Raw genomic sequence first — 72,089 nt, forward strand, 5'->3', positions numbered from 1 at the left:
TAAATAGGCAACGTAATTTCTTAAATTATCGGCTTTAGACCCTTAGCACTATTTTTGTTCCTAACCATGGCATTTAGCATACCCATCTGCAATTCGGAGTCACCGATTCGTCACCAGGGCTGAAGTAGCCATGTAAGGACCTCAATTGCGATGCGAATGCAACAGGAACGTATATCTGCGAATCTGATTTATTTTGTATGTGACATCGAAATGAAGTATCTCTCACATGTTCTTTACACTGTTATATAAACACACACAGTTTTCAAAGAAATCAACAGAATTTGCGAGTAACCGTTTCTGACGTGTTGACATCACAATGAAGGTCCTCTTACATGACAATTAGGCATGGCGATGAAAATAGGACTCTGACGTGCAGACTGGCACAGTAAAAACGCCATTGAAAAAGTAAGCCGATCTCGTGGTCCGCAGCCTTGCCATTGCTGAGCGTTGTTTGTAACATTTGCAGTGACGAATTATGGGAAGTGAACAGGTGTGGGCAGTCAGACATCGTTGTACGTAGCTTCCTAAGTTTCTTAAATGAAAGTGGATGGTATTTCAGTTCTGCTATTAGATCTCTCCTAACCACAACCTCGGAAATCGCGATGCATGTTAACGGAAAAACCGCCAAGTGTTTGTGATAACCAAGCTTGTAAATGTCTATTAGGTGCCAACCTAACCACGATCTCTGAAATCTTGACATATTCCAAAGAAATTGATTGGAATGAGCTAGTCTCATTGGCCATCGTATACTATTGATGTTTGGTTTATGGGGCGCTTAACTGCCCGGTTATCAGCGCCCATATCAATTCCCAACCTTTGCTCAGTCCTATCCCGCCACTTTCATGAATGATAACAGTAACAACAGTAATCTCGAGGCAGGTGAAAATCGCTGACCCCGCCGGGAATCGAATCCGGGACCCGAATCGGGAAGCTAGAACACGACTGCGATACCACGAGCTGCGGACGCGTATACTATTACCTGATTGGCTACGACCAACAACTAACTGCGAACAGCAGTACACAAAGGATGAGCCAGGGACACCGTAAGTGCACTCCACACGTCGTATCAAAAGACGAAAATCGTAACACTAATACTACTATTTTACGCTTAAGTACAAAGTAAGGACATGGGGAAATGTTAGATACGAGTCGTCGTCTCTGACCAGTAACACAGGAGGCAGGCAACAAACGCCGTAAACAATATTATTTGCGAGTTTTTGGCTCTGAGCACTATGGGACTGAACTTCTGATGTCATCAGTCCCCTAGAACTTAGAACTACTTAAACCTAACTAACATAAGGACATCATCACACACATCCATGCCCGAGGCAGGATTCGAACCTGCGACCGTAGCGGTCGTGCGGTTCCAGACTGAAGCGCCTAGAACCGCTCGGCCACCCCGGCCGGCGAGTGAGTTTATGAAATGGGCTAAGCTATAGCTCAGGCATCACAACCAGGTTTTCTTAGTATATTTGTCGGGTTTGCCAGCTCATAACCTTCCAACCTAACCTACAGCTCTAAGCTACAGATCAGTGTCTTACGACGACCATATTTTCTCTTTTTGCTTTCACAGTCATTCGTTTCGGCAACTAACAACAAAATTGTGAATATATGCACCAAAAGGTGGCGTGACAGCAGCCATTAACATTACGTCACTGGCCAACGCCGACGAGTTGTACCGAATATTCCTCTTCACCCCGAACTATTATACAGGGTGAACCAGAACTCCGAGAAAAATTTCAGAGGTTGAGGCATGGACCAAAATACGGGCTCTAAAGTGCATAACCTGAGATATGACTACTTTTTTGGCTGCCTTCTGTGAAACATCGTTGCTTAAGAAACGCAATTTAGAGCCCATGTTTACTAGCCGTTTCTTCTTGCTTTGGTCCGTAGTGGAGCCTCTGCAAGTTTGTCGGTGTTCCGTTTCAACCTGCGTAAGCACCCTCGCTTAGCTGTTACTATAGTTAGGGTAAGAAGGCGCGGGACACGTACTGTTCACTGTAGAGGGTGATCACGCTCTTGCGCCTCGGGGACGGCGAGGAGTCTGGGGATGAGTGTGAGGACGCACCGGCGCGGTAGCGGGGCATGCTGGAGCACGAGGCACGGTCCCACAGCAGAAGGTCACACGCTGCGCTTGGCCGCCGGCCAGACACGGAGTAGCCCAACGGAACTCTGCACAGCGTGGCCCGGCGTGGAATGCCGCGGCAGGCGACGCCTGCCGGCCGAGCCTCGCCAGCTCCACAGCCTGCACCGCTGGCGCCAGTCAGCTACAGCGCCCCACACACGCACCAGCCGACCGACACATCGACCGACGGACGAATTGGCCGAACTTTCCTTGTCGGGATGTCGGGCGGGTAGGACCGTGAGACAGCCAAACCCTACCCCCCCGCCCACACACAAACCATCCAAAAAATTGGGCCGTGTGCAGCGCTGTCGTGCCATCCGGCGACAAAAGTTCATCTTTTGTCAATGCGCGCGTAGTTAAATGCTGTTCTAATACAGGATGACTATTATTGATCTATATGAAACAAAATAGTCATAACTTCTGAACGGTTTGCATTGTTGTTGTTGTTGTTGTCTTCAGTCCTGAGACTGGTTTGGTGCAGCTCTCCATGCTACTCCATCCTGTGCAAGCTTCTTCATCTCCCAGTACCTACTGCAGCCTACATCCTTCTGAATCTGCTTAGTGTATTCATCTCTTGGTCTCCCTCTTCGATTTTTACCCTCCACACTGCCCTCCAATGCTAAATTTCTGATCCCCTCATGCCTCAGAACATGTCCTATCAACCGGTTCCTTCTTCTTGTCAAGTTGTGCCACAAGCTCCTCTTCTCCCCAATTCTATTCAATACCTCCTCGTTAGTTATGTGATCTACCCATCTAATCTTCAGCATTCTTCTGTAGCACCGCATTTCGAAAGCTTCTATTCTCTTCTTGTCCAAACTATTTATCGTCCATATTTCACTTCCATACATTGCTACACTCCAAACACTTTCAGAAACGACTTCCTGACAAAACTATACTCGATGTTAACAAATTTCTCTTCTTCAGAAACGCTTTCCTTGCCATTTCCAGTCTACATTTTATATCCTCTCTACTTCGACCATCATCAGTTATTTTGTTCCCCAAATAGCAAAACTCCTTTACTGCTTTAAGTGTCTCATTTCCTAATCTAATTCCCTCAGCATCACCCAACTTAATTCGACTACATTACATTATCCTCTTTTTGATTTGTTGATGTTCATCTTGTATCCTCCTTTCAAGACATTATCCATTCCGTTCAACTGCTCTTCCAAGTCCTTTTCTGTCTCTGACAGAATTACAATGTCATCGGCGAACCTTTAAGTTTTCATTTCTTCTCCATGGATTTTAATACGTACTCCGGATTTTTCTTTTGTTTCCTTTACTGTTTGTTCAATATACAGATTGAATAACATCGGGGAGAGGCTACAATCCTGTCTCACTCCCTTCCCAACCCCTGCTTCCCTTTCATGTCCCTCGACTCTTATAACTGCCATCTGTTTTCTGTACAAATTGTAAATAGTCTTTCGCTCCCTGTATTTTAGCCCTACCACCTTCAGAATTTGAAAGAGAGTATTCCAGTCAACATTGTCAAAAGCTTTCTCTAAGTCTACAAATGCTAGAAACGTAGGTTTGCCTTTCCTTAATCTTTCTTGCAAGATAAGTCGTAGGGTCAGTATGGCCTCACGTGTTCCAACATTTCTACGGAATCCAAACTGATCTTCCCCGAGGTCGGCTTCTACTAGTTTTTCCATTCGTCTGTAAAGAATTCGCGTTTTGCGTTAGGACGTTCAAACTGTACGGTTGGCAGCGGGGCATGGTGGGTATTAGTGTGCGCATGCGCACTAGCCTTGTTGTTGTCAGCCATTTTCATTTGGATCGAATCGTCAGTAAGCAAAATTGGCGCCTTTGGGGGGCTGAGAATCCGCATTTCGTGACTGACATGTGTCTACACCCTCAACGGGTGACTGTGCGGTGTTTACTGTCCAGTCACGGAATAATCGTTAATGGTTTACCTGCTATTATTACAAAAATGACGCCACACCGCCCACGGAAATCATGTTCTAACAAAGAGCGGGTCATGTAGATGTGTAGTTTGTTTGCAGAGTTCGCGTAAGGTATTACTTTCCGCTAGTGGATTGACTGTGGAAACTGATGAAAATCCCTGGCCATGTTTAAGTTGTCACGTTAGTTTTGTACCCAGATCGGGGGGACAAATACTTTTCGATAGCAAAATGTGCTTGCCCTAAAAAAATGCAATCAGGGGTCACACGTCTACACGTCTAGCCTTAACAATTTGAAACAACACATACGAAAATGTACATGGTGCAGAAACACTGCAGGCAGGTTCTACTCTAGTCTTGAGCATTCAGATATCGACAACGGATGTAGTAGCAGTAATCCGGTTAAAAGAATGTACAAAGTTTATTACACTACTGGCCATTAAAATTGCTACACAAAGAAGAAATGCAGATGATAAACGTGTATTCATTGGACAAATATATTATACTAGAACTGACATGTGATTACATTTTCACCCAATTTGGGTTGCATAGATCCTGAGAAATCAGTACCCAGAACAACCACCTCTGGCCGTAACAACGGCCTTGATATGCCTGGGCATTGAGTGAAACAGAGCTTGGATGGCGTGTACAGGTACAGCTGCCCATGCAGCTTCAACACGATACCACAGTTCATCAAGAGTAGTGATTGGCGTATTGTGACGAGCCAGTTGCTCGGCCACCATTGACCAGACGTTTTCAGTTGGTGAGAGATCTGGAGAATGTGCTGGCCAGGGCAGCACTCGAACATTTTCTGTACCCAGAAAGGCCTGTACAGGACCTGCAACATGCGGTCGTGCATTATCCTGCTGAAATGTAGGGTTTTGCAGGGATCGAATGAAGGGTAGAACCACGGGTCGTAACACATCTGAAATGCAACGTACACTGTTCAAAGTGCCGTCAATGCGAACAAGAGGTGACCGAGACGTGTAACCAATGTAACGTCATACCATCACGCCGGGTGATACGCCAGTATGGCGATGACGAATACGCGCGTCCAATGTGCGTTCACCGCGATGTCGCCAAACACGGATGCGACCATCATGATGCTGTATACAGAACCTGGATTCATCCGAAAAAATGACGTTTTGCCATTCGTGCGGCCAGGTTCGTCGTTGAGTACACCATCGCAGGCGCTCCTGTTTGCGATGCAGCGTCAAGGGTAACCGCAGCCATGGTCTCTGAGCTGATAGTCCATGCTGCTGCAAGTGTCGTCGAACTGTTCGTGCAGGATGATTGTTGTCTTGAAAACGTCCCCATCTGTTGACCCTGGGATCGAGACGTGGCTGCACGATCCGTTACAGCCATGCGGATAAGATGACTGTCATCTCGACTGCTGGTGATTCGAGGTCGTTGGGATCCAGCACGGCGTTCCTTATTACGAAGCAAAACCCACCGATTCCATATTCTGCTAACAGTCATTGGATCTCGACCAACGCGAGCAGCAATGTCGAGATACGATAAACCGCAATCGCGATAGGCTACAATCCGACCTTTATCAAAGTGGGAAACGTGATGGTACGCATTTCTCCTCCTTACACGAGACATCAGAACAACGTTTGACCAGGCAACGCCGGTCAACTGCTGTTTGTGTATGAGAAATTGGTTGGAAATTTTCCTAATGTCAGCACGTTGTAGGTGTCGCCACCAGCGCCAAGCTTGTGTGAATGCTCTGAAAAGCTAATCATTTGCGCATCACAGCGTCTTCTTACTGTCGGTTAAATTTCGCGCCTGTAGCACGTCATCTTCGTGGTGTAGCAGTTTTAATCGCCAGTAGTGTATTATGGGTTAACGATTGACTTTAATTTCCGATGAATGTCCTCTACAGTACCGCATTAATGTTTAACGAAGTCAAAAAAATGGTTCAAATGGCTCTGAGCACTATGGGACTTAACATCTGTGGTCATCAGTCGCCTAGAACTTAGAACTACTTAAACCTAACTAACCTAAAGACATCACTCACATCCATGCCAGAGGCAGGATTCGAACCTGCGACCGTAGAGGTCACGCGGTTCCAGACTGAAGCGCCTAGAGCCGCACGGCCACACCGGCCGGCCTAACGTAGTCAATGTTTTGGTAGCAGATTAGCGATTACCGAAATTAACTTTTTGACTCACGTTGCCCAACTATGGGTTATGCTGGTATTTGTCCCTTGAGCTTATTTTTGCGTTTGAAAGCGATCGCAGGGAGAGTCCACCGCCGACGGTACCGCACAGGACTGGAGAAGGTGACTCGCCGGCGCCTTTGGAGAGAGCGCGCGGCCCGCCGAGGCACGCGCCATTGTTTTGACGCGTTTTTGCGACGCCGGCGCTCACGCCTCGTTTCGCTCCGTTCCGCTCCGGAAACCATCGAACGTCGCAGTGTTCAAGGTCGCCAGTGGCGGCGGAAGCGGTCCGGCTTGAGCCCGTGGCCAATCCGCTCTCACCGCCCGCGCCAACTCATTACGGCGCGCCGTTCCTCGTGTACTGGTGCCGACGCACGGGAACAAAGGCGCCTGCGTCCGAACCGACCTAACCACACCACCTGCGTCACGCCGCAACGTTTTGCTTAGCAGGGCAGAGAGCAGACCGCGTGCGGCGAGCTGGCGGAGCGGAGGATGGCCTCCAGTGCATCGAAGAGCCAAGAAATCGTCTAGCGGTGCGCCTACTCCTCGAGGACTTGAGGAAGGCATACGCCTTGGGCAAGAACTGTGCAATGGGTAAGCACGGACAAGTACCTGGACCGAGCGACGTGGCGCAGTGGTTAGCACACTGGACTCGCATTCGGGAGGACGACGGTTCAATCCCGTCTCCAGCCATCCTGATTTAGGTTTTCCGTGATTTCCCTAAATCGTTTCAGGCAAATGCCGGGATGGTTCCTTTGAAAGGGCGCGGCCGATTTCCTTCCCAATCCTTCCCTAACCCGAGCTTGCGCTCCGTCTCTAATGACCTCGTTGTCGACGGGACGTTAAACACTAACCACCACCACAAGTACCTGGGCTGAAACTTCCTGGCAGATTAAAACTGTGTGCCGGACCGGGACTCGGACTCCGGAGTTCGAGTCTCGGTCCCGCACACAGTTTTACTCTGTCAGGAAGTTTCACATCAGCGCACACTCCGCTGCACACTGAAAATTTCATTCTATCTGGGCGTCGCCGGCCGCTGTGACCGAGCGGTTCTAGGCGCTTCAGTCCGGAACCGCGTTGCTGCTACGGTCGCAGGTTCGAATTCTGCCTCGGGCATGGACGTGTATGTCCTTAGGGTAGTTGGGTTTAAGTAGTTCTAAGTCTATGGGATGTAGACTGGCAATGGCAAGGCAAGTGTTTGTAAAGAAGAGAAATTTGTCAACATCGAGTATAGATTTAAGTGTCAGGAAGTCGTTTCTGGAAGTATTTGTATGGAGTGTAGCCATGAATGGGTCCGCTGCTGCCGGCCGGTGTGGCCGAGCGGTTCTAGGCGCTTCAGTCTGGAAACGCGTGACCGCTACGGTCGCAGGTTCGAATCCTGCCTCGGGCATGGATGTGTGTGATGTCCTTGGGTTACTTAGGTTTCATTAGTTCTAAGTTCTAGGGGACTGATAACCACAGATGTTAAGTCCCATAGTGCTCAGAGCCATTTGAACCATTTTTTTGGTTCACCGCTCGTGGTCTCGCGGTAGCGTTCTCGCTTCCCGAGCACGGGGTCCCGGATTCGATTCCCGGCGGGGTCAGGGATAGTGCCCTGCCTCGAGATGACTGGGTGTTGTGTCGTCTTCATCATCATCATTCATCCCGATTACGGTCGGAGGAAGGCAACGGCAAAGCACCTCCACAAGGACCTTGCCTAGTACGACGGTGCAGGTCTCCCGTATCGTTCCCCTACGCTCTGTCCTCTGTCACAGAGTATGGGACTTCATCATCTTCATCACCAGCCATGAATGGAAGTGAAACATGGACGATAAACAGTGTAGACAAGAAGAGAATAGAAGCTTTCGAAATGTGGTGCTACAGAAGAATGCTGAGATTAGATGGGTAGATCACATAACTAATGAGGAAGTACTGAATAGGATTGGGGAGAAGAGAAGTTTGTGGCACAACTTGACTAGAAGAAAGGATCGGTTGGTAGGACATGTTCTGAGGCATCAAGGGATCACCAGTTTAGTACTGGAGGGGAGGGTAAAAATCGTAGAGGGAGACCAAGAGATGAATACACTAAGCAGATTCAGAAGGATGTAGGTTGCAGTAGGTACTGGGAGACGATGAAGCTTGCACAGGATATAGTAGCAAGGAGAGCTGCATCAAACCAGTCTCAGGACTGAAGACCACAACAACAAGTTTGGGAGATTGATGACCTCAGATGTTAAGTCCCATGGTGCTTAGAGCCATTTGAATAATTTTTGAACCTGAGCATCTTGCATGGCACCAATACGTCTAAGAACAGTGGGAAACGAAAGGAGAAAGTATTAAACGTTTCATTGCTATTATTATTAAGATTCTGGCGACGACAAGAAGTTAAAATGTAGGATGGTGGAAAGTCAGTAACAAATGACGATCCCCCAGAACCGATCCCTTAACCCGCATTTTATAATGGCGGCACACACACAGGTTAGAATTTAACGGCACGTTGACTATGTCAGTCGAGACATACCACGCGCTGAGAATGGGGAATCCGATCGCCCCGACTCAACGGATTTCAACCAGCGACAGGAATCTGTGTGTGAGGTGCGAATCCAAAAACGGTGTCCGCGAAATAGTACCTTTGCTGCGCTATTGAAAATGCTATGCTGCGACCGTAGCAGCAGCGCGGTTCCGTACTAAAGCGCCTAGAACCGCTCGGCCACATCGACCGGCGACTCCCAGGTACTGAGAATGACATTTTCACTGTGCACTATTTGGAAGATACAGAGAAGTCGTGTGGATGCAGCTTGAGGGGGAGTTTGCATTGCTGTGGGAAAAGAGATTTCAGCAACGCCCTCTACGTGACGCGGGTTTCGCCAGTACAAAGTGGCTGCCTATCTAGATGAAAGCGCGCTGCCGAAACTGCTTCTTCGCCCCAGTTGTCTGCCGAACCAGTTCGTTCACTATCGCCCTAAAACAGCTACAGCAGACTACGGCCCAGTATTCTCTTTCTCTGTACTGATGTTTATACACTAAGCCTTGGACCGAAAACGCTGGCCGGATCGAAGGTTTCACATACTGCTGGTACTTCACGTTTTTTGCTAATCTGAATTCTACCTACTTGAAGGTCTAGCCCCTCACTATTCGTTTAGCAGAGTTAAACTCTGATACTACCGAAGTAGCCGACGAGTAGTCGGAGCAATGGCTGAACTAAATGGCTCTGAGCACTATGGGACTTAACATCTGAGGTCATCAGTCCCCTAGCACTTAGAACTACTTAAACCTAACTAACCTAAGGACATCACACACATCCATGCCCGAGGCAGGATTCGAACCTGCAACCGTAGCGGTCGCTCGGTTCCAGACTGTAGCGCCTAGAACCGCAAGGCCACTCCGGCCGGCAATGGCAGAACTAACGAAGGGGCAACCGTTGACTGGCGTATATGTGATTGATCAGCGGTTCTGGTTTGTTGGGAAGTAAATCAGGTCTCCCGACTAGTGGACTCTCTCCCTTTTCGTGGCTGTAGCTGCAATTCATTTATTTTTTTCTTCAACAAACAGGATCTAATAATCCTGTAGGATTAAACGGTGAATGCTCTCAAAGGAGGCGATGAGGAAACTGATGAATGAGGCGGTCGGCTGACGAAAGACACAGTAGCAGGGACGCTGAACCATTAGATCTAGCATGAACGATGTTTTTCGAGAGCCTGCATCAGTTATGTTTTTAAGTAAGAATGTACAGTCTAAGGCAAAAAAAAAAAGGCGCACCACGAAAGAATTATGGGAATGGGGCAGAAATAGTTAGATATGATGTACATGTACAGAGAAACAAATGATTATAGTTTCAGAAAAATTGCAAGATTTATTGCCGGCCGATGTGGCCGAGCGGTTCTAGGCGCTTCAGTCTGGAACCGCGCGACCGCTACGGTCGCAGGTTCGAATCCTGCCTCGGGCATGGATGTGTGTGATGTCCTTAGGTTAGTTAGGTTTAAGTAGTTCTAAGTTCTAGGGGACTCAGATGTTAAGTCCCATAGTGTTCAGAGCCATTTGGAAGATTTATTCAAGACAAAGAGCTCCACAAATTGAACAAGTCAATAATGCTTTGGTCCACCTGTGGCTCAAATTGCAAGCAGTTATTCGGCTTGACATTGGTTGATAGAGTTGTTGGATGTCCTCCTAAATAATATCGTGCTAAGTTATGCCGAACTGGCGCGTTAAATCGTTAAAATCTGGTGCTGGTTGAAGGCCCTGCTCGTAATGATCGGAACATTCTCAGTTGGGTAGAGACCCGGCGACCTAGCTGGCCCATGCAGGGCTTGGCAAGCACGAAAACAAGCAGGAAAATTCTTGCAGTTTGCGGGCGGGCATTGTCTTGCTGAAATGTAACCCCAGTATGGCTTGCCATTAAGGACAACAAAAGGGGAAGTAGAACATTGCCAGCTTACTATTGTGATGTAAGGGTGCCGCAGATGACAACCAAAACGGTCTAGCCATGAGAAGAAATGGCACCACTGACTATCAATCCTCGTTGTCAGGCCTTACGGCGGGTGAGAGTCAGGTTGGTCACCTCTTTCTGGGGCGTCTGCAGACTCGTTTTCGGTCTGGAATCTCATTGATTCATGTAGAATAAAGTGACGAGTCCCGCTTCGAATTGAGCTCCAATGACGGACGTATTTGGAGCATTATGGGTGGGTCCCTCCAAACAGCTCGGTATTTTGGCGAACTAACCCTCCAATTAGAGAGAATTCGGTACGTATCCCTCAGGAGGTTTTCCAACAACTCCGTCAGCCAGTGCCAAGCCGAATAACTGCTTGCATATGGGCCAGAGGTGTAGCAAAGCGTTATTGACTTGGTCAGTTAGCGAAACATTTTCTCTCGAATAAATCATCAAATTTTCCTGGTATTGTAACCATTTGTTTGCCTGTACCGATTTCCGTCCAATATGGATAATTTCTTCACGGTGCGTGTTTTTTTTCTGAGAGCGTTTATTTAAAATGACCTGTTCCTGACGTTCTTTTAGTGGTTTGAGTACGCAGTACTTGCCGGCCGGCGTGACCGAGCGGTTCTAGGCGCTTCAGTCTGGAACCGCGCGATCGCTACTGTCGCAGGTTCGAATCCTGCCTCGGGCATGAATGTGCGTGCTGTCCTTAGCTTAGTTAGATTTAAGTAGTTCTAAGTTCTAGGGGACTGATGACCTCAGATGTTAAGTCCCATAGTACTGAGAGCCATTTGAACCATTTGAACGCAATACTCGGAATCTCACGCTTCTCTTAACAATAAAATTCTACGCCGAGGTAGGAGTGCTGGATTAACTGTTGCCTGTCTGAAGATGTGACTGAAGTGCAGCGGAACCAACGTCTGCGCCGATCAGGCGTCTGAAAAAGAGGCACGTTGAGGGCCAAGTGCGCACGGACGCCAGACTGGGGGCAGCAGGGCGCGTGCGATGAATCTTGCAGGCGGGCTGCAGCTGCGCCCACCTGCCGGGATAACGCGAGGCCGCCTCAAGGGTAATCCTCAGTACGCCCGCCGACTGCCCACGAGCGGCACCATGGCTTAACTGCACTACTCAGTCCGGCCAATGGCGGCTACGTGGTTTCTAGCGTGATTAGTAGGCGCTGAGAAACGGTCAAACAGGGCGTGCTGACCAGCGCGATCTGCAACTGCAGCGGCAGTTGAACGCTGCATCTGGTGAGGCAACCACACAGTTTTTACGTCTGAAAGTGTACACGCGCCACTTTCCATATTTTTACAAAAACAATGGCAGAGAGAAATTTTATGGTACAAAGAGTTTTATATATATATATATATATATATATATATATATATATATATATATATATATATATATATGACTGACTCTTGATTACCCAGCCCAAACTGCTAAGGACAGAAACTACATATTTGGGGAGGGTGTTGATCTTATACTGTAGGTGTCGTTAAAGAAGAGATTTTTCGAAATTTCCCCCCTAAGGGGGTGAAATAGGGATGAAAAGTTCTTTGAAAATTTGTCGCTATTAAGGCAATTTTGAAGCCAGACCGACGAAAATTGGTATTAGTTTTTCGGTCAGAAATAAAGAAATACGTGTTTCAGCATTTCTGGAAATTTAACGAAATACGCGTTTCATTGTTTTCGGAAATTTAACCCCTTCGGGAGTGAAATAGTGTATGAAATGTTTTATGAAAAGTTTCGTTGTGGAAGCACTGTTAAAGCTACATCTGTGAAAATTTGTATTTGGCTTCTCGGTTGGAAATGAAAAAAAGTACGTGTTTCACTGCTTTTATAAAATCGACCCTTAGACTAATCACTGACTCATCATAACCCAGACCAGATCACTAACGATAGAATTTTGAAATTTGCAAAACATGTTGATTTTGTATTGTAGCCATCGCTTAAAAACAAAAGAGAGAGACTGTTCGAAGTTCTACTTCTAAATGCGTGAAATAGGAGATCAAAGACTTCTTGAAAATATGTCGCTGTTAAGGCAATTTTGGAACAAGAACTACGAGAACTGGTATTTGGTTTTTAAGTCTGAGATGAATTTTTTTTCAGCCTTTTTGGAAATTCATCCACGAAGCGGATAAAATAGCAGGAAAACATTTTTTGAAAACATATAATTTTTACGGAATTACTAAGCATTGGAAAGCTATATCTATGAAAGTTGGTATCTGACTTCTTGGTTAGAAATAAAAAAATACGTCTTTCAGTGTTTTTGGAAATTCGAATCCCTGAGGGAGTGAAATAGGCGATGAAACGTTTTTTTTGAAATTATTTCATTATGGAAGCATTTTCAAAGATAAATCTATGAAAATTTGTATTTGGCTTCTCTGTTAGCAATAACAATACGTGTTTCACTGCTTTTGGAAATTCAGCATCTTAGGGAGCTGAAATAGGGCATGAAAAGTAAAAAAATATTCCGTTATATTGAAAAACGTCTAATGCCGAATCTATGAAAATTAGTATTTCACTTCTATGGCCTTAACTAGCGTGAAATTTGTAGAAGGTATTTCAATTTGTGAACAACATAAAAATTCGATTAAACAAAAAAAGGTCTGTGCAGACCATGCTGTCATCGCAAGCGAAGCAGCGTGCGTTAAATTAGTTGTGTTATAACGACATCCACCAACTAATACCTTGATGACATTTTGCTTCAACACACTTTATTGTTTCTTCCCATTACCGGTTTCGCAAGTTTTGTTCATCATGAGATGGCTACACTGTATTTGCGGTACGAACTGTTAATCAGCTCTGATTGCTTTTAATTTCATGGTGACCGATAGTGAAAACATTTCAGACTGATAAATACTTGAAAAGGAAATGAAGTTCAATGATAATTAATGTATGTTAGAAACTGCATAACAAACCTATGGAACACGTACGTACGATAAATGTGTTCTATTTGGTTTGGAGGCTTGCAGTTTTTCCATATAGTTCGAAATGTTGTTCTGATATGCGTATCGCTGTGTTGCGTATTTTTCTGATTACAATCACGAATGTACAGAATTGAAAGACCGTCCCCATTTGCACATGTACATTGAAAAACCTCATTTTGCATTAACTTCGCGAGCTCTACCTGCACTGATAGCAAGCAAAGACGGTATAAAGCAAAGATATAAGTTGTTTACGTCTTTGTATAGTTAGCAGTTGGTAGCTATATATTTAAACAACTGAGGAACCTTCATAATGTCACCTACTGACAAAATAGCTTTAATCATTTCATTGTTTCTCAAGATGATCGCATTCAAAATTCTACACTTTTTCATGCTTTCGAAACAGTCGGGAAACCTTTTTTTCCACTTTGATGTTGGTACCTCAAAAATATATTTTAGAAGCATTCAACAGAAACGTGAAATGGTGACAAATGGGTGTCCACGAATATCTTGTTTGGCGTAAGGAAATAAAAATTAGTCGTTAGGCGATAAATAAGACGAATACGGTCACTGAGACATTAATTCTATTTTTTTCTCTGTTGGATAATTAATCGAAGAATGGAAATATCAAACGTGCTAAGTGTCATTTTTTCACAAAACGCTTTTTTGGTGTTCTCATGCTCTCGGTTCTCTACTCCATGTTCGTAGACTTCTTTCAAGCGTCAAATCACGGAGACGATGTTTCACACAATCATTACTAGATGCGCACGATCTTCATGCCTAGCTGCGCTTCCCAGTGGAGTTCCAAGTGCCATGCGTTAAGGCCTCTTCCATTTAGCCTGTGATAGTTTGCATTGATCACAGAACTTTGGGTAGAGGCACAGTTTTTTGGGCTGTGACAAAGATTTTGCAACTGCAGAGAAACGGAGAAAGGAAATTACGGCCTTCGTTCCGCAACACTTACAGGTTTTTGAGCCAGCTAAAGCTATGGACCATGTAAATCGAATGATTACAACTGAATACTTTCATTTTAAAGACGCTGTTGAAACATTGTTGCCAATGCAGGCGTGTAAGTTCTCCAAATTCAGCGTGATTAAAGGGTCTCATATTCATGTATCGCAAACAGCTGTCTAAAATTCTCATGCTGAAACAGAAGAATGGAGAATATGTTAATGCACTGAACAGAGGTCGGACTATAGCTTTTGTATGCGATGCCGTACTTTTGAAATACCAGCCATGTTTATTAGTTGCAAAACTGAAAGACCTGTTGACGATGTTACTATTTTTTCCTCAACGGCAAAGGGAGTTATACAGCGAACTTCGCAACATTTGGCCCCAAAAACTGAGTTGCCTAAGAAACTTAAGTCAGTACTGAGAGATTTTCTCTTGAATTTTAATTAAAAGACATGACAAATGAGCTTTGGTATCTGCAATTTTTCGCTGTGTTTCTGTACTTGTTTTACGACAAATACATCCAACCGCCTCAGTATTAATGCCACTTGACAGAAAACTTTGTTACTGGCACTTGGAATCAGTCAGTTCCCTGCTACGGCACTTAGAACGTTCTTAATCAGTCATTTATTTTTTAATTTGTCTCATTATGTTTGGCTCTGATGAAGTGAGCAGCAAAATTGTTTAGTGTCAAATACCTTCTCAGTTTTTTTTGCATACAAATACGTTATGTACAAATCTTCTGACAAATGGGAGATCTGGCATCTAAGACGTTTGACGTTTACGTTCTTTATTTTATTATGCATAATGATGAATGTGTTTTATCGAAATAAGTAGAAAATTAAATTTCTAGTTTGCTCGGCAGCTTTTCATGGTGAATATGACGTTCTTTAAATATTTACAAGCTGTGGGGCACCGTCTGAATAAAAACATCCAGATAAATGAAGCGCTATCACCCCGGAAGTTTTAAGTGAAGACAATATCGGCCGTGAAAGGCTCCATTGTATGCTCCTGATATCTGTTGATCTTGTGGTGAAGCAGTTTTATCTGTATCTGTAGTCCCACACTGTATATGTGAACATCCACGAAAAACTGTCTCATCAGTTTGCCGGATATTCAGTTCCATAAGGGCCCAAAACACTAAGCATAATTTTGTTCCTTTGCGTTGTGCCGGCCGGGGTGGCCGAGCGGTTCTAGGCGCTACAGTCTGGAACCACGCGACCGCTACGGTCGCAGGTTCGAATCCTGCCTCGGGCATGGATGTGTGTGATGTCCTTAGGTTAGTTAGGTTTAAGTAGTTCTACGTTCTAGGGGACTGGTGACCTCAGATGTTAAGTCCCATAGTGCTCAGAGCCATTTGAACCATTAATAATAAGTATGATACTAAATATTCATTGATATTTCGTAACATCATTTTTTGTAGGAAGTATAGGATGTTGAGACTTGTTAAAAAACAGTTTAGACCTATGTGACTAGTAGTTTGTCTATAAATTTGTTTTTCACAAACATCGTCTTTTATCAGAACTTCGTTTCTGTGCTTCGGATCCTTATAGGTATCATTGCCTCAGTTGCATGGTTTCGTTAAATTGCTACAGACAAATATCAGGGTGGTTCGTTTAAAAATGACTTTTGCTGATTTCCTCCCTCGAGTATCTGTTCCGTCTGTAGTGAGCTCATCGTCGACCATGATTTTTTCTATCCTTACGGTTACGGATTTTTGGAGGACGTCTCAGGAATTGCGTTGGCGTGGCTCAGGGATTCTGTGTCTGCAACCAGAGCGGGTACAATACTTGGGCCACGTGACGCCTTTTTTTCCGAGCGCACGGCGGACTTGCAAGCGCAGGTGGCCGCTGGCGCCTTTGTTCTCGTTTGCTGCGTCGCATTCCTGAGCCCGTCGCACGGATTTCTCTCGGCTCTCCGCTAATTGTTATGCAACTGCGCGCCCGCTGCAAGCCGCGTTACCGGAGCGGAACCCACTGCCACAGGCCGCGCTGACGTCACACGGTCCCAAGGATGCCACGCAGTCCGCAAGAAGCTATCCCGGGTCCGAAAAAAAAAAAAAAAAAAAAAAAAAAAAAAAAAAAAAAAAAAAAAAAGATGATTTATTCAAGAGAGAGAGAGCTTCACAAATTGAGCAGACCACTAAAGCAGTGTTCCATCTCTGGTTCTTGTGCAAGCAGGTACTCACCTTGGCATAGATTAATAGAGAGAGGAAGCACCCACAGTGACAAACAGATGGTTCGCTCTCACCTACGAGACAACTCAACACAGAGAAAACTAAGGACAATCTAGCCGCTGTGACGAATGATGATGATCATGATGATGATGAAATGACTAGGACAACACAAACACCCAGTTCCCGGGCAGAGAAAATCACCAACGCGAGCGGGAATCGAACCCACGATCCCGTGATCCAGAGGCAGCAACGCTAGCCACTAGACCACGAGCTGCGGACGAACACGACGAGAATTCCTATTGTGTGTCCCCGTGTTTGCCAAGCCCTTGGCTTGCAAGGTTAAGGTATTTCTCCCCACCTGAGAACGCTTGGAGCACTATGAGCAGAGTCCTCCAACCAGCTCGGAATACTGACGATCAAATGCTCCAATTGGACACAAGTCTATCAACCACTGCCAGGCCGAATAACTGCTGGCATAAGGGCCAGAGCTGGACCAACTCTCTGTTGACATTCTCGATTTGTGAAGCTCGTTCTGTTGGATGAACCATCCAATTTTTCTGAAATTGCAGTCATTAGTCAGTCCGTGATGGTGATGAACGGGATGATGATGACGATAAGGTTGTGTGGGCGCACGACTGCAACGTCTTTGGCGTCTGTACAGAAATGTATTGAGACGAGTGTGGATGAAGTTCGTAAAATTATTAAAATGGGATCCGCAAATAAAAACGTAAAGAACATTCGCGACTGGAGGGGTCCATTGAAGCCGAGTCTGGCGGGCGCGGACCACAGAGGGAACACTCTGCTCGGCGCGGACCGATTAGGGAACGCCCAACTCCTTCCAGGCATAAATACTGTACTCGATCGATCCAAGGACCAGTCTCAGGCAGCACCCGGAGAAGACAGCGAGGCACGCTGTTGAAATATCGTACGAGAACGACGCGAATATCCGGCTGGATTCCCGAATATCAAAAATGGTTCAAATGGCTCTGAGCACTATGGGACTTAACATCTGTGGTCATCAGACCCCTAGAACTAAGAAGTACTTAAACCTAACTAACCTAAGGACATCACACACATCCATGCCCGAGCAGGATACGAACCTGCGACCGTAGCGGTCACGCGGTTCCAGACTGAAGCGCTTAGAACCGCACGGCCACACCGGCCGGCTCTCGAATATCCAAGATGTCAACAGATCGCCGGGAAAGCATGAAGAATAACATCCAGGAAACTTGAAAAAACAACGAAAATCAAGTCGTCAGATCTAACGCACAGTAAAAAGGGAAAAAGCAGTGTTCGAGCTCATGACCTCTAGTATTTTATTTTTAAACAAAAAAAGGACGTACAGCAGCAAAATAAATAAATAAAAACAAGAAAAAAAGAAAGACATCAAACATAATCCACCAAGTAAAATTCTGCGCACATATTGCCGAACGCTATCCCACGTGCGTAAACACGAAGAAACTAGCTAGCTAGCTAGCGTGCCGTTCGCACCTGCTATTCGGTAATGACATGCCACGGTCGCAGCACCTGGTACCACAAGGCCGTCCCTTGTATAACAATGTGTCTCAGGCTGTAACCCTACCAGCTTAAGTCAATAGGCGACGCGGAGAAGGCTGCTCGCCGGCCAAGTTTCCATTCAGAAGTGCGTTGTGTGGGGGCGGACCGAGGCGTCTTGCCGCTGTTAGCTCCCGTGCGTGTGTTTGCCGGGGCAGGTTTTAGTATCAGTTTGCTCTGGACGGGCAGCTCTGGGCAAACAGCGAGGGTTGGTAGCCTGTGTACCCGCTGCTGCCCTGCTCACCCACATTCTGCCTGCCGGCCCGTGTGGGGAGAGAGGCACCACGCTCCTTCTGTATACTCTTCATAACAGGGCCAAGGTTACACGCAAGTGTTGCAGCTAAATCCCACATCTCAGCGTAGTGCCGAGAAATGTGTTTGCTTGAGGAGGGAAAGCTGCCGTCCTAGCTTGGAGAATGTCGTCAGCTACATCAATAATATTGCAGTAAGAAGGTCTTTTATGTTCGATGGGTGCCGCGCGGGATTAGCCGAGCGGTCTTGGCCGCTGCAGTCATGGGCTGTGCGGCTGGTCCCGGCGGAGGTTCAAGTCCTCCCTCGGGCATGGGTGTGTGTGTTTGGCCTTGGGATAATTTAGGTTAAGTAGTGTGTAAGCTTAGGGACTGATGACCTTAGCAGTTAAGTCCCGTAAGATTTCACACACATTTGAACATTTTTTTGTTCGATGGGTGTCCGCCCATTTGTGTTTATCGATAGTTGCCTATAACAGTGCAACTGTCAGAAACAGCAGACGACTCGCGAGGCCGGATGAACAGAAGGGACAGAGTCTTCAAAGGAGGACATACACTGAAGCGCCAAAGAAAGTGGTATAGGCATGCATACTCAAATACAGAGATATGTAAACAGGCAGAATATGGCGCTGCCGTCGGAAACGCCTATATAAGACAACAAGAGGCTGGCGCAGTTGTTAGATCGGTTACTGCTGCTACAATGGCAGGTTATCAATATTTAAGAGATTCTGAACTTGGTGTTACAATCGGGGCACGAGCGATTGGACACTGCATCTCCGAGGTGGCGAGAATTGGGGATTTTCCCGTACGACCATTTCACGAGTGTAATATGAATATCAGGAATCCGGTATACCATCAAATCTCCGACATCGCTTAGGCCGGAAAATGATCCTGCAAGAACGGGACCAATGACGGCTGAAGAGAATCGTTCAACGTGACGCAAGTGCAACCATTCCGCAAATTGATGCACATTTCAATGCTTGGGCATCAACAAATGTCGGCGTCCGAACCATTCAACGAAACATCGTCGATATGGGCTTTCGGAACCGAAGGCCAACTCCTGTACCCTTGATGACTGCACGACACAAAGCTTTACGCCTCGCCTGGGAACGTCAACACCGACATTGGACTGTTGATGACTGGAAATATGTTGCCTGGTCGGACAAGTGTCGTTTAAAATTGCATCGAACGAATGTCTCGACGGGTATGGACACAACCTCATGAATCCATGGACCCTGCGTGTCAGCAGGGGACTGTTCAAGCTGGTGGAGGCTCTGTAATGGCCGGCCGCTGTGACCGAGCGGTTCTAGGCGCTTCAGTCCGGAACCGCGCTGCTGCTACGGTCGCAGGTTCGAATCCTGCCTCGGGCATGGCTGTGTGTGATGTCCTTAGGTTAGTTAGGTTTAAGTTGTTCTAAGTCTAGGGGACTGATGAACTCAGATGTTAAGTCCCATAGTGCTTGGGCCCATTTGAACCATTTGAAGCTCTGTAATAGTGTGGGTTGTGCGCAGTGGGAGTAATGTGGGACCCTTGATACGTCTAGATACGACTCTGACAGGTAGCAACTACATAAGCATCCAGTCTGATCACTTGCATCCACTCATGTCCACTGTGCACTCCGACGGACTTGGGCAGTGCCAACAGGACAATGCGACACCTCGCACGTCCAGAATTGCTACAGAGTGGCTCCAGGAACACTCTCCTGAGTTCAAACACTTCCGCTGGCCATCGAACTCCCCAGACATGAACATTATTGAGCATATCTGGGATGTCTTGCAACGTGCTATTCAGAAGAGATCTCCACTCTCTCGTACTCTTACGGATTTATGGAGAGCCCTGCAGGATTCGTGATGTCAGTTCCCTCCAGCACTATTTCAGACATTAGTCGAGTCCATGCCACGTCGTGTTGCGGCACTTCTGCGTGATATCGGGGGCCCTACACGAAATCAGGCAGGTGTGCCAGTTACTTTGGCTCTTCACTGTAAGATGAACATCAACAAACCAAAACAAGGCTAATGGAATGTAGTCGAATTAAATCAGGTGATACCGAGGAATTAGATTTGGATACGAGACACTTAAAGTAGTAGATGAGTTTCGTTATTAGGGTAGAAAAATTACTGATGATGGCAGCAGGAGAGAGAATATAAGATGTAGACTGGCTACGGCAAGAAAAGCGTTTCGAAGAAGACATTTGTTAACATCGAATATAGATTTAAGGTACAGGAAGTCTTTTCTGAAAGTATTTGTGTGGAGAGTAGCCATGTATGGAAGTGAAACATGGACAATAAAAAGTTTAGGCAAGAAGAGAACAGAAACTTTTGAAATGCGATGCTACAGAAAATGCTGAAGATTAAACGGGTAGATCATGTAACTAATGAGGTGATACTGAATAGAAACTGGGAAAAATCTGACCAGAAGAACGGATCGGTTGACTGGCCACATTCTGGGTCATCAGGGGATCACCAATTTAATACTGGTGGGAAGTCGGTGGGGAGGGGGGGAGTGGGAGGGTTAAAATTGTAGAGGGAGGCCAAGAGATGAATATAGTAAGCATATTCTTAACGATGTAAGTTGCTGCAGTTATTCGGAGATGAAGTGGCATGCACAAATAGAGTAGCATGGAGAGCTGAATCAATCCAATCTACGGAGTGAAGACCACAACAATAACAACAGGTTTTTAACTGGTCTGATGCGGCCGCCACGAATTCCTGTGCCATCCTCTTTATCTCGGAGTAGCTCTCCAACCGACTCAGTTGTGAGTTGGATGTATTCCAATCTCTGTCTTCCTCTACAACTTTTATTCTCTTTAACTCCGTCATGTACCACCGAGGTTATTTCTTGATGTCTTAACTCATCTCCTTCCATACTGTCCCTCGTTCTTGTCAAAATTTTCCAAATGTTCGTCTCGAACCCATATCTGCTTCTTATTGTTTACCTGATCAGTCCACTAAACTTTTAATATCCTTCTGTAGCACCACATCTCAAACGCCTCGATTCTCTTCTTTTGCAGTTTTAATAGAGTCCATGATTCATTTAGATGCAATGCTGTGCTCCAGTTGTACTATCTCAGCAATTTCTTCCTCAAATTAATGCTGATTTTTTATACTAATAGATTTCTTTTGGCCAGGAATGCATTCTTTGCCTGTGTAATATCGTTTTTCTATCCTCCTTTCTTCGTTAATCATGAATTATTTTGCTTCCTAGGTAGCAGAATTCCTTCTCTTCGTGTACTTCGTGGTCCGCAGTTTTAATGTTAATCTCATTTCTGCTATTATTCATTACTTCCGTCTTTCTTCGGTTTTTTCCCAAACCAATGTTTGTACTCATTAGACTGTACATTTCATTCACCAGGTTCTGCAATTCCTGCATAATTTTCAATGAGGGTAAAAATTACATCAGTGAATGTTATCATTGAAATCCCACCCTGAACGTGAACATCGTTCATTACCCCTTCTTTTAATTCCGCCTTACTTCTTCGATGTTCGCCATATCAGTACGAGGAGTGTTCAATAAGTAAAGCGACACAGTTTTTTTATGAAAGCAGGTTGGTTTTATTCAGGTTTCCAATACTCCATATTATTTCTCTCTCTTTTGGCTAAATACCCTAGTTTCCAACACAATCTCCGTTCAATTCGATGGTCTTGCGCCATCTTACTGAGAGGGCCTGTATGCGTGTGTGGTGCTGATCGAATTCGAAGCCAATGTCTTGCTGCATCAATGACCTCCCTTCATCCACGTACTGCCTCCCACGGAATGCATCCTTCATTGGGCCAAACAGATGCAAGTGGAAGATGCGAGATCCGGGCTGTAGGGTTGGTGAAGAGGAACAGGCCAATGAAGTTTGTGCGCTGCTCTCGGAAACGCAGAGTTGTGTATGTCCTTGCGTTGTCATGGAGAAGGAGAACTTCTTTCCATTATAATGGCGAGGAACATGCTGAAGCCCTTTCTTCATTTTACTTAGGGCAGCACAATACACTAATACACTTAAGAGCCGATCGCTTTATTTGTTCATGAGACCCAGAAAATATTAGATACAGGCTCCCTTGACTTCCGGAAGGCGTTCGATACAGTTCCGCACTGTCGCCTGATAAAGTAGGAGACTATGGAATATCAGACCAGCTGTGTGACTGGATTGAAGAGTTTTTAGCAAACAGAACACAGCATGTTGTTATCAATGGAGAGACGTCTACAGACGTTAAAGTAACCTCTGGCGTGCCACAGGGGAGTGTTATGGGACCATTGCTTTTCACAATATATATAAATGACCTAGTAGATAGTGTCGGTAGTTCCATGCGGCTTTTCGCGGATGATGCTGTAGTATACAGAGAAGTTGCAGCATTAGAAAATTGTAGCGAAATGCAGGACGATCTGCAGCGGATAGGCACTTGGTGCAGGGAGTGGGAACTGACCCTTAACATAAACTAATTATTACGAATACATAGAAAGAAGGATCCTTTATTGTATGATTATATGATAGCGGAACAAATACTGGTAGCAGTTACTTCTGTAAAATATCTGGGAGTATGCGTGCGGAACGATTTGAAGTGGAATGATCATATAAAATTAATTGTTGGTAAGGCGGGTGCTAGGTTGAGATTCATTGGGAGAGCCCTTAGAAAATGTAGTCCATCAACAAAGGAGGTGGCTTATAAAACACTCGTTCGACCTATACTCGAGTATTGATCATCAGTGTGAGATCCGTACCAGGTCGGGTTGACAGAGGAGATAGAGAAGGTCCAAAGAAGAGCGGCGCGTTTCGTCATAGGGTTATTTGGTAAGCGTGATAGCGTTACGGAGATGTTTAGCAAACTCAAGTGGCAGACTCTGCAAGAGAGGCGCTCTGCATCGTGGTGTAGCTTGCTGTCCAGGTTTCGAGAGGGTGCGTTTCTGGACGAGGTATCGAATATATTGCTTCCCCCTACTTATACCTCCCGAGGAGATCACGAATGTAAAATTGGACAGATTCGAGCGCGCACGGAGGCTTTCCGGCAGTCGTTCTTCCCGCGAACCATACGCGACTGGAGCAGGAAAGGGAGGTAATGGCAGTGGCACGTAAAGTGCCCTCCGCCACACACCATTAGGTGGCTTGCGGGGTATAAATGTAGATGTAGATGAGGGAAGACATGAAGCAGAATAACCCCTTCAGAGTGCCAGAAGACTGTCGCCATGACTATACCCGGCTGAGCGTGCGGGTGTCGAACTATTATTCGGAAGAGAGGAGGTGTGGTACCACTCCATGGATTGAAGTTTTGTTTCCGATTCGAAGTTATGAACCCATATTTCATCGCCTGTGACGATTTTCGACAAACTGGCACAAAGTGCAAGCAATTTCGTACAAATAATCCTTGGCTGTTTTTAATGGTCTTCTGCTATGCTCCGAGGAAGCCAGCGGGCACACACCTTTATGTATCCCAAATGGGGAACGTGTGCGTCAGCACTACCAGCAGAGACGTCCAATTGTTCAGCGCGGTGTTTTAGTGTGATCCGTCGATCACCTCGAATGAGAGTGTCCGCACGCTCGAACACCGCAGGAGCTGTGTGCGGCCAGCCGGCACGCCGAAGATCGGACAGTTTTGCGCTATCTTGTTGCAATGATGACAGTCGCCTCGCCCAACGACTCACCGTGCTTTTGTTCACTATCTAGTCTCCGTAGACACTCTGCAAGCGCCTTTGAATATCTGCGATGCTCCGCCAAAAGAAACTCTATGAAAGGTCTCTGCTTGGAATGTACCTCCGTTACAGATGCCATTTTGAAGGCTATCTACAGCTCTGCCAACTATCGGCACTTCATGAAATTATAGGGGCTGAAGCAGAAATATTTCGTGATGTCCCCCAACAAGTTTTGCATTTTTTTCAACTGGCCGAGAAAAAAAATGGTTCAAATGGCTCTGAGCACTATGGGACTTAACATCTGAGGTCATCAGTCCCCTAGACGTAGAACTACTTAAACCTAACTAACCCAAGGACATCACACACATCCACGCCCGAGGCAGGATTCGAACCTGCGACCGTAGCAGCAGCGCGGGTCCGGACTGATGCGCCTAGAACCGCTCGGCCACAGCGGCCGGCAAATTGGCCGGGAAAAATTGTGTTGCATTACTTATTGAACACGCCTCGTACGTGAGACGAGAAATTCACAGAATGACGTCCTTGTCCTTTTTTTGGCAGGCGGACGTCCGTTCGGTGATTCGGGTACGGGCGGCCTTACGGTGGCCATGAGTAAAACCCGGCGATTAGCGAGTCGGCGCGTGATGTCGGCGTTCCGAGAAGACTCCGGCGGAAGTGCAGCGCGCCAGCTTTCGTGAATGAGCTACCTGTGTGGCACACAGAACGCCTTATTGTACGCACCATTATGCGCCAGAGCCGCGTCTAAAGGGCCCAACTCTGCTACAATGTTTCGTGTTAACAAAGTGAAGCTGCTCTCAGCCCGAAGACTGGCTTGAACACCATAGTACAGAGAAGTGGCAAAATTAATGGGATAGCGGTATGCGTATATACAGATCGCGGTGGTATCGCGTACGCAATATATAAAAGGGCAGTGTATTGGTAGAGCTGACATTAGTATTCAAGTGATTCGTGTGAAAACGTTTCCGACGTGATCATGGCCGCTCGCAGAATAGTAGCTGGAGCTTAGTTTTTATATTTATTTACTCGTCAAGTTCCGTAGGACCAAATTGAGGAGCAAATCTCCAAGGTTATGGAACGTGTCAGTACATAAAAGTAATAACAGATAAAAATAAATGTTTATGAACCTGAAGAAAGTCAGTCCATAAGTTTAAGTAAACGCTAACAGCAATACAATAAAAATCAGCTTAATTTTTCAAGGAACTCCTCGACAGAATAGAGGGAGTGACCCATGAGGAAACTCTTCAGTTTCGATTTGAAAGCGCGTGGATTACTGCTAAAATTTTTGAATTCGAGTGGCAGCTTATTGAAAATGGATGTAGCAGTATACTGCACACCTTTTTGCACAAGAGTTAAGGAAGTCCGATCCAAATGCAGGTTTGATTTCTGCCGAGTATTAACCGAGTGAAAGCTTGTTATTCTTTGGACCAAACTAATATTGGTAACAAGAAATGATAATAAGGAATATACGTATTGAGAGGCCAATGTCAAAATACCGAGACTTGTGAGCAAAGGTCGACAAGAGGTTCATGAACTCACACCACTTACTGCCCGAACCGCCAGTTTCTGAGCCAAAAATATCCTTTTAGAATGGGAAGAGTTACCCCAAAATATAATACCATACGACAATAGCGAATGAAAATAAGCAAAGTAGACTAATTTTCGTGCCGAACGATCACTCACTTCTGATACCGTTCGAATAATAAAAATGGCAGTATTAAGTCTTTGAACAAGATCCTGAACGTGGGTTCAAAAATGGTTCAAATGGCTCTGAGCACTATGGGACTCAACTGCTGAGGTCATAAGTCCCCTAGAACTTAGAACTACTTAAACCTAACTAACCTACGGACATCACACACATCCATGCCCGAGGCAGGATTCGAACCTGCGACCGTAACGGTCGCGCGGTTACAGACTCAAGCGCCTAGAACCGCTCGGCCACACGGCCGGCCCTGAACGTGGGCTTTCCACGACAGCTTACTATCTATCTGAACACCTAGAAGTTTGAACTGTTCAGTTTCACTCATCATATTCCCCTTCTGTGAAATTAAAACGTCAGGTTTTGTTGAATTGTGTGTTAGAAACTGTAAAAACTGAGTCTTACTGTGATTTAACCTTAGTTTATTTTCTACAAGCCATGAACTGAGGTCATGTACAGTACCCCACTCAGACCCCACATCACAACCGTTATCAACATTGTGAATAATGGCCTTTTGCTGCCTGTTGCTAAAATAAGTGGTGAACCAATTGTGAGCTACTCCCCCGCGAAGAATTCAGTATGCCAAGATCCACACTGTCTCTGCCGAGAATGTCAAATTTCAGGCATTACCATTCACCAGAGACAACGCAGTGGCCGGCCGTTGTGGCCGAGCGCTTCTAGGCGCTTCAGTCTGGAACCGCGCGACCGCTACGCTCAAAGGTTCGAATCTTGCCTCGGGTATGAATGTGTGTGATGTCCTTAGGTTAGTTAGATTTAAGTAGTTCTAAGTCTAGCGAACTGATGACCTCAGATGTTAAGTCCCATAGTGCTCACAGGCATTTGAACAATTTTTGACAACGCAGTGGACGACGGCCATCACTTAACGACAGTGATTAGTGCCGTTTGCATAGAGTTGTCAGTTATAACAGACAAGCAACACTGCTTGAAATAACCGCAAAAATCAATGTGGGACGTACGAGGAACGTGTCCGTCAAGACATTGCAGCGATATTTGACGTTAACGGGCTATGTGAGGAAGAAGACCGACACGAGTGCATTTGTTAACAGCACTACATCGCCAGCAGCGCCTCTAGTGGGCTCGTAACCATATCCGTTGGATTCTACACGAGTGGGAAGCCGTAGCCTAATCGGATGAGTCCCGATTTCAGTTAGTAAGGTAAGAGCTGATGGTAGGGTGCGTGTCTGGCGCAGAGGCCACAAAGGCAAGAACCCAGATTGTCAACAAGGCTCTGTATGGGTGCGTTTACATGGAATGGATTGGGTTCTCTGGATGTTCGTCTGAGACCATTTGCAGCCATTCGTGAACTTAATGTTCCCAAACAACGACGGAATTTTTGCGGATGGCAATGTGCTATGTCTTTGGGCCACAAATGTTCGTAGTTTATTTGAAGAACATTCTGGACAATACGAGCGAATGATCTGGCCAGCCAGATAACCCGATCTTAACACTCAATTACTGCCATACCAATGCACCCACGGTACTGTTTCCACAAAAAACAATCCATTATGTTTATATTAGAATATTCAAGAGTACGTGTGAGCCGCGGCTGGCTCATGGCTCTGAGCACTATGGGACTTAACTGTTGAGGTCATCAGTCCCCTAGACTTAGAACTACTTAAACCTAACTAGCCTAAGGACATCACACACATCCACGCCCGAGGCAGGATTCGAATCTGCGACCGTAGCGGTCGCGCAGTTCCAGACTGAAGCGCTTAGAACCGCTCGGCCACACCGGCCGGCTGGCTGGCTCATGCTATGCATTGGATTAAACTTTGTTTGCTATTCTGTATTTAGTCTCCCGCAGTTATCGCGATTATGCTGTTATCCTCTCTTTCCGCGGGTGGCAGCAGCGGTGTGTATCGATATTCGCACCTTGGACTATCTTTGGCCTGGCGCTTATAGTTTCGGGCTGGGCTGTGTGCAGGCAGTTGGTCGGTTGGCGTGGAGCAGCGAGGAAATCTCCGCGGTTTGGCAGGGCCCGCTGGCGGCCTCTATGCAGTGTCGGAGTGTGCGGTGCTGTTCCCGTTGCTACGAGGTTCGTGGCTCCCCTATCCTGAACATGAAAGTTTAGTTTTGACTTAATCTACCAGCAAGTCACGACTGTTCACTTGTGTCGTTTGCAGTTCGTTGTCGGCTGCTGGGATATTCCTGTGAGCAACAATGTGTGTTTACAGGCTGGCAAATTTAAGCCACCCTCCGGTGGAGTTTAACTGTACTTGGTTATTTGAATTGAAGCGCACCAGCGGAATCTTCTGCCTTGGGGTCGTTAACGTTCTGGTTACCTGCTCTGGCCGTTGACATAAATTCAGGCAGTGTATTTTCATCATCATGTTGTTGCTGTCCAGAGCGGTGTGTAGTTTGACAGCTCAATGTATAATTGGTTGTGGGCGCCAATACCTTCTATGTGGTTCCGCTCAGCTCCCTGTTGTGTGCTGGTCGGGTGAAGCAGAGGTTATCTTGTCGGTGGGTTGGTTGACTGTCTGTCGGTTGGGTTGTCGTCGGATCGACATTGGTTGGGCCGACTGCTTGTCTCACCTAAGCGAGCGTTAGTGTTTGAATTCCAGGCCGACCCTCGGAACTTCTGAGCGCCCTTTTGTGTACTGCCTTTTCTTATTTGTTCTTGTTGTTTGTACTTGTATGGCTTCTAGCCGATTTTTAGATTAAGGTTGTTTTGCCCTTAAGGCGTCAGAAGGTTTGGGCCTTCAGCGTAATTTGAGAACTGTTTTACGTAAAGCCTTTGGCATTTTTTAAAATTAATGTTTTGAGTGTTAAGTGTTGGGCCTTCCGCCGATTTTGAATTTACGTTTTTTGCTCTTAAAGTGTCAGATTCTTTGGGCTTTCAGCCTAATTAAGGAACTGTTTTAAGATAAGGCTTTACCTTTTAAATTTCTGATTTTGGTTAAGCTTTAAGTTACTGGCTTTCAGCCGTTTTTAAATTAAAGTGGTCTTGCCCTTATGGCATGAGATTGTACAGCGCATTCAGCCGCTAATTAAGTTCCAAAACAAAAGCTGTGTGTGTTTTTTTTTTAATTTCGTGGCTCTTGTAATCTTTGATCAAATAAAAGTTTGTATGTTCGAGTGTAACTGACAGCCGCTTATTTTGGCCTCTTTCCACAACTTAAATTACCTGTCCTGTCCTGCGGGTTTAACAGGGCGTCTTAACGTCAGCTAAATGGTCAGCGTATGTGACTGTCTTGATGAAGAGCCAGGTTCAGTTCCCGGTAGGGGAATGGAGTTTTCTTCGGTGGGAGGACTGTAAAGAGATGCACTAGGACTGTAACGAGATGCATTCGGCCTCGTGATGCCAACTGAAGAGATGCTCGAACGAGCAGCAGCGTCTTCAAGGTCAAGGCCTGGAAAGCTGGCGGGGGCTGGGAGAGCGCTGTGTCGGCCGCACGGCCCTCCATACTGCATCCAAATGACGGCATTGGCGGAATGCGACACGGCGACCGGTCAGAATTGCGCGGTCCTCAGCGCCGGATTGCGACACCACCTTCTACACCTACATCCGTACTCCGCAAGCCGCCGTCTGGTGTGTGGCGGAGGGTGCTTTGCGCACCACTGTTATTCCCCCGTTTCCTATTCCAGTCGCGTAATGGATCATTGCTTGTAAGCCTCTGTTACGGTCTCGAATCTGTCTAATTTTACATTCATGGTCCCTTTGCGAGATATGCATAGGAGGAAGCAATGTATTGGTTGACTCTTTCGAGAATGTATGCTCTTGGAACCACACTGTCATTCACAATGACTTTCTTGTACCGCCTGCTACGGAGATGGTTGAGCATCTCCGTGATCTGTAATGAAATGCTCTGCTCTTCCTTGGATCTTTTCCATTTCCTGCATCAGTGCTCAAATGGTTCAAATGGCCCTAAGCACTGTGCGACTTAACATTTGAGGTCATCAGTCCCCTAGAACTTAGAACTACTTAAACCTAAATAACCTAAGAACATCACACACATCCATGCCCGAGGCAGGATTCGAACCTGCGACCGTAGCAGCAGCGCGGTTCCGGACTGAAGCGCCTAGAACGGTTCGGCTATCCATTAGTGCTAACTGGCACGTGTCCCTGACAGACGAGTAGTTTCCTAATACTGTGTAAGTAGGCTGGCTGTTTATGTTTTTATGTTGGTAACGCCATGTAGCGCTCTATATGAAAATCACTGACTCTGCTGTGTGCAGTCTGTGGCTGGTTTGCATTGTTCGAATTTGCTATTATAGTGTTGGGCAGTTGGCTGTTAACAGCGCGTAGCGTCGCGCAGTTGGAGGTGAGCCGCCAGCAGTGGTGGATGTGGGGAGAGAGATGGCGGAGTTTTGAGAGCGGATGATCTGGACGTGTGCCCATCAGAGACAGTAAATTTGTAAGACTAGATGTCATGAACTGATATATATATATATATATAATGACTTTTGAACACTATTAAGGTAAATACATTGTTTGTTCTTTATCAAAATCTTTCATTTGCTAACTATGCCTATCAGTAGTTAGTGCCTTCAGCAGTTAGAATCTTTTATTTAGCTGGCAGTATTGGCGCTCGCTGTATTGCAGTAGTTCGAGTAACGAATTTTTTTTTGTGAGGTAAGTGATTCATGAAAGTTGTAGGTTATCGTTAGTCAGCGCCATTCTTTTGTAGGGATTATTGAAAGTCAGATTGCGTTGCGCTAAAAATATTGTGTGTCGGTTTAGTGATGATCAGAATAAGTAAAGAGAGAAATGTCTGCGTACGTTCAGTTTTGCTCAGCTCTTTGAAAATCAAATAACGTAAGGGGTTTACCAGCACAATCATTCACAAAATTTTTTCTAAGGGGACGTTAAACTGGTCGAATGAATCTTTTGAAAGTTCCATCTTTCGTAGATGGACTACACTTCTAGTGCATTGTTCTAACGAATCTGAGTACGGTATCTGCTTCGCCTGCGTTGAATATCGTGTAGTCGTTCCACTTTCAATCGCTCCATTTGTCTACTCAGATTTTTAATGGATGCGACGGCTTCCAGTGATCGACTGCAATAATGGATCTTTCTTTCCATTTGTGCGCAGTACTTTACATTTGTTAATGGTCAACTTCCAGTGGCTAAACTAAAACTTGAGGCTGTGCAGATCTTTCTGAATTTCACTATAAGTCTTCGTACATCCATAGTTGAAATGGAGGACAGTGGGACGTCAACTGGTATAAATTTATATTAAAAATGAAGAAATTCCTCCAGCTGTATTTAAGGTGTCGATTTTATTTTGGCAACTAGTTTCAACGTTGAACAACGTCGTCTTCAGGCCCATACACTTACTGACGTCAACTGCGTGCGGCTGATACTAAAATGACTTCTAGTATCAGCCGCACGTAGTTGACGTCAATAAGTGTATGGGCCGTAAGCTGTCTGCTCTGAGATATTTGGGTAAAATACCTGCTCCAAAAAAAAAAAAAAAATCAACCATAATCACAGCCTCTGCACCGGCCTGCCTCTCCGCTTTTCGTCAGCCAACGGTGTTTGTCCTTCAGCTTCGTTACGGCGACGAACCCATTGCCTGTTGTTGTGGTCTTCAGTCCTGAGACTGGTTTGATGCAGCTCTCCATGCTACTCTATCCAGTGCAAGCTTCTTCATCTCCCAGTACCTACTGCAGCCTACATCCTTCTGAATCTGCTTAGTGTATTCATCTCTTGGTCTCCCTCTACGATTTTTACCCTCCACGCTGCCCTCCAATACTAAATTTGTGATCCCTTGATGCCTCAGAACATGTCCTACCAACCGATCCCTTCTTCTAGTCAAGTTGTGCCACAAGCTCCTCTTCTCTCCAATTCTATTCAATACCTCTTCGTTAGTTATGTGATCTACCCATCTAATCTTCAGCATTCTTCTGTAGCACCACATTTCAAAAGCGTCTATTCTCTTCTTGTCCAAACTGTTTATCGTCCATGTTTCACTCCCATACATGGCTACACTCCATACAAATACTTCCAGAAACGACTTCCTGACACTTAAATCAATACTCGATGTTAACAAATTTCTCTTCTTCAGAAACGCTTTCCTTGCCATTGCCAGTCTACATTTTATATCCATTGCCTAACGGTGCTGATATCAACTGTTGCGTTACCGTATACATTTCTCAGTCTCATGAAGGCGAATAGGCGTTTGAACTTTTGCATTCAAGAGTTGTATCATAGAACGCTGACCAATACGAACATCGATGTCGGCCATTTTGCAAGCCACTGCAGCACTGACATCTGTTGACGTAGAAAGTAACTGGGACGGTGGACTGGAGAAGAAGCTTTACGAAATGACACCAAAATCCGATTTTCAATTAGTAATCTTTATTAAGAAGAAAAAAATAGGAGACATTATTTTTTGACTGACCCTCGTGCGAAGGAAAATCCTGAGAGAAATGAAGCCACTTAGATTTTCCACGTTGAGTTTCTGCGACTGTTGTTAGCATTGTGAAATTGTCACAATGAGCTACTTCTCACCCTTTTGTAAGGTGTCAGGCAAATCCAACACCTTCCATGAAAACCCTGACATGATAAGCAAATCCGGCAGTATGTCACATAGCTCCGAATAAATCCTGACATTAAATTAACCAAAGTAATACGATCAACGAGTGAGCAAATGGAATACCACAGACTAACACAAGAACGCCTAAATGCATGTCATACCTTCTCACCGTGAAACAGACGCAGTTCCGAGGGGAGAAACGAGAACAAAAGCCGAGAGCAGAACCGTGTTAAGCTAGAAGGCCCTACGATAAGGGACGGACACCCACGTTGCCAGCCAACCACCAGGACCACCCTCCAGCCCATGTTAAAAGATAGAGCCCTCCAGAAGAACAGTATAGATCTTACGACAACACTAAAAGGGCCACACCAGCTGCTAGTTTTAGCGTGAGACTTTTTCGCGTCTCTGTTACGTTAGAAACATTGCCCCACCACGAAAAGTATAACGTTTCTCATTGGATAGACAGAATTTTTGTAGGCGGAGCTTAAGGTTAACATTGAGACCCTGATTGTTCAGATGAAAACACAGCCACATAGTTTTTTTAAACCAACTTCGGTAAATTGTAGCAAGGAGAAGTTAGGGAGCAGTTGCTTCCGAGACGGCGAGGTGCGTGGAGCTGTGCCGTCCACCGCCCGCTGACGAACACCGACAAGGTAATGAACGCACGCGATGCCACATTTTTGAGCGCATAAGGCTTCACTCAGAGCTGCAGAAGTCTCATCTCTTACATCCCCTTTTTAGTAATACTAGTGTCGATCGTCAATTGAAGCTCATGGTGTTCACATTTGCTACGTAAGTTAAAATCTGAAACGTGATGATTTTTCTGTTATATAATTATTGAGAAACCACATCAGCCACTGTAATTTACGACAAGTTCGATAAATAATTAAAGATAATTGAGGGTCACTGTGGACCATTTTGATAGTTTTCTCTTTTGTAAAACTTAATTTAAACCTAGATTATAGATGCGATATGGCATAGGTCATTCTTCGATCCATTGTGGAACTTGGAAACCCACTCAGGGAATATTCGTCCACATTTTTGTTGAATGCAGTTGCTTTTTATCATCCTGTATTAAAATATTTCCTTTTATCAATAGTGCAATTTATAAACAATGTTTTGTGAGTAGAATAAAATTTCCAATGGTAAACTTAACTGCTTTTTCGACGTTATTTTACCAGCTAACTAAAAATAGGAAAGCCTTGAACCCCTTCCACTAAATTTAGTTAGTATTAAGATTCTTTTACAGGGAGTGCAGTGGAGCTGACGCTGAAATCATTAAGTATTTGGTTATATCATCGCTAGTCTCACTGAACTCTTCTGAACTCTACATGTCATTTGTGGTCTGGCGTCTCCTTAGCAGCAACAGGTCCCAGGTTCAAACTAGTCAATTCCCTAAAAAACACGCTCAGACCGTCGTTGCGCGAAAGTGGTAGGGAGACACGACTTAGACCAGACACCACACAGAATCATAGACTTTGATAGATAAAGTCCTGTTCCAGCCTTCTCCAAGCATCATCACGGTACGCAGCCTGTGTCTCAGATCCGTTGATAAGTTCTCAGAGATTGAGAAGATGCTGGTTCGTTAGTGGTATTGGCATCTCTTCCGGTGTAAAGTAGGACTGACGCTAGTGTGTCGCCACAATTGCTAAACTGTAAAATGCAAGCCATACAAACGAATCGTCATGTCTGTCAACTATAAGGCCAGCCTGGGACAGAGAGGGAGTAGGGGTTGGGTTGCAACAGTGTGCGGTGTAGGGGGCCGGCCGCAGCTCGAAACGCGACGCCTGCGGTCGAGGTTAGCTGCCGGCTGCCGCCTGCCGGCTCGCCTCTCTCCGATCTGGGCCGCACGTACGCATCTCACGCCGCGATCCTGTCCTCATACCAAATGGACGCCGCTGGGCTCCATCATCACTGCACAGCGGCCAGTTCCTCCACATACGACGTGTTTTCTTTCTGAACTATTTGTTTACATGAATATAGCGTAGACTTTTAATCGATTTTTGTTCGTTTGGACTTAGCTGTTAGTAAAACATTGTCGTAAAACACGTAACGGCGTGCACTAAATAAAACAGTGTAAAATAAACAAGGGACTGTGTTCACTGATGAACTAAATCTGATAAACAGCGTGTTGGTCCATTTTTTAAGTACAATACAACACCCATTCCACAGTTTCCAGTGGTATGTGCACCCGACGCTTTTTTTTTTTTTTTCTTTGAGTCATCAGATTTCTGACTGGTTTGATGCGGCCCGCCACTAATTCCCCTCCTGCGCCAACCTCTTCCTTTCCAAGTAGCATTTGCAACCTACGTACTCAATTATTTGCTGGATGTATTCCAATCTCTGTCTTCCTCTACAGTTTTTGCCTTCTACAGCCCCCTCTAGTACCATGAAAGTCATTCCCTGGTGTCTTAACAAATGTCCTATCATCCTGTCCCTTCTCTTTCTCAGTGTTTTTCCACATATTCCTTTCCTCTCCGATTCTGCGCAGAACCTCCACATTCCTTGCCTCATCAGTCCACCTAATTTTCAACGTTCATCTGTAGCATCACATCTCAAATGCTTCGATTCTCTTCCGTTCCGGTTTTCCCACAGTCCATGTTTCACTACCATACAATGCTGTACTCCAGACGTACGTTCTCCGAAATTTCTTCCGCAAATTAAGGCCCATGTTTGATACTAGTAGACTTCTCTTGGCCAGGAATGCCCTTTTTGCCATTACTAATCTGCCTTTCATGTCCTCCTTGCTCCGTCCGTCATTAGTTGTTTTACTGCTTGTTGTTGTTGTGGTCGTCAGTCCAGAGACTAGTTTGATGCAGCTGTCCATGCAACTCTATCCTGTGCAAGCTTCTTCATCTCCCAGTACCTACTGAAACCTACATCTTTCTGAATCTGTTTAGTGTATTCACCTCTTGGTCTCCCTCTACGATTTTTACCCTCCACGCTGCCCTCCAATACAAAATTGGTGATCCCTTGATGCCTCATAATATGTTCTACCAACCGATCCCTTCATCTAGTCTACATCTACATCTACATCCATACTCCGCAAGCCACCTGACGGTGTGTGGTGGAGGGTACCCTGAGTACCTCTATCGGTTCTCCCTTCTATTCCAGTCTTGTATTGTTCGTGGAAAGAAGGATTGTCGGTATGCTTCTGTGTGGGCTCTAATCTCTGTGATTTTATCCTCATGGTCTCTTCGCGAGATATACGTAGGAGGGAGCAATATACTGACTGCTTGACTCTTCGGTGAAGGCATGTTCTCGAAACTTTAACAAAAGCCCGTACCGAGCTACTGAGCGTCTCTCCTCCAGAGTCTTCCACTGGAGTTTATCTATCATCTCCGCTACGCTTTCGCGATTACTAAATGATCCTGTAACGAAGCGCGCTGCTCTCCGTTGGATCTTCTCTATCTCTTCTATCAACCCTATCTGGTACGGATCCCACACTGCTGAGCAGTATTCAAGCAGTGGGTGGACAAGCGTACTGTAACCTACTTCCTTTGTTTTCGGATTGAATTTCCTTGGGATTCTTCCAATGAATCTCAGTCTGGAGTCTGCTTTACCAACGATCAACTTTATATGATCATTCCATTTTAAATCACTCCTAATGCGTACTCCCAGATAATTTATGGAATTAACTGCTTCCAGTTGCTGACCTGCTATTTTGTAGCTAAATGATAAGGGATCTATCTTTCCATGTATTCGCAGCACATTACACTTGTCTACATTGATATTCAATTGCCATTCCCTGCACCATGCGTCAATTCACTGCAGATCCTTCTGCATTTCAGTAAAATTTTCCGTTGTTACAACCTCTAGATACACCACAGCATCATCTGCAAAAATCCTCAGTGAACTTCCGATGTCATCCACAAGGTCATTTATGTATATTGTGGGGAATGTTTCCTAAAAGTTTGGCCGTACCTTTTTGTAACACCCTGTATATGGGAGTCCTTCGTTATACACGATTTCCTCGACGAGCTCAGCATGTAGGTGAGGTGGGACAGTGCGCAGCGTGACCGCTGGAGGCAGCGGGCCAACTGGGCAGCGTCCTCTGGAGATTCCTGGAGTGGCGGCTGCGGCATTCGGCAGAACCGGTCGCCGCGGGTCTTCCAGGTCGCGCAACGGTTGCTGCCGAAGTGGCGCGTTTCTGCCAACCTGCCGCAATTAAAATCGCCACCGCCGCCTACTGCAGCAAGCGAACGGCCCCTCACGGAAGCGACGCCCACCAGTCAGAGCTCTTCATTGTGGATTTTCCACTTCTCCGCCAGAGCGCTCCAGGCGACTAGCGGAACTCCAGCTTGCAAAAGCAGGCCATCAACCGCCGATTTCACAGGCTGATTCCCCTTAAACGCAGGTACACGCCTTCCGTAGATGGCGCCCGGAATACCGATGATACGGAAGTCGACACTCGACAGTGCTGATAGCTGTGATTTCCTTACACAACAATTTCTTTGTACATGTGTCCCAGACAGCCACACTGTCTCCACTATCCGACATGTTATGATGATCACCTACTTCTTGTATGACGGTAAATTGTATGAAATGACGGATGGAATGGTTATGGGTTCTCCGTTGTCTCGAGCAATGGCCAACTCTTTTATGGAATGTGCACTATACACTACTGGCCATTTAAATTGCTACACCAAGAAGAAATGCAGATGATAAACGGGTATTCATTGGACGAATATATTATACTATAACTGACACGTGATTACATTTTCACGCAATTTGGGTGCATAGATCCTGAGAAATCAGTACCCAGAACAACCACCTCTGGCCTAATAACGGCCTTGATTCGCCTGGGCATTGAGTCAAACAGAGCTTGTATGGCGTGTACAGGTACAGCTGCCCATGCAGCTTCAACACGATACCACAGAGTAGTGACTGGCGTATTGTGACGAGCCAGTTGCTCGGCCACCATTGACCAGACGTTTTCAAGTGGTGAGAGATCTGGAGAATGTGCTGGCCGGGGCAGCAGTCGAACATTTTCTGTATCCAGAAAGGCCCGTACGGGACCTGCAACATGCGGTCGTGCTGAAATGTAGGGTTTCGCAGGGATCGAATGAAGGGTAGAGCCACGGGTCGTAACACATCTGAAATGTAACGTCCACTGTTCAAAGTGCCGTCTATGCGAGCAAGAGGTGACCGAGACGTGTAACCAATGGCACCCCATACCATCACGCCGGGTGATACGCCAGTATGGCGATTACGAATACACGCTTCCAATGTGCGTTCACCGCAATGTCGCCAAACACGGATGCGACCATCGTGATGCTGTAAACAGAGCCGTGATTCATCCGAAAAAATGACTTTTTGGCATTCGTGCACCCAGGTTCGTCGTTGAGTACACCATCGCAGGCGCTCCTGTCTGTGATGCAGCGTCAAGGGTAACCGCAGCCATGGTCTCCGAGCTGATAGTCAATGCTGCTGCAAACGTCGTCGAACTGTTCGTGCAGATGGTTGTTGTCTTGCAAACGTCCCCATCTGTTGACTCAGGGATCGAGACGTGGCTGCACAATCCGTTACAGCCATGCGGATAAGATGCCTGTCATCTCGACTGCTAGTGATACGAGGCCGTTGGGATCCAGCACGGCGTTCCGTATTACCCTCCTGAACCCACCGATTCCATATTCTGCTAACAGTCATTGGATCTCGACCAACGCGAGCAGCAATGTCGCGATACGATAAACCGCAATCGCGATAGGCTACAATCCGACCTTTATCAAAGACGGAAACGTGATGGTACGCATTTCTCCTCCATACACGAGGCATCACAACAACGTTTCACCAGGCGACGCAGGTCAACCGCTGTTTGTGTATGAGAAATCGGTTGGAAACTTTCCTCATGTCAGCACGTTGTAGGTGTCGCCACCGGCGCCAAACTTGCGTGAATGCTCTGAAAAGCTAACGATTTGCACATATCAGCATCTTCTTCCTGTCGGTTAAATTTCGCGACTGTAGCACGTCATCTTCATGGTGTAGCAACTTTAATGGCCAGTAGTGTATTTGGCTCCTCTTCGTCCATCTTTATTTTATCGTTAACGTTGACAACACATTTGTGGTCTGTTCACACGGCGTAGAAGCTCTTGAGCACTACCGAGAACATACGAACAGTATGCACCCAAACATCCAGTTCGCTGTCGAGACAGAGAAAGGAAGAACCCTGCCATTTTAAGGTGTTTTGGTACAACGAAATTCGGATGGACGTCTCGGACACTCAGCATATCGCAAGCTGACGCACGCTGCCTTATATCTTAGCGCCCAGAGTTTTCACCATCCAATCCAGAAGGGAGAAGTTTTATGTATATTGATACACAGAGCAAAAACTGTTTCTGACGAAGACCTCTTGGATTCCGAAATTAATCATCTGACGTACGTGTGTCGAAAGAATGGCTGTGGGTCGATTGATATGAAGTCGTAAGATGGCCGAGAATGTTTTATATATCATTATCAGCCATTTGGCGTCCACTTGTGACAATGCTGCTCTCTCCGTCTCCGTCTGCTGGTGGTGCGCCCTGCATGAATTTTCAGCCTCAGGACAGATTGAAAACACCAAAGAAACTACCATTAAAATCATGGACACGGGGCACCACAGGGTTAAGAATATTTTCTGCAACGAATGCTGGAACAACTGCCCGCCATGGTCAAATTACTCTCCATGTAAGCCAGCCATGCAGGTTCCGGCCACAATCCATGCAGGAAGATTAGGAGAAAAAGGCACAGGCCGAAGAACGTCTCCATCAACCAGCACCCGATTCTATTGTAGACGATAGCCACGGGAAGAGAAAACAGGCACGGCCAACAAATGAGATGTTACATACAAGGTGTTTATAAATGAATATCGGGGTTTTAACGCTTTATAATATTTATTACAGTTATAAATAATATGTCAAATGAAAGAGCAACTCAAACAGTTGTGTTTGGCACCAGTGCGCATGCGCTGGGCGCAAAGTTTCCGCCGCAGTCCGCTAGAGAGCGGTAGTAGCGAAGATGGCCACTAGTGAACAGAAAGCGTTTTGTGTTTTGCAGTTTGCAAAGACCGAATCTGTACTTACTGTGCAACTTGCGTTCCGGCTGAAGTTCGGTTGTGATCCTCCAAGTGATAATAACATTCGTATATGGTGTCACCAATTTGAAGATACCGGCTGCCTTTGTAAAGGGAAGAGCACAGGACGACCATGAGTTAGTGAAGAGACTGTTGAGCGATTGCGAGAGTCGTTCACTCGTAGCCCAAAGAAATCAGCCCGGAAGGTTAGCCGTGAATTACAAGTTCCTGTATCGACTGTTTGGAAAGTTTTAAGAAAACGCGTACAACTACGTCCTTACCGTTTACAGTTATAACAGGCTCTAAAGCCGGCAGACCATGGTGGTGGTTAGTGTTTTAACGTCCCGTCGACAACGAGGTCATTAGAGACGGACCGCAAGCTCGGGTTAGGGAAGGATTGGGAAGGAGATCGGCCGTGCCCTTTCAAAGGAACCATCCCGGCATTTGCCTGAAACGATTTAGGTAAATCACGGAAAACCTAAATCAGGATGGCCGGAGACGGGATTGAACCGTCGCCCTCCAGAATGCGAGTCCAGTGTGCTAACCACTGCGCCACCTCGCTCGGTGGCAGACCATGGATTACGTGCCAACTTCGCAAACGAAATGATGTTTCATGACGACGACGATTTTCTGGATCATGTTGTCTTCAGTGATGAATCGACCTTTCACCTTAGTGGACATGTTAATACTCACAATGTGCGCATCTGGGGCTCAGAAAATCCTCACGAGCTGGTACAAATGCAACGAGATTCCCCTAAAGTGACTGTTTTTTGTGCCGTATCCCGGCGGAAAGTTTATGGGCCTTTCCTTTTTGGTGAACCTACTGTAACTGGCAGTTCTTACCTTGATACACTAGAGCAATGGTTCTTCCCTCAGTTGGAAGAAGCTGAGCCAGAGAACTTCATTTTCCAGCAAGATGGTTTGCCACCTCACTGGCATAGCGAAGTACGCTACTGGTTGAACTTCACTGTACCCAAGCGCTGGATAGGCCGCAAGGGGCCCAATGACAGGGCTTGCTTTGCATGGCCTCCACGTTCACCCGACCTAACGCCATGCGTTTTTTTCCTTTGGGGCTTCATCAAGGATCGTGTGTACGTGCCTCCGCTTCCAGCAGACCTCCCTGAATTAAGAAACCGGATTGGAGCAGCTGTAGCCACAATCACTGAAGACACACTTATCAACGTTTGGGAAGAACTTGGCTATAGACTTGATGTGTGCCCTGTGACAAATGGTGCTCACACCGAACGTTTATTACGTTCTTGGTAAACTGTTTGAGTCGCTCTTTCATTTGACATATCATTTATAACTGTAAGTTTAATATAATAAGTATTATAAAGCGTTAAAACTCCGATATTCATTTATAAACACCCTGTATTTACTATAATGGAAGAAATGAACCATTGTCGCCTATTACCTGGCACGGATTTGGGGGGGGGGGGGGGGGAGTGGGGAGAGGACACACATCACTAAGACGAACGAGCGACAGGAGAGGGTGTTGGCCATCCATTAGGCAAACACACTGCGCTGCTATCGCGCCGGACAGCCGCCCCATGTGGGCCAGTAACTGTTTCTGGCGAGCCATAAAGTCAAATTTCGCGTTCGTTGCCCCGGCAACCGTAAAGTTCAAGGGCTGCAAACAGGACCGTCCGGCCCGGCCCGGCGCCGATTGCCGGTGACGTCACCCCCCCCCCTTTCCCCCCTTGGCGGTGGCTCCGTCAGTGCCTGGCCTCTTCGCCTCTACAGCTTCGCGCGTGTGGGGAAGCTATCTCGAGCAATGAATAATCCTCACTGGCACACATTAGGCTGTATGAACGATCCAACACTTCATGAGAAGTTTCATTATCGTTTGAATCTCCTACGAGATTTTCCACCAAACTTTGGCATATGCAAGAACTGTTATCATTTTGACGAGACGGGGAAATTGACTGTCCATTACAAATACCCTATATAATTACATTTCCGAAACTCGCCTCAACGACATATTGTAAAAAACACAACAGTCAATGGCATTTTTTAAAACGAACTGTGGAATTTTTGAGCTAGAATGGCAGATGTGTTGGTGGCAAACGACTTTTTCGTAGACCAGGCAAGGAATTACAGACTAAAAGCACGTTGAATCTGGGGACTTTTCTCCTGTTGTTGTGACCATTTGAACGGAGTACATTTGCAGGAAGAGAAGATGCATAAAAATCAGCGCGGTCTCATCAGGTTTATAAAAACCTCCTCGAATGCAAAACATGTAACACTTCGACGTGCGATTTCTTGTAAACATTATATTTAGGTGAACAGATAGATAATGTCTTCCCAGATTTCCAAAGGCGTGCTATACGATACCACTGTGTGAACTAATAATAGAGGAATCATCATTTGATCTCTACAAGTGTGTGAATCGCTTGAGAAATTCCGGACTAATAGGAACAAGTACGTTGTACTGTACGGTGAATGTTCCATAGAGACGGAGGCTAGGCAGAATTGTGTTTTTTTTCCCTAAGCTTTAGTTTGCAGAAAGTACCATCGCACGATGATGGATAGTGTGTGCATAATGAATTACTCAGTATTTCCGCTTGGCGTACTGAGCGTCAGCTATCTTCAAATAAGAATAAAAGCATCAGAAAGGGGAAAAGGAGTAGTACCCAACAACAAGATCAGTGTGAATTTCAAGTGCCTTTCGCGTTGTTTAAATATTTAACGGTGTGGAATGATATGAACCCGTAAAATCAGTATTAGGGATGTCCAATGGGAGACTTGATGAAAGGGTACTGCGAAAGTGTGGCGTATCTGTAAAGGAAAGGGCGTACAAGACATGCTGTGGCTAATTCTAGAGTACTGCTAGAATTTGGGGCCCTCAAACAGTAGGTACGACAGCAAACAATTGAGAAACACATTGCTAGCATCATTAGAGATGGGATAGTCAGTAAGAAAGTTTAAGAGAAATTCTCTGGGAACTTAAATTGGAATCTTTGGAAGGAAGGTGATGTTATATTCACAAACCAATTTTGTACAATTTTGGGGAACCTGGTTACAAGTACATACATGCTGTTTCCACTGCATATTTCACATAACCTAAATCGATTACAAAATAAATTAATACTGTAAACCAGTGGGTGCACGGTTTAAAGCGCTACGTCACGGATTGCGCTGCCCCTCCGGCCGGAGGTTCGAGTCCTCCCTCGGGCATGGGTGTGTGTGTTGTTCTTGGGATAAGTTACTTTATGTTAGTTTCAGAAGTGTGTAAGTCTAGGAACCGATGACCTCAGTAGTTTGGTCCCTTAGGAATTCACACACATTTCAACATTTTGGTAAAAAATACAATAAAAAAGTGTCGTGCGACTTGTCGTCGGGTAGACCGTTCACCGGGAGCAAGTCTTTCGATTTGACGCCACTTCGGAGACTTGCGCGTCGATGGGGATGAAATGATGATGATTAGAACAACACAACACCCAGTCCCTGAGAGGAGAAAATCTCCAACCCAGCCGGGAATCGAACCCGGGCCCTTAGGATTGACATTCTGTCGCGCTGACACTCAGCTACCGGGGGCGGACAAAACATAGAATGATTTTCATTTATAATTACGAAGTTGTTCTATTAAGAAATCAGCGAAGAATCAGTTAACTTTCAGTTCTCAGAAGTGTGAAATATTTACCATGCGACCTTTGTCAAGAATATCCACTATGAATTTTCCTTTGGTAATATACTCTTATCATTCATTATTCCTGGTTTTTTCGTAAAAAAGGTGGGCCTTTGTAGGCTCATTTTCGCCGTTCACAAGCCGCGCGAAGTGCCCGCGTGGTTAGAGGCGCCATGTCACAGATTGCGAGTCCCCTCCCGCCGGAGGTTCGAGTCCTCCCTAGGGCATGTGTGTGTGTGTGTGTGTGTGGTGTGTGTGTGTGTGTGTGTGTGTGTGTGTGTGTGTGTCTGTGTGTGTTGTTCTGAGCATAAGTTAGTTTAAATAGTGTGTAAGTCTAGGAACCGATGAACTCAGCAGTTTGGTCTCTTAGGAACACACACACACACACACACACACACACACACACACACACACAGTCCGTTCACACGGTGAACTGCTCTCACAACACCTGCAATTTGGGCGTTGAAATGTAAACGACGTCACTCGTGACAGACGAGATTCATTGTAGGAATAAAACGCGAGAGGCGCTGCAGGAGACTCACTTGTCACAAATGTAGTATACAAAGAAGTTGCAGAATTAGAAACTTGCAGCGAAATGCGGGAAGATCTGCAGCGGACAGGCACTTGGCGCAGGGAGTGGCAACTGACCCTTAACATAGACAAATGTAATATATCGCGAATAATTATATGATAGCGGAACAAACACTTGTAGCAGTTACTTCTGTAAAATATCTGGGAGTACGCGTACGGAACGATTTGAAGTGGAGTGATCATATAAAATTAATTGTTGGTAAGGCGGGTGCCAGGTTGAGATTCATTGGGAGAGTTCTTAGAAAATGTAGTCCATCAACAAAGGAGGTGGCTTACAAAACACTCGTTCGACTTATACTTGAGTATTGATCATCAGTGTGGGATCCGTACCAGGTCGGGTTGGCAGAGGAGATAGAGAAGATCCAAAGAAGAGCGGCGCGTTTCGTCACAGCGTGATAGCGTTACGGAGATGTTTATCAAACTCAAGTGGCAGACTGTGCAAGAGAGACGCTCTGCATCGCGGTGTAGCTTGCTCGCCAGGTTTCGAGAGGGTGCGTTTCTGGATGAGGTATCGAATATATTGCTTCCCCCTACTTATACCCCCCGAGGAGATCACAAATGCAAAATTAGAGAGATTCGAGCGCGCACGGAGGCTTTCCGACAGTCGTTCTTCCCGCGAACCATACGCGACTGGAACAGAAAAGGGAGGTAATGACTGGCACGTAAAGTGCCCTCCGCCACACACCGTTGGGTGGCTTGCGGAGTATAAATGTAGATGTAGATGTAGAATGACAAGTCGCTCGCGCAAAAGGGGCCTGAACCGATTTTCTGGGTCACTTCGTGGCAGTCTGCTTGCGCTGCGAGTGGCTGTGAATGAGCTTAGGGCGGAAGCGGCTTAGGGAGGCGCGCGTGTAGATGTGGAGCAGCGATGTGCCGGAGGTGTGGCCAGGTGGGGCGCACGTGGCTGCGTTATTTCTGGGGACCGGCGCAGCGATCTGTCTGGCGATGCACACGCCTCTCACAGGCCCGGAACTCCTCGCCGGGGAACCTGCGAGTACAGTCACGGGACCGATGGCCTATGGCCTATGTAGTCTGGTCCCTTCAACCCCCACAAACCAACAACCAACAAACCCTAGCACGGCCGCCGCTCGCTGTGTCTCAACAGCCGTCGCCCCACGAACCGTGTTGTTGAACGTCGAGTACTGAGCGTGCCGACTTTCTGACGTCATAGCGTGAAAAAAAAAAAAAACACGTTGGGGAGTCTTTCCGAAGGTGCAAAGCCATATCTAACACGACAGATATTCTGAACGGGCGTTTGAACGTTGACCAGTGAGGTGGAAGAACGCCACCTGCGTCACATGCACGCCATCTTTCTTCAGTATATACTCGTCAGACGTCGTAATGGTTTTTAGTTGAAGGCTATATGTATACAGCGTGTTTCCGCAAGAGCGTGCTAAAGTATGACAGGACGTAGAGAATGCTCCACTGAACAATTTGAGGTAGGGAACCTGGGGTCGGAGAAGCCAGCTTAAGGAGATATGGAAGTAAAGTTGTCTACCGCTTTGTCTAGAATTGCTGTTTTCCAGCTTATTTACAACTAATATGCGTACAAGTTTACACATACTGTCCGCGCGGGGTAGCCGCGCTGTCTATGACGCCTTGACACGGTTCTCGCGGCTGTCGGAGGTTCGAATCCACCCTCGGGCACAGTGAAAGGTGGCTACACTGAGCCGCAGCGCCAGAGATCGCGCCAGAGAGTTTTGTTTCGCCGCCGCAGTGATTATTGAGAAGTAGCGGAGTGCAGTGCTTGTTGAGAACTCGTAGTAGTCAGTGCTTGCTGAGAAGTCGTAGTGAAAAGTTCTTGTCGAGAAGTCGTAGTGGAGAGTGCTTGTTCCATGTTTTATGCAGTTGTTTGATGGGATAGACAGCAGATGTTGTTCTAATGGAGATATTGTAATGATTAGAGTGCTTTTCATCAATATATATGAAGGTAACAAAACTCGCTTTTTTTCTCATTATTTTAATGTCGAAAATAATGCGTCATTACAGGTTCAGTCAACAAAGCATCTGGCTTGTGTTCTTGTATTAGAGTGTAATTCTGATTTTCTTGCGCAATTATAGTAGTTCTATTTTTTTTTAATTACTTCAGTATAAATGATATTTAAAATTTCTTGTCTTATTGAAGAAGAGCCGTGCCAGATGTGTACGTTGAATCACACTCCCACACAGAGAACAATTACACTTGTGTTTTGGTTTCGTAGGTTTTATAGTTGCTGGGGACTTAATTAATTAATTGTGTTAACGAGAATTTTCATTTCATTCTTTGTTGTTGTTCTATGCAGTCAGATTGCGCACAAAAACTAGTCAGGGCCAACCGTTTACGACACTTCGTAATCGGACATACAGTGACTAAAAAATTAAAAGTATTTGCATTCTTTTTAAATAATTAAGCCCCTATGCAACAGGTGTATGTGTTTTTCAAGTGGTTCAAATGGCTCTGAGCACTATGGGAGTTAACTTCTGAAGTCATCAGTCCCCTAGAACTTAGAACTACTTAAACCTAACTAACCTAAGGACATCACACACATCCATGCCCGAGGCAGGATTCGAACCTGCGACCGTAGCGGGGTCGCGCGGTTCCAGACTGAAGCGCCTAGAACCTATCGGCCACAAGGGCCGGCTTAGTTAGTTTAAGTCAGATTAAGTAATGTGTCAGCCTAGGGACCGATGACCTCAGCAGTTTGGTCCATAGGAACTTACCACCAAATGTGTGTGTGAAATCTTATGGGACTTACCTGCTAAGGTCATCAGTCCCTAAGCTTACACACTACTTAATCTAAATTATCCTAAGGACAAACACACACATCCATGCCCAAGGGAGGACTCGAACCTCCGCCGGGACCAGCCGCACAGTCCATGACTGCAGCGCCTTAGACCGCTCTGCTAATCCCGCGCGGCGAACTTACCACCACCATGCACGTACTGTGCTGTTTGTTTACATGTACATTCTTTTTATACGCCTAATACACCGTATAGCATACCTCCTCTATCTTCCTCTTCCCTTGACCGGAGGAATGATTCTTGGAAGTACCTTCCTCACAAAAGGCAGGAAGCATTCTATAATATTTTTTTATGTTAAATTAAGAAGTTTTTGAGGTATAGCCGGCCGCTGTGGCCGAGCGGTTCTAGGCGCTTCAGTCCCGGACCGCGCTGCTGCTATGGTCGCAGGTTTGTATCCTGCCTCGGGCATGGATGTGTGTGATGTCCTTAGGTCAGTTAGGTTTAAGTAGTTCTAAGTCTAGTGGACTGATGACCTCAGATGTTAAGTCCCATAGTGCCCAGAGCCATTTGAACCATTTTGAGGTATATGGTCTTGTGTTTTATAAATGATTAATAAGGTGATAGCCTTAGAACAAAATTTTTAGTGGAAAACTGGCTTTCTTAGCCGCTATTAATTCGTTTAATTTCATAAGACGAGTCGTTTGAGTGAGTGGCTGGCGGTGTACAGGGTGTCCTAGGAGTAATGGCCAATATTCGACGGCATGAAAGGTACGATCATTCGAAGCAAAAACGTCTAGTAAACAAGGGCTCTCAAATGCATACCTTAAGAGTTTTGAGCACTTTTTCACCTTCGCTACTGCCAAACAAATCTCTTCTACTGCAAGCTCTTTGCTTTCCATATTTTGAGATGTGGTACTACGCTCCAAAAACAAGGAAAAATGTCCAGTGAACTTGGGGTGTAAAGTGCAGACCTTCAGAGCCGTGAACACTTGTTTATCTTCGCTACTATGAAAGGCATTTATTGCTCAGCTCTTGAGGTATGTAGTTTACATGGTTCAAATGGCTCTCAGCACTATGGGGCTTAACTTCTGAGGTAATCAGTCCCCTAGAACTTACAACTACTTAAGCCTAACTAACCTAAGGACATCATGCCCGAGGCAGGATTCGAACCTGCAACCGTAGCGGTCACGCGGTTCCAGACTGAATCGCGTAGAACCGCTCGGCCACCAAAGGCTGCAGTTTAGAGCCCACGTTTGTTAGACTTTTTTGCGTCATCTCCACGAATACTGACCACTCCTTCTGGGTCACCCTGTTCCAGCTGTGTTGCCTCCTGCTGAGTCAGACGCCCGACTGCAGAACGTGGGTCTGATGCCCCGGCGGCGGCACGAATTACGCGGACGGTTTCGTAACACACGGCCAGATAAAGGGCAGAGGCTCCCAAAGCTGGCGCAGACGGCCGAAAAGTAGCGAAGCGCCAAGGACAGCTCCGTCGCCCGCCGGGTTTTCGTGCGGAGGCCGAAACGGTGCGACAGGAGCCGATATGACGCGCGGCGTTGCCACAGCACGGCGGCTGACGCGGACTGCAACGTGCAGGTGCCGAAGCAGCCGCGGAAAGAGTGGACGCCCTACGTGGCGACATTATCACCTGGCAGCCGCGGTCCGGCCTGACAATTTCACTACTGGCCAGTAAAACTGCTACATCAAGAAGAAATGCTCATGATAAACGGGTATTCATTGAACAAATATATTGTACTAGAACTGACATGTGATTACATTTTCACGCAATTTGGGTGCATAGGCCGGCCGGTGTGGTCGTGCGGTTAAAGGCGCTTCAGTCTGGAACCGCGTGACCGCTACGGTCGCAGGTTCGAATCCTGCCTCGGGCATGGATGTGTGTGATGTCCTTAGGTTAGTTAGGTTTAATTAGTTCTCAGTTCTAGGCGACTGATGACCTCAGAAGTTAAGTCGCATAGTGCTCAGAGCCATTTGAACCATTTTTTTTTTTTTTTGGTGCATAGATCCTGAGAAATCAGTACCCAGATTGACCACCTCTGGCCGTAATAACGGCCTTCATACGCCTGGACAAACAGAGCTTGGATGGCATGTACAGCTACAGCTGCCCAAGCAGCTTCAACACGATACCACAGTTCATCAAAGGTAGTGACTGGTGTATTGTGACGAGCCAGTTTCTCGGCCACCATTGACCAGACTTTTCAATTAGTGAGAGATCTGGAGAATGTGCTGGCCAGGGCAGCAGTCGAACATTTTCTGTATCCAGAAAGGCCCGTACAGGACCTGTAACATGCGGTCGTGCATTATCCTGCTGAAATGTAGAGTTTCGCAGGGATCGAATGAAGAGTAGAGCTACGGGTCGTAACACATCTGAAGTGTGACGTTCACTGTTCAAAGTGCCGTGAATTCGAACAAGAGGTGACCGAGACGCGTAACCAATGGCACCCCATACCATCACGCTGGGTGATACGCCAGTATGGCAATGACGAATACACGCTTCCAATGTGCGTTCACCGTGATGTCGCCAAACACGGATGCGACCATCATGATGCTCTAAAAAGAACCTGGATTCATCCGAAAAAATGACGTTATGCCATTCGTGCACCCAGGTCCGTGAATTAAATTAGTCACGCCACTGACAACCTACAACCCAGGATAATATGTGGATTCATTCCCCACGTTGTGACAATACTCCACTCTAACTTAATCAGGATCGGTACTTGGAGTCTAATCCCAGGTAAAGTAGAACAGCTGAGTACTGATAAGATCCAAAATGAAATTTTCAGTCTGCAACGGAGTGTGCGCTGATTTGAAACTTCCTGGCAGATGAAAACTGTGTGCCGGACCGAGACTCGAACTCGGGACCTTTGCCTTCGCGGGCAAGTGCTCTACCACTGATAAGAAATTTATTATAAAAACAACTGTCAAAGAAAAATATGCAACTTGAACAACTGTAGATAAAGAACGTTAGCCCATCTCATTAATCTGAATCTGGCAAAATATCTATGACCTGACTCGAAATCGCGCCACCTTTTATAGTCGGGAACACTATGAGGTTGGTACTGATTAGCATCGAAGTTAACATAGCTCCTACCGTGGCTGGCGCTGACAGTAAAGAGCTCTGCGATCCAACAAATGGAACTTACCACGTTTACTGTTAAAGATTCCCTATCCGCCGAGCGTATCAGCGTGTATCATCGAATGCGGTGGTGGGATGAGCAGTTCTTCAGCACCGATCTGCAGACTTCTAGGGTCGAAGCTAATTCCGTACAATGCCGAACGCAAATCAAGAATTCTACTTGATCATAAGCCAGCAGCTTGACTCAAGTGTGTGGTCATAAAGAAGCACTTCGTAATGCCTAGAAACACAGGCTCGTTTCTCTGCTTACTGATGCATTGCCAGCTCTCTCTCCTCTCTCCTCAGCGATCACAGGCCCTGTAGGCCACGCGCTGCATCAACGATCTGCTTCCACCGCCTTCTATCTCTCGCAGCCTCTCTCCACTCTGCGGAAATTCCTAATGCTGCGATGTCCTTCTCTACGTCATCTTCCCACCTTGTAAGAGGTCGGCCCAATGGTCTTGTTGCTTGGAGAGTTCCTTCAAATGCTTTCTTGGTGATTCTGTTGTTTTCCATTCTGGCCACATGTCCAGCCCATTGCAGTCTCCTATTTTTTAATTTCTGGATGATAGTGGGTTGCTTCATTGCCAGCAACACCTCAAAACCTTATCCAGAGAAGTGTGTCCTATCGACACCCACCAGAGTGTTCTCTCGCCGAGTAGAGCCCAGTTTATAGCCAACATCGCCTCGTTAGCATGAACTCTCCTAGCAGCCAATCACCGCTCTCTTTACAAACGGTACACCTCCCACCTTACGAGCCATGAAGCTGTCACCCAAACGCCTTCAGCTCAAAGTTTGGTAGGAACTTCTACGAAAAACTGTGACCCCTTCTCCGTCTACCGTTCGGGAATATACTTCTCTGGCGTGAGAATTTCTGCGACCGTCAGCTTGTATTTGTGGCAGGCATTCCTCGTGCATTTTGAAAGGTGGCTACACTCAGTCACAGCGCCAGAGATCGCGCCAAAGAGTTTTATTCCGCCGCCTCCACTGGCAGTGCTTGTTCAGATGTTGTGGTGGTTAGTGCTTTGCTGAGAGGATGTTGATAGCTGTACTATTTGAGGCCATGTCGTGTGCAGTTGTTTTGATGGGCTAGACAGCAGATGTTGTTCGAATGGAGATGTTGTAATGATCAGAGTGTATTTTTAGTCAATATATATGAAGGTAAAAAACATTTTTTTATTTTTTTTAAATTTCCTAACTAACAATGCCTCTTGGTCGCAGGTTCAGTCAACAAAGCGTCTGGCTTGTGTTCATGTCTTAGACTGTAATTCGGGTTTCTATGTGCAATTATAGTATTTCAGTTTTTTTAAATTAATTCAGTGTAAATGGTATTTAAAATATCTTGTCTTATTGAGGAAGAACCGTGCCAGATGTGTACGTTGAATCACACTTCCACACACAGAACAGTTACACTTGTGCTTTGTTGTTCCGTAGTTTTTGATTCGTAGCTTTTATAGTTGCTGGGGACTTAATTAATTAATTGTGGTAACGGAAATTTCCTTTCATTCTTTGTTGTTATTCTATGCAGTCAGATTGCGTACTAAAACTAGTCAGGGCCAACCGGTTACGAGACTGCGTAACCGGACAGTCAGCTACTAAAATTTAAAAGTATTTGCATTTTATTTAATTAAGCCCCCATGCAATTTCTCTGTGCTAAAAGAAAAGGATAGCGGTGGTGCTTATAAAATGCTGTCTCTACAATCTTATGCTTTCAGGATTGACACGGCCCCGCCTCATTAGCAACTGCAGGGCCATCGGTAGAATCCCCTTTCCACGTGCTTCACGACAGGCGGCGGAGCGAAGGCAGTAAAAGCCCGGCGTTCTCTTTTCAGAGCCATGAACTGTCCTGCCTGCAGCCTCGATTCTGTGTCTCTTTCGGACTCCGTGAAAGCCTACGTTCCCCGTGCTCTCAGAGCCACTGCGAAATTGCACTCAAAGCGTGAACCTCTACACAAATGACCTGAGGATATACCTCCAGGATATGATGAGGCTACTCAGTATCAACCAATAAATGATTGTTGTTGTTGTGGTCTCCAGCCCTGAGACTGGTTTGATGCAGCTCTCCATGCTACTCTATCCTGTGCAAGCTGCTTCATCTCCCAGTACGTACTGCAAGCTACATCTTTCTGAATCTGCTCAGTAGCTCGGTAGTACGGGCTTTTGTTGAAGTTTCGAGAACATACCTTCACCGAGGAGTCAAGCAGTATATTTCTCCCTCCTACATATATCTCGCGAAGAGACCATGAAGATAAAATCAGAGAGATTAGAGCCCACAAAGAGGTATACCGACAATCTTTCTTTCCACGAACAATACGAGACTGGAATAGAAGAGAGAACCGATAGAGGTACTCAAGGTACCTTCCGCCACACACCGTCGGGTGGCTTGCGGAGTATGGATGTAGATGTAGAAGTAAAATATTTATAGTAATAAAATAAAGATTAAAGTACAAAAATGTGGATAAAAGGTAACAAAACTAAAAGGATAAATTCAACTGCATACACACAACAAGCGACCCTGGTAATAAAATGTGAAAAACTGATATATTTAAAAAAATGGAAAACAAGCAATCATAGAAAACCTGATGTTTGCCTGATAACTGATCATTGATTAACACATCCTTCTCAGCGCGTGAATGTTTAACAATTTCAATCTCTTCAAGCGGACTCTGCCTCTTTCGTTTGGGAGCGTGATGCAAAACCCTTACGTTACTAAGTGTATGTGGCAGCTGGCCACTGGATTGAAGGTGATCAGCAAAGGCGGAATTATGCATAACTCGTCCCATCTTAGTGATCGAATGCTCCTGAAACCTAATGTTAAAAGCCCGCATCTCGTGGTCGTGTGGTAGCGTTCTCGCTTCCCACGCCCGGGTTCCTGGGTTCGATTCCCGGCGGGGTCAGGGATTTTCTCTGCCTCGTGATGGCTGGGTGTTGTGTGCTGTCCTTAGGTTAGTTAGGTTTAAGTAGTTCTAAGTTCTAGGGGACTGATGACCATAGATGTTAAGTCCCATAGTGCTCAGAGCCATTTGAACCTAATGTTAAAAGCCCTTCACGTCTGGCCAGTATAACTGCTTAAAATTCACTGCATTCGAGCATATATACGACAGAGGCAGAATTTTTATCTGGAATACTTTTTAGGTGAATGTTGACTTTATTCAGCTGCCAATGAGAAATCCAGCCGAATTAGCGTATAAAATAATAAAGTCTATATTTTTACGATTGTAAGAAGATAATAAATGAAAAGCACCAGTTTGCTTTTGTTCTACATTACTTTTATTGTTAACCGGTTTTCGGCTTATAAGGCCACTTTCAGACATTTAGTGAGTATTATCACCAAAGAAGTTAAATGTTAGCAGACAACATTTGAAGAGAAGTAACACATCCAGACTGAAGTAGAAACATACAGTAAGTAACATCTTTGTAATGAAAAAGTAAAAATTGAACAGTACATAAATAACAATGGAGTAGACAGGAAAACCTTTAGCACAAAATAGGAATAGCATGACTACATAACAGTTTCTATTAATAAACAAAACTAATAAAATTAGTACTAGACAAGGCTGCATCAGGAGGTATGAAATATGGAGAGCGATACACAACCAATTAAAAGAAGAGACAGTTATCAATGTAAATACAGAATACATAAGGAACTTAAGCAATATCAACAAGATAAACAGAAATAAATAAATGCAGGAAAATGGAGGTGTTTGAGGGAACCTACAGTTTGAGAGTGTGGTGGTACTGCATTTTAACATTAACATTATAATGAAAGCAGTGGCTGTGTACCAGTTCTCATTAAATAAATGAGAAAAGTAAAATATGAACAGTATTTGATGAGACAATACAAGGGGTGTTAAACATGGACAGTAATACAAGTACCAGGTAAAAGAAAGCCTTAACTATTGAAATTACAGTCTATGTGGAATACAAAGACAACTTCAACAGAACAACTTAATGAATACAGGAAAATGGGAATATGTAGGAAGAGAGAGTGTGGGAAGTAATGAACAACAAAGATGATTATATGAACTTTAGGAGAGGGGAAGTGTTGAGCTGTGTCTGGTCATTTAGGATCTACTTCAGTCTAGATGTGTTACTTCTCTTCCAATGTTGTCTGCTAACATTTAACTTCTTTGGTGGTACTACTCAGTAAATGTCTGAAGACGGCCTTGTAAGCCGAAAACGGGTTAACAATAAAAGCAATATTGTAGAACAAAAGCAAACTGGTGCTTTTCATTTATTATAATGTTGTTGTGCCAAGAATCGACGGAAGATTCTGTTAATATGATTGTAAGAAGATCCGTACAACAATGTTGAAACAAAGACTTTTTAAATTCGTGAATGTTCGCTAGTGCAGAAGTGGACCACGCACAGCAGTACCCCCACGTGATGCGTTCAGTTGTGGTGCGTTGCGTGGCTGTCGCATTGCTCGCCTCTGGCACGAGTTGACACCAGCACGCACTGACCGCGCCACGGCCGCTTCTCGGTTGAACAGCCCGACCTAATCTAATCTGTCGCCTTTTTGCTCGCCCTGCTGGCCAGATACCGCGTCGGTTCCAGCTGGCCGTGCAACTGCACAGCCGCGCCGCGTTTTTGCCGCTGCTCTGCCCAGATGACAGTGGTTCGCTGTTTAGACCAGCTTTGCACACTACCTTGTAATCCCACTTAGCTCCGCCTCGCCTGCACGTGGACCGTACTTCGGCCAGAGCGCCAGCGTTGCTTTCGCAGTCCGATTTAAACAACCAGCCACTTGGCAGATAGCCGACTGCTTCCGCTACCAATACACCAATGGGAGTCTGGCGTTGTCGGCTTCCACTGTGATGCCACTTCCTCTGCGAAAGAACTGTAGTCTTTCGGACGTGTCCGAAAGAACGGATACCACATATACACTACTGGCCATTAAAATTGCTACACCAAGAAGTAACGCAGATGATAAACGGGTATTCATTGGACAAATATTTTATACTAAAACTGACATGTGATTACATTTTCCCGCAATTTGGGTGCGTAGATCCTGAGAAATCAGTACCCACAACAACCACCTCTGGCCGTAATAACGGCCTTCATACGCCTGGGCATTGAGTCAAACAGTGCTTGGATGGCGTGTACAGGTACAGTTGCCCATGCAGCTTCAACACGATACCACAGTTCATCAAGAGCAGTGACTGGCGTATTGTGACGAGCCAGTTGCTCGGCCACCATTGACCAGAGGTTTTCAGTTGGTGAGAGATCTGGAGAATGTGCTGGCCAGGGCAGCACTCGAACATTTGCTGTATCCAGAAAGGCCCGTACAGTATCTGCAACATGCGGTCGCGCATTATCCTGCTGAAATGTCGGGTTTCGCAGGGATCGAATGAAGCGTAGAGCCACGGATCGTAACACATCCGAAATGTAACGTCCACTGTTCAAAGTGCCGTCAATACGAACAAGAGGTGACCGAGATGTGTAACCAGTAGCAGCCCATACCATCACGCCGTGTGATACGCCAGTATGCCGATGACGAATACACGCTTCCAATGTGCGTTCACCTCGATGTCGCCAAACACGGATGCGACCATCATGATACCGAAAAAACGACGTTTTCCCATTCGTGCACCCAGGTTCGTCGTTGAGTACACCATCGCAGGTGCTCCTGTCTGTGATGCAGCGTCAGGGGTAACCACAGCCATGGTCTCCGAGCTGATAGTCCATGCTGCTGCAAACGTCGTCGAACTGTTCGTGCAGATCTTTGTCGTCTTGCAAACGTCCCCATCTGTTGACTCAGGGATCGAGACGTGGCTGCACGATCCGTTACAACCATCCGGATAAGATGCCTGTCATCTCGACTGCTAGTCTTACGAGGCCGTTGAGATCGAGCACGGCGTTTCGTATTACCCTCCTGAACCTACCGATTCCATATTCTGCTAACAGTCATTGGATCTCGACCAACACGGGCAGCAATGTCGCAATACGCGATAGGCTACAATCCGACCTTTATCAAAGTCGGAAACGTGATGGTAGGCATTTCTCCTCCTTACACGAGGCATCACAACAATGTTTCACCAGGCAACGCTGGTCAACTGCTGTTTGTGTATGAGAAATCGGTTGGGAACTTTCCTCATGTCAGCTTGTAGGTGCCGTGACCGGCACCAACGTCATGTGAAAGCTCTGAAAAGCTTAGCATTTGCATATCACAGCATCTTCTTCCTGTCGGTTAAATTTCGCGTCTGTAGCACGTCATCTTCGTGGTGTAGCAATTTTAATGGCCTGTAGTGTATAATTATGGGGTTGCACACCCAGCTCAAACTCTTAAGGGAATCGGCGGCATAGCAAGGAGCACATCAGTAGTGCGTGGATAAATTGAGAATTTTGGTCTGATGGGAGGCGTGCTCGAATAGCTCTGCTGACCACTTTGTCTGGATGGTGTAACGATAGAGCGTCTGCCTAGTAAGCAGGAGACGCAGGTTCGGATCTCAGACCAGCACAAATTTTTAACTTTCCCCCATTGATATAAATCAATGGCAACTGGTAGCAAATGTCTCAAATTCCCTTGTGTCAAGAACTGCTCTTGCCACTTCTCAAGTAACAAACTTCTCCGGATGCAAAAATTTCGCCTACTTTAAGAAAACAATCCTGCCATAATTACAACAAACAAGGAAACGTCCCCAGCGGTGGGATCGACTTTTGGAAACCAAATATGCGGTGATGTAGGTTAAGATCCCAGGTGTCACACACTGCAGCCATTCACCCTGGTGGGCCCTCATTTGCCAGTAATTGACGAAAAAAGTTCGGGATTTTGTGTGAACTTCAATAACTTTTAAAAAGTCGAATTACGTAATCTGGCTGCATGGTGTAAAGGACAGGATAACTGCTTCACATATAAGAGGTTGTGGGTATAAGTGTTACCAGAGACAGAACATTTCTTTATTTTTAAATTTTTATGGAAATGACTTCGATCATTATTTTTATTCAATAAATTGGTCTAAATGTAATTTTTCTTTATTTCTATTCGTTTGTCACATTATTTTAATCACTGTATGAAGTTTTTAATTTGTTTCATTTTTCTTTATTCATTCCTTTTCCAATCGGAATTTTTCTTAATATGAGTTTCATTATATTTACCTATTACAGTATTAAATTATTCGAAAATTCCGATCCATCAGTTAAAAAATAAAACATGAAATAATCTATTTATATTGACAGTGCAGTGGTGTGAAAAAAGTATTTTTCGTTACCAGATGTGCAATTTTTTGCATGGTAATCGTCATACAAACATTTAAAACATAACCTAAATACCTACAGCACTATGGAAAAAATAACGCTGATGAAGAGTTTAATGGAAAAACGGTTTATAAGATATCGAAATTCAAGCAAAAACAGCAATAGATACAACAAATGCAATAATGTGCACGAGAAAATAGGGCGATAAAATAAAAAATTAAATCGAAATTAATACATAAAATTAATTAAAAATAAACGAACAGAGATCTGAAGTGGAAAAGGGGGAGAAGAAGAAAAATGCGAGCAAATGAAAAAGTTGATATTATGATTAAAGTGATGCGACAAAAGAATAAAAATACACTGATCTTGGCGAGCCCACTACCTCATGCATATGAGGCTACTGTCCTATTCATTACGCCACACAACCAGATCCCTTGAAGTAGCTTTTTTACTGCTATTAAAAATCATACAAAATTCCGAATTTTTTTTCGTCAATTACTCGCAAAATTTGGCCACCAGGATGAATGGGTGCAGTGTGTGATACCTGGGATCCTAACCTACATAACCACATAGACTGTTTCAAAACGTTGACCCCACCGATGGGGACCTGTTCTTGTAAGGGAAGATTTTTGACATGCCCACAGGCAGTATAGACGTCCATACCACATGTGAATTTCAAAGAAATAATAGACTAGTTGGGTGCAATTGCTACACTGAAATGAAGAGGTTGACACAATAATAAAAACCCTGCATTTCATTCACTCTCCAGAGTGCCAGAATGTTTTAGAAAACATAAGGCGAAAAAACTGATGGTAGCTAGACACGAGCTTGCTACCTTTCCCTTTATAGCTCATGGCTCTATCGATTATGCTACGGTTAGAACATGTCAGTAATTCCAGAATGAGAATTTCACTCTGCAGCGGAGTGTGCGCTGATATGAAACTTCCTAGCAGATTAAAACTGTGTGCCGAACCGAGACTCGAACTCGGGACCTTTGCCTTTCGCGGGCAATCGCTCTACCACCTGAGCTATCCTAGCACGACTGACGCCCCGTCCTCACAGCTTTACTTCTGCCAGTACCTCGCCTCCTACCTTCCAAACTTTACAGAAGCTCTCCTGCGAACCCTGCAAAACTAGCACTCCTGAAAGAAAGGATATTGCGGAGACATGGCTTAGCCACAGCCTGGGGTTTGTTTCCAGAATGAGATTTTCACTCTGCAGCGGAGTGTGCGCTGATACGAAATCTGTGAGGACGGGGCGTGAGTCGTGCTTGGGTAGCTCAGTTGGTAGAGCGATTGCCCGCGAAAAGCAAAGGTCTCGAGTTCGAGTCTCGGTCCGGCACACAGTTTTAATCTGCCAGGAAGTTTCTTGTCAATAATGTTTACGTTACATGATGTACAACGCTTACAAATGTCTAAAGACAGCAACCCCAGAAGTCGTTATTTCATATTTTACTATGACAAATTGTACCAAAAAGACGCTCAAGCTATAACACGAAAAGCATTAAATACGAATAGTCTTTAATCACCGATATGTAGTTTACTGTCATTTTTTTGTAACAAATCGTACCAGGAAAGGTGCATTTTCGAGAGATTTTCCCAGTGCTGGTGTTCCTAAACTGCTTGTTTTTATACCACGTACGCTATAATAAAAAGCGGAGTTCAACGCCATATGATTTAATACAATGTAGCGTCTCCTAAGGTATGCTTGTGACGTTAAAGCGATGCCGCCTCTCATTGTCCACGTTACTCTCCACAAGACAGACATCTGCTACGGAAGATTCTTCCTTTTACGCTCGCCAATGCAGTCGAACGTGGAATTCCACACTGTGACGTCAGCATCTCGTCCACACACGTTTCCACGTCACGTGAGAGGACGCCTTAAACGACCGTTCCTGTAAAAAGCTACGCCCGTATTGCAAGCCAGTTCTATGCGAACTCTCCAGATCTGTTAAGTTACCGTTACACGGCAGGTCCTAACCGCCAGCTGCCTCCCAGGAAGGTATCCCTGCGTTGCTGGCGTCGTTCCACAAACCGATGAGCACCTCTAACGGTCACCGCCATCTTGGTATCCGCCAATAATTACTGCTTGAAATGCGTTGCATTAAAATTAACCTGGTCCAAAATTACACCTGTACAATCGGAATTACACGTAATTTCCGCCTCGTTCTCGTCTCGTAGGCACAAACTTTTCGGGTGGCCTTTTCTTATTTTAACTTGAAACCTAATTTGCTACCAAAATAAATGTAGGATAAAGTGTGGCTAAATTAATCAGTTTTTACATTTCCCCAAAGGGTGGCAATTATTTTATCACGCATGTTAAATTGTAACTTACGACTTTTGTAGGAAAGAGGTACATTGCTTCAAAGCCTATTCTTCTTCACTGCAAATAGCAAAATTTTAAATGTTGAAACAACGGAAAAATTAATAGTTTGTAGTGCTATTTGAATCGTAAGTGGGGCTCGGTGAATGACTATAAACTGTCATACTGTTATACACAATGTAGAAGATTATACTTTTTAATCTTCCCACTAATTGTTATATGTCGTATACATTTCCCACAGCCGGCCGCGGTGGCCGAGCGGTTCTAGGCGCTTCATTCCGGAACCGCTCGACTGCTACTGTCGCAGGTTCGAATTCTACCTCGGGCATGGATGCGTGTGATGTCCTTAGGTTAGCTAGGTTTAAGTAGTTCTACGTTCTAGGGGACTGATGACCTCAGATGTTAAGTCCCATAGTGCTCAGAGCCATTTCAACCATTTCCACAGCGGCATTGTTTACGACCAGCACCTCCACCCAAATTTCCCGAAATAACGTCTTACACTTATCACACCTGATCCACTCCCCTTTTTTCACAGATATAGGAATGTAAATTTGATGTTACAGTAACCACAGCATATGATTTTTTCCTCTGGCACAACTTCAGGTGATGAGGAAGATGAATACTCTTCTGGATTTGAAAGTTTCTCTTGGACTTCCAGGGCTTTCCGCGGCCCCCGACTTTCTTAGTTTGGAAGTCTTTAAAAGGCCGTTTTCTCTTCCCTCTTTAAAGATTGAAATCAACCGAGGAAGTCAGATGGCAAGCTGAATTTTTCCGCCTCCTCGCACGTGTGGTAGCGGAGGTTTTCGTTGGTGTTGGCAATGTTGTTGTTGTGGTCTTCAGTCCTGAGACTGGTTTGATGCAGCTCTCCATGCTAATTTATCCTGTGGAAGCTCCTTCATCTCCCAGTACCTACTGCAACCTACATCCTTCTGAATCTGCTTAGTGTATTCATCTCTTGGTCTCCCTCTACGATTTTTACCCTCCACGGTGCTCTCCAATGCTAAATTTGTGATCCCTTGATGCCTCAGGACATGTCCTACCAACCGATCCCTTCTTCTAGTCAAGCTGTGCCACAAACTTCTCTTCTCCCCAATCCTATTCAATACCTCCTCATTAGTTACGTGATCTACCTACCTGATCTTCAAAACAAAACAGATTGGCAAAACAGACGAAAATGATGTAGATGGTTTTGCTGAGCTCTGACTTTCCGAATTTCTTGGAGGACTGGAAGGAGTTAAAGGGCCTGGGTTTACCTCTGATTCCGTGGTAAGAAAACGAAACTCATAATTCAAAAATGTGGACGAAAAAAAAAGGAGTTTTTAGATAGTACTTTGGATGGAAGGAGAACATACACGTCCAGTCAAATCCCTTCACAGCATGTCCTACAATAGCTCCACGTCTGTAGGCGACGTGGAAAATTTTATCAGACACAAATATTGTTATGGAAGCCGAGGGATTATTCTCTGTAATTAGGCTACATGATTACTTTAATAAAGAAGACACAATATATATTACATTGCGGTTCAGAAAGACTCGCGAAGAATAATTCGCATAGCCCCATTCCTTCATTATTTTTTAAATGTAAGGAGCTGCTCAAATTTATAACATACGTCGCTAGTTGTTCCGTTGATCGACTTGGTGTATTATATATATATGTGGTAGCGAAAAGATCTATAACTAGCATTCATGTACACTGACGGGAAAATCGCAACACCAAGAAGGAGTTGTGGGACGAATGTTAGTAGACGTGTTTCTACATCGGAAAGATGACGTCTCTTCAAATTTCGTGCCACTCGCATAAGAGTGATGCTAGATAGCGCCACTATGAGGATTCAAATCAGGTTTACTTCAAATAAACGCTGTAACGGTCGTGAGGGGTCCGCAGCTCGTGGTCGTGCGGTAGCGTTCTTGCTTCCCACGCCCGGGTTCCCGGGTTCGATTCCCGCCGGGGTCAGGGATTTTCTTTGCCTCGTGATGACTGGGTGTTGTGTGATGTCCTTAGGTTAGTTAGGTTTAAGTAGTTCTAAGTTCTAGGGGACTGATGACCATAGATGTGAAGTCCCATACTGCTCAGTGCCATTTGAACCATTTTTGGTCGTGAGGGTTGGCTACCTTTAAGACTGGACGTGGTGAGCTGATGTTAATCAAGAATACCATTAAGGCGACAAAGACGCCATTATCAACACCTCGCTAAGTTTGAATGAAGTCGTGTAATGGGGCTACGAGGAGCTGGATGTTCCTTCTGCGGTACTGCAGAAAAACTTGGTAGGAATGTAGCCACTCCACATGATTGATAGCAGCGCATGTCACGAGAATGTTCGAACGCAAGAAGACCGGCCTCTGGACGGCCAAGTGATACTACCGAGAGAGAAGAGTATGGCTCTGGTGCATCGTAATGCATCTGCAGCAGCAATTTGATTAGCAGTTGGCACCACACTGACACAACCAACTGTTTCAAGTCGGTTACTCCAAGGACAGCTTAGAACTGAGACTCTGTAGAGTGCATCATTCCACTGAATCCAAACCATCGCCATTTGCGACTTCAGAGGTGTCAAGTGAGAGCTTATTAGAGGGCAGGTTGGAGATCTGTTGTGTTTTCTGATGGAAGCTGGTTCCGCCTCCATAGCAGTGATGTTGGTCAGAAGGAGGGCCAGTTGAGAATCTGCAGCTAACCTGACCGTCTGGTACTCACACTGGAGTTACGGCATGGGGTGCGATTTCGTATGACAGCAGCAATACTCTCGTGGTTATCCCAGGCGCCCTGACTGGAAATCTGTGCGTCAGTCTTATAATCTGAGCTGTTGTGCTGCCATTCATGAACAGCAATCCAATGGATGTTTTCCAATAGGATTACACTCGCCCACATACCGCTATTGTAACCCAACATTCTCTACAGCGTCCACGCGTTGCATTGGGCTGCTCGATCACCAAATTTGTCTCCAATCGATCACATAAACCCGTCGGCACACGGACCGTGCATCTGAACGTTGAGCGTTGAGCGTGCCGAGTTTCTGGCGTCATAGCGCGGAGTAGCACGTTCGGGAGTCTTTTCGAACGTTCAGAGCAATATCTGGCATGCCAGATATTCTGACAAGGGAACCTCCCCATCGCACCACCCTCAGATTTAGTTATAAGTTGGCACAGGGATAGGCCTTGAAAAATTGAACACAGATCAATCGAGAAAACAGGAAGAAGTTGTGTGGAGCCATGAAAAAAATAAACAAAATATACAAACTGAGTAATCCATGCGCAACCTATGCAACATCAAGGAACGTGTGAGCATCCGAGCGCCGTGGTCCCGTGGTTAGCGTGAGAAGCTGCGGAACGAAAGGTCCGTGGTTCAAGTCTTCTCTCGAGTGAAAAGTTTAATTTTTTATTTTCAGGCAATTATCAAAGTTCAGGCACTCACACATAATCAACTTCGCTCTCCAAAATTCCAGGACATGTTCAGATTTGCTTGGACATATGCAGGATTTGACGGTCTACACACGGAAACATTTGAAAACGTAAAAAAAAAAAAAAAAAAAAAATGTTTTGACAGAGCACAGGGAAAACTGTGCGACTGTGAAACTGTTGCATTCATTTGTTGCAGTTTGTGTGACAAACTCTTATGTTTTCATCACTTTTTTGGGAGTGATTATCACATCCACAAGGAAACCTAAGTCGGGCAAGGTAGAAGAATCTTTTTACCCATTCGCCAAGTGTGCAAGTTAGGTGGGTCGACAACATATTCCTATCATGTGACGCACATGCCGTCACCAGTGTCGTATAGAATATATCAGACGTGTTTTCCTGTGGAGGAATCGGTTGACCTATGACTTTGCGATCAAATGCTTTCGGTTCCTATTGGAGAGGCACCTCCTTTCGTCTACTAATCGCACGGTTTTGCGGTGCTGTCGCAAAACACAGACACTAAACTTATTACAGTGAACAGAGACGTCAATGAATGAACGGGCAGATCGCAACTTTGCGAAAATAAAGAAAGTAAAATTTTCACTCGAGGGAAGACTCGAACCTAGGTCCTCTCGTTCCACCGCTGCTTACTCTAACCACGAAACTACGGCGCTGCACAGTTCACAATGTCCTTGATGTTGCATATCTTGCCCATGGACTACTCAGTTTGTATATTTTGCTTATTTTTTTCATAGTTCCATACAACTTCTTCCTGTTTTCTCGATTGATCTGTGTTCAGTTTTTCTAGGCCTATCCGCTGTGTCAATTTATAACTAAATCTGAAGGGGGTGCGATGGGGAGGTTCCCTTGTGAGCGTGCGTCTGAGCGTTGGCCAATGAGATGGCACAACGCCACCTACGTCACACGCACGCCGTCTCCCTTCAGTACAGAGTTCAGAGGCGCCATATTGGCATTCATTTCAAGCCTATATGTATATATGCCGTTCCTCAGCACCAGCAAATTGATAATCACTGGAAAACCCATTGTTAACTGTGTGATTCGTTCCAATAAAATAATGAGAAACATCATATTCGTGGCAAACAATTATTGTAACTTGCGTACTGTGAGAGTAGGGTGTTTGAAGGCAGCGACACACTGAAGACCCACCCAAAACGCATTGTTCTTGGTATAATTTGCTATAATTAAATTTCAATTAGTAACATTTCTACGATTAAGGTTTTCAGCAAGGGGTAGCATACTATGAATAGAATTATATGGTGTGTAGTTGGCTTAGCGTAATGAGTAGAATCACCGTCTTGTAGAGAATTGCTACATCCAAATTTTTTTTCCTAACATTCGCGTTTTTATTAGGTTCTGATACTTTATTATTAGTTTAATATAAGTATACACAGTAATATTTGATGTTATGTTAATATAAGTTCACCTTTTTTTGAGGGGTGACTGTTCGATTGGCTAAATCTACTTGACAGCTTGCGCTACTTGTATAAAGATATTTGTTCCTTTTTCTTTTACGCTTCGTAATTCACATGTTCCAAAGATTCTACAACTTTTTTTTAATCTTATTTTGTTCGTTTTCGTTCGTTGTATCTGCTCTGGGCGGACGTCGAAAGACACCCGTTTCAGTTCATTGTTGATCAATTAACTCAGTTTTTTTATTGCAGATGGCAGCTAGCCCTCTGACCCAACACGCTGAGCTACCGTGCCGGCTTGTAAGACTGACGTTGGGGTTTTACTAAAAAGTGGGAATGATGAAATAATAAACATCATTTATTATTCTTATGAGGAGGAGTATTCCAAATTTGTACCGCACTGTTTGTAATGGAACTTTTATAAGCCTGTGTCCTTATTGATTGGACATGGTACTTTCCTTTTCGTGGACGATGGAGGAAATGTGCGTTTTAATAGAACAAACGTGGGAATTTTACGCGGGCCCGTTGAGTAAACAGTGTGATTTACGAACTAGAAACATCCCTCAACTGCCGCTGGAGTGCGTTGCGATCGCGTGTACTACGTTGGTGCCCCACGTACCGTTATGCACAAGTCGCATAGTTCCTGAGCATTTAGCAGCACGTTGAACATGGCACGCTCGACGTTAACGTTCGACAGCACGGTCCGTGTGCCGACGGCTTAAGGGATATCGTCGGAAGACCTCTCCGACGTCATTCACAAACAGCATTAACCTTCCCTGCATCGACCGACCAAGCGCAACAGGCCCATCCCATAAACTGACATCCGGCACCTGTACAACACAATGCACGCACGTCTGCATGCTTGCATTCAACATTTTGACGATTACACCGGTTATTGAAACATCCATGCTCGAGTATCATGTCGTTTTTGGAAACCCAGAATCTACTATGTAGGAATCAACATGGATTCCGGAAACAGCGATCGTGTGAGACCCAACTCGCTTTATTTGTTCATGAGACCCAGAAAATATTAGATACAGGCTCCCAGGTAGATGCTATTTTTCTTGACTTCCGGAAGGCGTTCGATACACTTCCGCATTGTCGCCTGATAAACAAAGTAAGAGCCTACGGAATACCAGACCAGCTGTGTGGCTGGATTGAAGAGTTTTTAGCAAACAGAACACAGCATGTTGTTATCAATGGAGAGACGTCTACAGACGTTAAAGTAACCTCTGGCGTGCCACAGGGGAGTGTTATGGGACCATTGCTTTTCACAATATATATAAATGACCTAGTAGATAGTGTCGGAAGTTCCATGCGGCTTTTCGCGGATGATGCTGTAGTATACAGAGAAGTTGCAGCATTGGAGAATTGTAGCGAAATGCAGGAAGATCTGCAGCGGATAGGTACTTGGTGCAGGGAGTGGCAACTGACCCTTAACATAGACAAATGTAATGTATTGCGAATACATAGAAAGAAGGATCCTTTATTGTATGATTATATGATAGCGGAACAAACACTGGTAGCAGTTACTTCTGTAAAATATCTGGGAGTATGCGTGCGGAACGATTTGAAGTGGAATGATCATATAAAATTAATTGTTGGTAAGGCGGCTACCAGGTTGAGACTCATTGGGAGAGTGCTTAGAAAATGTAGTCCATCAACAAAGGGGGTGGCTTACAAAACACTCGTTCGACTTATACTTGAGTACTGCTCATCAGTGTGAGATCCGTACCAGATCGGTCTGACGGAGGAGATAGAGAAGATCCAAAGAAGAGCGGCGCGTTTCGTCACAGGGTTATTTGGTAAGCGTGATAGCGTTACGGAGATGTTTAATAAACTCAAGTGGCAGACTCTGCAAGAGAGGCGCTCTGCATCGCGGTGTAGCTTGCTCGCCAGGTTTCGAGAGGGTGCGTTTCTGGATGAGGTATCGAATATATTGCTTCCCCCTACTTATACCTCCCGAGGAGATCACGAATGTAAAATTAGAGAGATTAGAGCGCGCACGGAGGCTTTCAGACAGTCGTTCTTCCCGCGAGCCATACGCGACTGGAACAGGAAAGGGAGGTAATGACAGTGGCACGGAAAGTGCCCTCCGCCACACACCATTGGGTGGCTTGCGGGGTATAAATGTAGATGTAGATGAGCGTTTGGCGTCATTGGCCGTGAGGCTCCTCACGGAGCAGGTCCGGCCGCCTTGGTGCAGGTCTCATTACATTCGACGCCACATTGGGCGACCTGCGCGCCGGATGGGGATGAAATGATGGTGAAGACAGCACAACACCCAGTCTCTGAGCGGAGAAAATCCCCGACCCCGCCGGGAATCGAACCCGGCCCCCTTAGGACTGCAATCCGTCACGCTGACAATTCAGCTATCCTTTTTCTTTTTTTTCCATTTTCTTTCTTTGTTCGATATAGTTCGTTGCGTTTGGTCTGGGGGGACGTCACAAGACATCCGTTCAAATTGATCGTTGGTTCCCTGCCTCAGTTTTTTTGTATTACGGAGAGCACGCAGTCCTCTGACGGAACAAAGTAAGAGCATATGGACTATCAGATCAATTGTGTGATTGGATTGAAGAGTTCCTACGTAACAGAACGCAGCATGTCGCTCTCAATGGAGAGAAGTCTTCCGAAGTAAGAGTGATTTCAGGTGTGCCGCAGGGGAGTGTCGTAGGACCGTTGCTATTCACAATATACATAAATGACCTTGTGGATGACATCGGAAGGTCACTGAGGCTTTTTGCGGATGATGCTGTCGTATATCAAGAGGTTTTAACAATGGAAAATTGTACTGAAATGCAGGAGGATCTGCAGCGAATTGACGCATGGTGCAGGGAATGGCAATTGAGTCTCAATGTAGACAAGTGTGATGTGCTGCGAATGCATAGAAAGAAAGATCCCTTATCATTTAGTTACAATATAGCAGGTCAGCAACTGGGAGCAGTTAATTCCAAAAATTATCTGGGAGTACGCATTAGGAGTGATTTAAAATGGAATGATCATATAAAGTTGATCGTCGGTAAAGCAGATGCAAGACTGAGATTCATTGGAAGAATCCTAAAAAAATGTAATCCGAAAACAAAGGAAGTAGGTTACAGTACGCTTGTTCGCGCACTGCTTGAATACTGCTCACCAGTGTGGGATCCGTACCAGATAGGGTTGATAGAAGAGATAGAGAAGATCGAACGGAGAGCAGCGCGCTTTGTTACAGCATCATTTAGTAATCGCGAAAGCGTTAGAGAGAGTATAGACAAACTCCAGTGGAAGACTCTACAGGAGAGACGCTCAGTAGCTCGGTACGGGCTTTTGTTGAAGTTTGGATAGCACCTTCACCGAGGAGTCAAGCAGTATATTGCTCCCTCCTATGTATATTTCGCGAAGAGACGATGAGGATAAAATGAGAGAGATTAGAGGCCACACAGAGGCATACCGACAATCCTTCTTTCCACGAACAATACAAGACTGGAATAGAAGGGAGAACCGATAGAGGTACTCAAGGTACCCTCCGCCACACAGTGTTAGGTGGCTTGCGGAGTATGGATGTAGATGTAGATGTAGAACACGCTGAGCTACCGTGCCGGCATAACTATTTGCAATGGCTTATCTCGCGCTTAGATTCAACCTGTGATCTTGCAGTGTTAATCACTTACATACGTTACCTAGACAAATGTATTCCAGAAATTTCATTTCTCTACGTTAATTACGTATTGGTCTTGCGTATTTTTCCTTCGGTGTATTAGAAAAAAGCTTCTTGCTGCTTGTACACGACTTGTCTAATAAAAGTCCTGTACCATAATGGCATCTTGGCAGCACAGAAAGAGGATATTTTCGTAGTTCTATCCTCATAGCCCCACGATTTAGAATGCCCCACCCTGCCTAGCGTCTATCGTAGGCACATTTACCAGCGTGTAGGGAACTGCTTTTCAGGTTTCCAGTTTCTGCCGGAACGTATGACCAAAAACAAAAAGGAAGCAGACGAGGCCGCTACTAGTTTTGCAGAGCCGTCAGCGCTAAGAAAGCCGTCGCCGTACTTCAGGCGTGTGACAGGCGGCTGGTTTTTGGCGGGATGCAGCCGCTAGCCGCGCCCCGAGGCTGATTCGCAGCCATTGCGGAGGCGAGGTAGGCGCACATACCTCACTTCGCCACACAGCGCGCGGCACGGCCTAATAGCCGCCACGGCCGCTGCACCAAGGCCGGCGCGAGAGCTTTTGCATGCAAATGCGGCCGCCGCCACCCAGCCCGTCTGGCTACTCCTATCCGCTGCTGCTGCTGCTAACCCTCTGATCTGGCAGCGTCCGCTCAGCTGGACCGCGCCCATGCATCTCGCCGACGTTTAGAGCGCTAGCGGCGCAGCGCCGCTGCTCGTGGAGAAAAAAGGAGTCACAACCTTGCAACTTGTTGCATCCAGTTGTTTTCGCACAACCCGTCGCAAGTTATGTACCTAAGGAAAACCAGGCCTAAGCGAAGAAGGGAATGCTGAAATGTAGACGCTCTTTGATAGTATTAATAGAACAACATGAGATACCGTTACAATTACGGTATATTGATGATTTTTACTTATGGACCGTCTGACAGCAACCGAATAAAACACAATTTTAGTGCCATACGCGTTTCGCCTTTATTTTCTGCAACGCATCATCAGTGGCAGGTTGCGTGGACAATTTCTTACATATTAAGCTCCTGTTGCATTTTTGGGCTTGTTCTTCTCCTTATGAATACCAATTTGCGGTTGTTTTCCCACATACCACAGCACTATTAACTAAACGCTTGCTTCAATGCAATGTTTTGGTTTCTGTTGCCGACTGTCAAATGTTTTTACCAAAGATCGAATGTTATTGCCAAACTATCGAGTGTAATTATTGAAGTATCCGTGATGTGTTCGCGTATGCATTTCTGTGTGCGTTTGTGTGTGTGTGTTTTGGTGTGTTATAATTTTTTTGTGCTGTGTGTGTGTGTGAGGGGGGTTATATAATTTATTTATTTTTTGGTGGGTTGTGTGTGTGTGTGTGTGTGTGTGTGTGTGTGTGTCCGGATGGTAATTACTGAAGTATCTGTGATGTGTTCGCGTACGCATTTGTGTGTGCGTTTGTGTATTTGTGTGTGTGATAAATGAACAAACACACATCAGCACAGGCTCCCTACTACACTTATTAAAGGAAATGATAACATAAAACAAAAAAACTCTTCCCCACACCATCCGGACACGGACACACACACACACACACACATCACAAAAAAATTATAACACACCAAAACACACACACACACACACACATATACATACACAAACGCACACACAAATGCATACGCGAACACATCACAGATACTTCAATAATTACACTCGAAAGTTTGGCAATAACATTCGATCTTTGGTAAAAACATTTGACAGTCGGCAACAGAAACCAAAACATTGCATTGAAACAAGCGTTCAGTTCATAGTGCTGTGGTATGTGGGAAAACAACCGCAAATTAGCATTTATAAGAAGAAGAACACCACCAAAAATGCAACAGGAGCTTAATATGTAAGAAATTGTCCACGCAACCTGCCACTGATGATGCGTTGCAGAAAATAAAGGCGAAACGCGTATGGCACTAAAATTGTATTTTATTCGGTTGCTGTCAGACGGTCCATAAGTAAAAATTATCAATATACCGTAATATTACGCGCAACTGAGGAAGACAGGACCAAAAATGTTGAACCGTTACAATTCTTTCACGGGGTAATGTCTTTTATGTTATAATTAAATTTTCCTCGATAAATTTGAATCTCATCTTTATATACGATAATGATGGAAGCTGAAGGAATGAATTAAAATTTATGGTATAGTCAGGACTTGATCCCAGATCCCCTCGCTGACCTGGAGGTATGCTACGCGTTACACCACCACAGCACGTCAGTTAATTCAGCTGCATAAACTACACTAGTCAGGTGCCCACACGAACACAAACTTCAGTTCACATCTGCAACTTATTTTCCCCTGATGTGAATCGAAGTTTGTGTTAGAGAGGGCATTGGACTGGGATAGCTGTGCTGCGATGTTAGCTATAACGCTGTGGCGGTGTAATATCTGGCATACATGCCTAATAAATAAGAAGACCTTGGTTCAAGTCCCAGTCGACTTTATCGCATAGGACTGCCCACCTCCCCACTCTGCCCTGACTGTCAGCTCGAAGACACCGACGAGCACCATCTTACGTGCCCCCTCAAACGAAACGTATGGCTCCTCATCCAACGAATCGTGGGCTTTTACCTCCGTGCCCCGCCAACGACGGTAACCCCAGATTTCTTATTGTTGCCCCAGACTTTTCACTACCCTCTTGCTAAGCACCATACACTCATCTGGTGTCGAGGACAGGCTTTAGGATACCTCTTTCAGAGTGGTCCGCATACAGTCCTTGACTTCTGGTACAAAGTTGTGACCGCGCATAGCACCCTCACCCGAAAACCATCTTACCGACAAACTTTTGCCGGTTATCTCCGCAGCGTCTTTCTTGACCCCCCTCAAAGTTGGGGTGTGCCATGCCTACCCGTCACATGATGCAACACCCTTATCCACGTTCCCATGCATCATATACTGTTAGTTTGTTCAATAAAGATTATTGAAAACAAAGAAGACAGAAAAAAACCTACAGTACAAATTTTAATTCATTTCTTCAGCCTCCATCATTGCCGTAGTTACTTTGTGTGTTCAAAATGAACCCCATTAGCAGCCAATCAACGTCGATACCGCTAAACTGTTGACTGAACTACCCTGTTAGTGTTGCCGGTGTGATAGCCACAAATGATGCCTTGATGGTTTCTCGTAGCTCCTTCAGTGTAGCTGGCTTCTGTTGATAGACTTCATTTTTCAAGGTTCCCCATAGGTAGAAGTCAAGAGGTGTAAGGTCTGGAGACCTTGGTGGGTACTCAACAGCTCCTCTTCGACCTATCCATCGTCCAGGTAGATGGTTATCCAAGTAGGCTATGACATCTAGTGAGGCGGGGCGCCATCTTGTTGTAGGTAAAATCTTTTATTCCCAAACACGTCTTGGGTGGCAGGTAAAATCAATGTTTGGAGCATATGAAGATGCACCTCACCACTTAAGGTACGTTGAAAGAAGAATCGGCCAAGCCAATCAAGCCGCGCGATGGCAGACCACACCACACATTATCACTCGGTACTAATAAAATGTTTGTCCACGTTAAGGTGAGGATTTTCAGGAGCCCAATACGCGCTGCTGTGGGGGCTTACAGTACCATTCAGTTTGAATGGCACCTCATCGAACCATATAACCATCCTCGGGAAGCATGCCTTCAAACCACGCGCAGTACTCCATCCTTGGTTCCGGGTCGTCCTCGTTCATAACGTGCAGCATCTTGGAGTATACACTTTCCACTTTGCAGCCGTCAGAATTCGTCCTACGCTTGATCGGCTTGCCCTGCTTTCACGTGAGGTGACCTAGTAAAATGTTGCGTCACAGCAGCGCAGGAAGCTGGACTTGTTGATGTTTTTCCTCGGCCAGGCCTTTCATATTGCACATCCTGAACAGTACCGTCGGCTTCAAGTTTATCCCGGATATGATAAATTGTTGTACGTCTCGGTGGCCGAGTTCCGCACATATTACTGCACCGCCGTTGCACCTCCATCGTGTTTTCCAGTACCACTTCAATGCGGCCTTGCTTTGCTCAAACTACAATCTTACTTCATTCATTCCTGCACTGCCATCTGCTGGAAAGCGCATACCAAGATATGTTGAGAAAATACTGGGATACGCTACTGCACAAAATTGCAATTATATGTCATTTTTCAAAGATATTAACTATCAAAGAGTGTCTACATTTTACTGGCTCCTCTGCGTATAGAGGTAGATGAACTTGAAGGCAATATTACAGAAGAGGACGCAGATGAAGATGAGATGGTAGATATGATACTGCGAGAAGAATATGACAGAGCACTGAAAGACCCAACTGCAAACGAGGCATCGGAAACGGATGACATTCCATCCGAACTACTGACATCCTAGGGAGAGACTGCCACAACACTCGTCCATCTGGTGAGTAACATGTATGAGGCAGACGAAATAACCCCACACTTCAAGAAGAATGCAATATTTGTTTTGTAAATACGCGAAGATGCCTTAGAGTAAAACAGAAAAGAAAGGAGAAACGCGTCTGGGAGGAATAAAATAATAAAATATGCTGCAACAAGAAAAGGCGGTTTTTATTTAGAAAACAAATAATTCTGTGTTTGCTGCGGAGGATGGACACGCAAACAAACTTGTTAAGAATGTAACAGTTCCAGTTCCAAAGAAAGCAGGTGCCTGGGTTTGGGGCAGGCTCTCCCATTTCATTCGATGCTAAGGTGCTATTC

Source organism: Schistocerca piceifrons, chromosome 2, assembly GCF_021461385.2.
Source record: "Schistocerca piceifrons isolate TAMUIC-IGC-003096 chromosome 2, iqSchPice1.1, whole genome shotgun sequence".
Lineage (NCBI taxonomy): Eukaryota > Metazoa > Arthropoda > Insecta > Orthoptera > Acrididae > Schistocerca > Schistocerca piceifrons.